Source organism: Nicotiana tabacum, chromosome 7 (assembly GCF_000715075.1).
Source record: "Nicotiana tabacum cultivar K326 chromosome 7, ASM71507v2, whole genome shotgun sequence".
NCBI lineage: Eukaryota > Viridiplantae > Streptophyta > Magnoliopsida > Solanales > Solanaceae > Nicotiana > Nicotiana tabacum.
This window is the reverse complement of record NC_134086.1, coordinates 173,366,983-173,439,071: the sequence shown is the minus strand read 5'-3', so window position 1 is coordinate 173,439,071 and position 72,089 is coordinate 173,366,983. Positions and strand designations below refer to the sequence as shown.

The 72,089-nt window shown below is 35.8% G+C and overlaps 3 protein-coding genes and 1 pseudogene across 3 annotated transcripts; 2 read left to right on the top strand and 2 right to left on the bottom strand.

Moving 5' to 3' along the window:
• Positions 1–15,158: 15,158 nt before the first annotated feature.
• On the bottom strand, positions 15,159–22,499 carry LOC107793438 (proline-rich receptor-like protein kinase PERK4). Its single transcript, XM_016615790.2, has 9 exons — positions 22,400–22,499; positions 21,199–22,090; positions 19,589–20,146; positions 18,745–18,831; positions 18,584–18,654; positions 18,417–18,493; positions 18,056–18,197; positions 17,751–17,912; positions 15,159–17,056 (listed from the first exon to the last, which is right to left on the bottom strand). The coding sequence occupies exons 2-9, from the start codon at positions 22,013–22,015 to the stop codon at positions 16,844–16,846; spliced, it is 2,127 nt and encodes a 708-aa protein (XP_016471276.2). The 5' UTR covers positions 22,016–22,090; positions 22,400–22,499; the 3' UTR covers positions 15,159–16,843.
• An 11,361-nt stretch (positions 22,500–33,860) lies between these two features.
• Positions 33,861–39,379, top strand: LOC107793441 (ras-related protein RABG3f). Its single transcript, XM_016615792.2, has 7 exons — positions 33,861–34,038; positions 34,403–34,429; positions 34,587–34,686; positions 37,678–37,824; positions 38,254–38,334; positions 38,508–38,653; positions 39,010–39,379. Exons 1-7 carry the CDS (start codon positions 33,986–33,988, stop codon positions 39,074–39,076), a joined length of 621 nt encoding a protein of 206 aa, XP_016471278.1. The 5' UTR covers positions 33,861–33,985; the 3' UTR covers positions 39,077–39,379.
• A 2,122-nt stretch (positions 39,380–41,501) lies between these two features.
• Positions 41,502–48,667, bottom strand: LOC107793442 (SWI/SNF complex subunit SWI3D-like). The gene is made up of 7 exons (XM_016615793.2): positions 48,072–48,667; positions 47,031–47,557; positions 46,224–46,796; positions 45,526–45,689; positions 44,880–45,448; positions 42,857–43,047; positions 41,502–42,208 (listed from the first exon to the last, which is right to left on the bottom strand). Exons 1-7 carry the CDS (start codon positions 48,568–48,570, stop codon positions 41,888–41,890), a joined length of 2,844 nt encoding a protein of 947 aa, XP_016471279.2. The 5' UTR covers positions 48,571–48,667; the 3' UTR covers positions 41,502–41,887.
• Positions 48,668–63,483: 14,816 nt separating this feature from the next.
• Positions 63,484–65,564, top strand: LOC107766743 (cysteine--tRNA ligase CPS1, chloroplastic/mitochondrial-like; annotated as a pseudogene).
• Positions 65,565–72,089: the final 6,525 nt, after the last annotated feature.

Genomic DNA, 72,089 nt, shown 5'->3' with positions numbered 1-72,089 from the left:
CTTCTAAGATGTGTCAATATCGAGGAGGCAAGAAAGATCATGCACGAAGTACACGCAGGTGTGTGCGGACCTCACATGAACGGTTATGTCTTAGCAAAGAAAATCCTTCGAGCAGGTTATTACTGGATGACCATGAAAAAGGATTGTTTTAGCTTCGTTCGGAAGTGTCATCAGTGTCAGGTGCACGGTGATTTGATTCATGCACCTCCCACGGAGCTGCATCCTATGTCTGCACCCTGGCCATTTGTTGCCTGGGGCATGGACGTCATTGGACCAATCGAACCAAAGGCTTCGAATGGACACAGGTTTATACTGGTTGCCATAGACTACTTCACAAAATGGGTAGAAGTTGTCACTCTCAAGTTGGTCACTAAAAAAGTTGTAGTTGATTTTGTACACTCAAATCTTATCTGTCGTTTCGGTAATCCTGCGACTATCATTACAGATAACGCAGCAAACTTGAACAGTCACTTGATGGGAGATGTATGCGAGCAATTCAAGATAACGCATAGGAATTCTACTCCTTATCGGCCGAAAGCCAATGGTGCTGTGGAAGCGGCGAACAAAAACATCAAGAAGATTTTGAGGAAAACGATCCAAAGTTCCCGACAGTGGCATGAGCAGTTACCATTTGCATTGTTGGGGTATCGCATTACGGTACGCACATCAGTAGGAGCGACTCCTTATCTTTTGGTTTATGGGACCGAGGCTGTAATACCGGCAGAGGTAGAAATTCCTTCGCTTCGAACCATTGTCGAAGCGGAAATCGAAGATAGCGAGTGGGTCAAGACTCGGCTAGAGCAATTGACTTTGATTGATGAAAAGCGAATGGCCGCGGTTTGTCACGAACAGTTGTACCAACGAAGAATGGCCCGTGCTTACAACAAGAAAGTCCGGCCCAGGAATTTCGAAGTAGGTCAGCTGGTACTGAGGCGTATTCTGCCGCATCATGAGGAAGCAAAAGGGAAGTTTGCTCCAAATTGGAAAGGCCCATACATCATAAGGAAGATATTGCCGAGAGGAGCATTGTATTTAGGTGATATCGAAGGAAATGACCCCGACACAGCAGTAAATGCGGATGCAGTCAAGAGATACTACGTCTGAATTATGCTCCAGTAGTCTTGACACATTTGAAATGATGAAGGTTTTATTCCCCACTACTCCCCAAACACTGTCCAATTCTCTCTACAAACCTTTGAACCATTAAAAAAACGAAACAAAACAAACACTGATTGAGGCCTGAACTACGTTTGACTTGATTCCGAAAGGATACGTAGGCAGCCTTTCCCTGAGGTTCAGTCACACCAACAATAAAATCCCATTCACCCTGAAATTGAAACCGGGGCACGTCGAGCAGTTTAGAAGTTAGTATCATCTACCTCTCTTTACCAAGCACAAGCCTTCAAATCAATTACCAAAGATATTGGGAAACCAATAAGCGTCACAAATGGAGACCGGCGCACTCTGAATTGAGAGAGATAAAATGTGAGAGTCTCGTCGGTGAAAACCTTCGGGCACCACGAGGCGACGGGAGTAGAGAAACCAAAATGAGAGAGTTTGTTTAGTAAAAACTCACAAAGAGTGCTATCAAGCGATTACAGGAAGAGAAATGAGAGAGGTCAGCCGGCGAAAACCCGCAAAGGGCGTTGTTGGTCGAAAAGAATGACTCCACCCCAAGGAGGTCTCGGAAAAGTTCCACCGGTTTGGAATCACAGATCCGTTCTGGTTCGGAGAAACGCAAGTTCATGGAAGGTCAGTCGTCCAGTCCAAAGAGCATGTCATGTCATTTAAAGCCAGCGTTATCTTCCTCAGATAAGTCTTTCTCGTCCCAAAAGGGACACTCCCTTCCTGAAATTTGTTTTCTCCTTTCTTTGTTCCTCTTCGAATCCCTTTTATGTTTTAACCCCAAGTTCAGGATACACCGGAAAGGGCAGGTGGCAGGTTTGGTTGCACGGAATTCCATTTTATGAAGGAAAACGCCTCATTTCGTTGGTACGATTGCCCAAGCCTGATGAATCATGATGTTTGATGGTGTTTAAAGTAAAGAGAAAAGAGAGAAATCTCCCCCAGCAAGTCCGCCTTCGGACGAATCCCCACAGAGTCTCCCTCTGTACAAATCCCTAAAGAGTCTCTCCTTGTACAATCTCCCACAGAGTCTCCCCAATAATAAAAAAAAATGGAATCTCCCCAGCACATCCCCAGCGAGTCCCTTTGTAAAAATTCCCCAAAAATCTTACCCCAACAAATCCTAGAAAAACCGCTTTGAAATAAATATCCAGCATGCCCCATTGTACAAAAATCCACACAAAGAATCCACTTTGTAAATATTCCCCCACAGAGCTTCCTTTTGTACAAATCCCCACAGAATACCTCCAATAAAATCCCCGTTGAGAACCTCCAAGCAAAACGGGACACAAAAAAAGAGAGAAAAGAAAAGAGCCTTACGAGGCAAATCATCACAGAATCTGGAAATACAAAGCCTGAGAAGTCAAAAGAGTTTCGCCATTTGAATCAAATCAATGGCAGGATTTCGCAACAGGAATGAGGACGCAACAAAGCAACTGGGAACGACCAAGGTCACCGAACCGACCGTCATTTCCAAACTAACAATTGTTCTTTGTCTGAAAAGTTGAAACAGGTATAATCCAAGACAACCGTGCAAGAAGCAGGTGTCGCCCGAAGAAGGAGGTACATGGGTACAAGAAATATCTTGGCAATAAGGAACTCACTCGAAAGGTAAGTTTCCACGAAACTCTCTTTTGTTTTTTACTAAAATAAGAAAATTCAAAAAAAGAGGTCAGTTGTTGTTCTCGAATTTTGCCCCCAGCTAGTCAGCATTAGGGTTTTAAACCCTAAACTGAACTTTTTTCCATTCAGCCAGCATTAGGGTTTTAAACCCTAAACTAAGCTTTTCCATGCAATCAGCATTAGGGTTTTAAACCCTAAACTGAATTTTTTTTCCTTTCAGCCAGCATTAGGGTTTGAAACCCTAAACTGAGCTTTTCCATGCAATCAGCGTTAGGGTTTTAAACCCTAAACTGAATTTTTCCTTTAGTCAGCATTAGGGTTTTAAACCCTAAACTGAACTTTTTTCCCATTCAGCCAGCATTAGGGTTTTAAACCCTAAACTGAGCTTTTCCATGCAATCAGCATTAGGGTTTTAAACCCTAAACTGAATTTTTCCTTTAGTCAGCATTAGGGTTTTAAACCCTAAACTGAACTTTTTCCTTTAATCAGCATTAGGGTTTTAAACCCTAAACTGAACTCTTTTCCTGTCAGCCAGCATTTAGGGTTTTAAACCCTAAACTGAGCTTTTCCATGCAGTCAGCATTAGGGTTTTAAACCCTAAACTGAACTTTTTCCTTTCAGCCAGCATTAGGGTTTTAAACCCTAAACTGAGCTTTTCCATGCAATCAGCGTTAGGGTTTTAAACCCTAAACTGAATTTTTCCTTTAGTCAGCATTAGGGTTTTAAACCCTAAACTGAACTTTTTCCCATTCAGCCAGCATTAGGGTTTTAAACCCTAAACTGAGCTTTTCCATGCAATCAGCGTTAGGGTTTTAAACCCTAAACTGAACCTTTTTCCTTTCAGCCAGCATTAGGGTTTTAAACCCTGAACTGAGCTTTTCCATTTAATCAGCATTAGGGTTTTAAACCTTAAACTGATTTTTTTCCATTCAGCCAGCATTAGGGTTTTAAACCCTAAACTGAGCTTCTCCTTTCAGCCAGCATTAGGGTTTTAAACCCTAAACTGAGCTTTTTCCTTTCAGCCAGCATTAGGGTTTTAAACCCTAAACTGAGCTTTTCCTTTCAGCCAGCATTAGGGTTTTAAACCCTAAACTGAACTCTTTTCCATTCAGCCAGCATTAGGGTTTTAAACCCTAAACTGAGCTTTTCCATGCAATCAGCATTAGGGTTTTAAACCCTAAACTGAATTTTTCCTTTAGTCAGCATTAGGGTTTTAAACCCTAAACTGAACTTTTTCCCATTCAGCCAGCATTAGGGTTTTAAACCCTAAACTGAGCTTTTCCATGCAATCAGCATTAGGGTTTTAAACCCTAAACTGAATTTTTCCTTTAGTCAGCATTAGGGTTTTAAACCCTAAACTGAACTTTTTCCCATTCAGCCAGCATTAGGGTTTTAAACCCTAAACTGAGCTTTTCCATGCAATCAGCATTAGGGTTTTAAACCCTAAACTGAATTTTTCCTTTAGTCAGCATTAGGGTTTTAAACCCTAAACTGAACTTTTTCCCATTCAGCCAGCATTAGGGTTTTAAACCCTAAACTGAGCTTTTCCATGCAATCAGCATTAGGGTTTTAAACCCCAAATTGAATTTTTCCTTTAGTCAGCATTAGGGTTTTAAACCCTAAACTGAACTTCTCCCCAGCTAGTCGGTATTAGGGCTCCTGCCCTGAACTGAGCATTTTTATCTTCCTTCATCAATTTTATGAACTTCCTGGCGAATAATTCACGAAATTTTCATAGTGAAACTGGGGCAGAAATTTCGTTCGTTTGTTTGTTTTCTCCCGCAGGTCTAACCTCGAGCCACCCGATTCGAAATGACCCACGAGATGAGTCTCAACTCAGAATCAAAGAAGAAAAAAAAAAAAGATGTCCCGAGAATATCAAAGTAAATGGAAGGCGGATCGACTCCAACATTTGACTAAGGTCCTGAACTCTGCCAGTCGCATTTCACTCAGTATCCCAAAGATTGAACAAGTCGCCGCAACTCGCCAGCATCAAGATTCGGATCAAAGTCTCTAAGCATAATCAGCTAAGACCCAAGATCAAGTCGCAAAAGAATCATAGATAGGAATCTTGTAACTCGCAGTTGACATGCATATAAGTAGTTAGTTAAGTTCCAGTTTTCCTTTGATTGTAATAAGGCGGTCAGTGACGCAGCAGTGACAACAGCAACAGCAGTAACAGCAAGCATTGCAATCCCATGGTAGTCCCAGCTACCAAAATTTTCCCGAACTACATTGACCTGATTCCTGTTTAGCCCAGGATATGTAGGAAATCTTTGAAGCAAGATTCGGTCAGATCTTTCAAAAACATGCTTCACACGGAGTAGTCCATAGGCAAAAATCGCTCATACACGCTCACTTTATCTTTGCACGAAAACTCTTCGTGTTTCCGAACAAAGAGGGGCAGCTGTGAGCACGTGATTTTTGTTTCGCGCGACAATCGCTCCAAAAGAAATAAAAAATAATAACAATTGGTCCTGCTGTACAATTTTTGGATTTTTACATGGCACTTTGTTAATTATTTATGATTTTTGCCCATTTTATTTTATTAAAACAAAATACAAAAAATATATGTGTCATGCATAATTTGAACCGTAATCCGGTTGTTAAATAGAAAATCATAAATAGACATCTTTGTCCGTGATTTTGTTTTTGTTTGATTTTACCTGTCTTAAAATATTTTAATGTGTGTGCAAATAATTGTATTAAGTGTTTATTTAATTTTAATTTGATTTACTTAGGTTTTGTTTTTAAAATAAAGAAGAAAATAAAATAATAATAATAATAATAAAAAATCTTTTTCGAAATTGGCCCAAACAAACTCAGCCCAAAACCCAGGCTTGCCCGGTCCGTGACCAGCCTACTTCGAGAACATACAAACACGCCGTTTTAATTCAGGCTGATCTGAGCCGTTGATCTCTGAAAGATCAACGGCCAAGATCTCTCACCCCGAACCCACTAACAGACCCGACCCGTCTCACCCGGACCGACCTCAACCCTTTACCCTTGAAACGACGTCGTTCCCTGTTAGTCGAAGGATCCTGGCCCTTCATCATGTTTCATCCAACGGCCAGGATTCACCTATCCACTAACTATATAAACTTGCAACCATACCCTGCCCCCCTATCCAATACCCCGGCCTTCGTCTTCACAGACCCTTCCCCTTCAAACCCTAGCCGCCCCCATCTCCCTTCACCAGAAACCCGGCGGCATGAACGCCGGTGACCTTCACCTTAACACCCTAGAATCCCCTTGCCATCCTGAACATGGATCTGTTAACTACTTAACTCGAATCCCTTCCCACCTTCTCGAATCTTCGTTTGAAGATTTGAGTCGGAACTTGACTTACACCGTTTAACCCCAGTTTCACACCAGACACTCCCCAGACCCCCCTCGTGACCAAACCATGCTTGGTTTGGTCCGAATCTGACCAGGGAAGCATGAATCCCAGATCTGATTTTTGGAACCTTAGGGTTCCTCGTCAATGGTCCGTGTCTTGTTCAAGCCGAAGATTAAGGTCTAATGGACCTTAATCGAAGCGTTTCTCATCTGAGAAACACTTCGATTAAAGTCCGTTCAGCCTTAAGAAAGGTCTGTTCGAGTCCAAGCTAGGGTCTTTTGATTTTTCGGGTTTTAAGGTGAGTTTTGCTTTCTTTTCTTTATTTGTTTTAGTCCATGAGATTGTTCTAAAGGTTGTTCATGTTTCGTGAAATCTGTGTTTTGAGTTTTATCAACTGTGTCCTGTCCACCTTGCCTGAACCTTTGTTGTTTGATTGAGTTTCTTCTTCTACTTGTTCTGATAATGTGTATGTATGTATTTGTTGTGCAATTGGTTGAATTTCAAATTTGAACTAATTAACTGATTCCTCGGGTACAATTCTGCTTAGTCAATACAATTCGAATCATGTGTCCTATACTGTTAAATGTCTGATTTTGGTTTCGATTGTATGTGTTATAACTAATATAGTCGAGTCGACAAATGTCGTCAATTAATTTCAGTAGTTCAAATGTTAACAATTGAACCTGTTGCCTGCTGCAACTTTGGTTTGAATCAAAGTAAGAATCAAGTATGGTCACTTATAGTTGCTGTATTTGAATCTGAAAATAAAAGGGTAGATTGTTAGCTGCAATATGAATTGGAGGGCATGTGCATTTGTGCACAACATGTGCATAAAGGCCCTTTTGGATTAAAATAGTTTGACAGCATATGTTGTCAGATTATATTCCTGCTGCCCATGTCTGCTTTTAGTTAATAAAATGGGAAAGTTAAGCCTGCCAAGGGAATGTCATGGGGTTAATACTTAAATAGCTAAGTGGAACTGAAAAGAAGATAGCACATGGGAGGGGTATCTGATTAGTCTATCAGGCTGTAAAAAGGGTGATGTTAAGGCTTATAAAAGGGAGGCACATTGAGAGATAAGAGGGAGAAGAGAACAGGGAGATAGAGAGAGAGAGACTGAATCATTGAGGGCTTGAAGTTCAAAAAAGAAAGAAAAACTGAGAGGAGTTCTTTTGATAACTCAAATAGATTCCAAAATTGAAAATTGACACTCTTTTGTTTAAGAAAAAAAGAGATAGTGAGAGGGATATCATAAAAAGGCACATACAGACACATTGAGAGAAGCTATATACACAGATAGAGAGTGAACAAGAAACAGGGAATATACAGAAATTTCAGGAAAACTGTTTTCTGTTTGGGCTTCATTTGCTGTCAACCTGTTGGGCTGTACTGATTCTTCCAAGTCTCAATTGAGATTTCTGGTGGTATTTTCGTGCTTCGTTTCTTTTGAGTTGGTCTGCCTGGAGTTTTGTTTATGCTTTACTGCCTACTGCTGTCATTTTCCACTTTTTCCTCGTCTATAATTGTATCTTGCACCGGAACTTGTCCTGCTGTTGTTATCTGTTACTGCTGTTGTTTCGCTTGCACTGTTTGCTCAACTGACTCTCTTGCTTTCTTCATTGTAAGCATCTTCTCAGGAACACACTTCGAATCTGTCTGATGTAACTGATGTCGAAATGAAAATTGAAATGAAAGATCTGAAGAATCTTTAATCATCTGTGGCTTTACTTACAGCTTTGCGAATATTGTTAAAGTTGTATAAATCCTTTAATTTGTAGCCTAATAGAGAATACATTCGTAAGTTTGTACTTAATTAATGTTTATGTTGATCTGAAACCGTGGTATTTGATTCATTTAGAAGCATACAGGATGTAAACACAGTTCATGGAATGTGAAACTATTCAATATGATTGTTAGAATTGAACTCACTCTTTCAGCATGCTTTGAATAAGTAGGGGCCAATGGCTGTTAAATCTAGCCAAATACAATACAGTTTTAAATCACCCAGTTTCGACTTCTTTAGGCGATTTATAGGACTAGCTTTGAATATCATCGGTAACATTCTTTAATAAGGAATTCTACTAACCCTGTTTAAGCAAGTTAATCTAAATTCGACTTAAAGATGTTTGTTCGGATTAAGTGTTGTATTTCGTTAACTCGTATGTGATTTCCTTGTCAAATTAAAAGCGTTTTTCCATTAAAATATAATGTTTTCTTAACTTTGTAAATAATTAATCATAAAAACCCGGATTAGGTCAAAGCAGCATGTACCATTTTTCTTCTAGTTTTAGAGACAAATGCATTAGAAATGTAGCCACTTTAGGATATCCTTTCTAAATAGAGACGAGCCTCACCAAATAAAATGCAAATTGCGGGGCCCTCAATAAATAATCATAATAAATATTTAGAATTCAGGATAGGCTGTTTAGTGAATTTCATGACTTCCTACAAAATAATAATACGCTAGACTCTTTAGGCGCGACTTAATTAAATTACATTCTTAAACCCGGGTGCACATTGATGTGACCCGAATCCAAATCTCAACGGAGTCAAAATGGTCAACAACTACGGGTGCATTGATTGCAGCGTGGTTCGAGATGCATTGTCACGACGTTGCAATTCTATAAAAATGATAATAAAAGCGGTTTAAACTTAATGAAAGCACATAAGTCACAACATGTATTTAAATCAGATATTTAGCCATTATAACAATTTAAGCGACCGTGCTAGAACCACGGGATTCGAGGGTGCCTAACACCTTCCCTCGGGTCAACAGAATTCCTTACTTAGAATTTCTGGTTCGCAGACTTCATTTGGAAAAGTCGAATATTTTCCTCGATTTGGGATTCAAGATAAACCGATGACTTGGGACACCAAAAGCCAAACCTTTCCCAAGTGGCGACTCTGAATTAAATAAATAATCTCATTTCGAATATTGTCACTTAAATTGGAAAAACTCCCCTCGCGCATTTAACCCTTCGGGGCGGACGCGCAAAAAGGAGGTGTGACAAACAACCCCTCGGGCAAAAACATGTACCGTAAACCGCCCCTCGGGCAAAATATCAACAGAACCAGCCCCTCGAGTTACCTCACAATCACTCATAATCAGCCCATTGGGCATAACATGAATCTAGAACCGCCCCTCGGGCAAAAACATGGATCAAGAACCGCCTCTCGGGCAAAACATGGATCAAGAATAACCCCTCGGGCAACAATATGAATCAACAACAGCCCCTCGGGCAACAATATGAATCAACAACAGACCCCCGAGCTAATTCACATCACTCACACTGGTACCCGCGCTCACTGGGGGAGTACAGACTCCGGAGGGGATCCTACAGCCCAAGCGCTACAATATGCACGGGCAACTCACGTGCTATCACATACCTACGTTCAGTGGGAGTGTGCAGACTCCTGGAGGGGCTTCTACAACCCAAGCGCTATAACAAGCCATCTCGTGGCATAATCAATCAGGCCATTGGCCTCATATAACAACAAGCCGCCTCGTGGCATAAATCAATCAGGCCCTCGGCCTCATAATATCATGAATCAGTAACAACCTACTGCGGCGTGCAACCCGATCCCATAATATCCTCACAACACAGGTCATCGACCTCACTCAGTCAGAAAACCTCTCAAGACACTCGGGATAATAGTAAAAACATGGTGCTTAGCCCAATCTATCATTTAAAGTATCAAAATGGAGTAAATACAGCTGAGTTATGAAATCAGTAAAATACAGTATGACTAAGTACAAATATTAAGTCAGAACAACGAGGAATAATAGTAAAAAGCCCCTAAGGGTCCAAACAGTTGGCATTAGGCCCAAATATGGCATTCCGCCTAAAATATAGTAATATTTCCCAAAACACAATGATATCAAATAGTTTTCAATCAAATACGCGACTTAATAGTCATACGGGACGGACCAAGTCACAATCCCCAATGATGCACGACCCTACGCTCGTCATCTAACGTGTGCGTCACCTCAAAGTAGCATAACGATGTGAAATCTGGGGTTTCATACCCTCAGGACAACATTTACAATCATTACTTACCTCAAACCGGTCCAAACTCTATCCTGCGATGCCTTTGCCTCTCGAATCGGCCCCCAAATGCTCCAAATCCCGATGGTTTTCTTGAAAATCCCTCGAAAAATCGCCAAAGCCCGAGCTCTCTAGGTCAAAAATATGAAATAAAACCCCAAATCTCGTATTTATAGTGCACCTCTCGGATTCTCGTCACCGCTGTCCGCGGTAAAACCACCGCTGACGGCGGTAAAATCACCGTTGTCGCGCTTCTGGTGGCTGCACAGACATGCCTTAGTATTTTGGCCATAACTTTCTCTACAAATGTCTAAATTATGATTTCTTTACCTTTCCGGAAACTAGACACTAAGGGCTACAATTTCGTTTTTGAATCATCTCAAAATTTCTTGTAGATCAAAAGATATAGGCTTTAGAAGTTGGACCAGCGGCCCTGCGGATTCTTCATGACCGTGGTCGCGAACCATTTTCCGCCCCAACGGTAAATTTAAGCACCAGAACCAATGCCTGAGTTCCGGTAATGCCGGACTCGCTCAAAATTCACCCGAAATACACCCGAGGCCCTCGAAATCTCAACCCAAACATACCAACACCTCCCATAACATCATTAAAACTTAGTCGAGTCTTCGAATCACTCAAACAACCCCAAAACCCCAGATCAACTTCGGATTCAATCTTAAGAACTTTCAAATTTCACAAACGATGCCGAAACCTATCAATTTAACTCCGAATGACCTAAAATTTTGCACACACGTCACAAATGACACTACAGACCTATTCCAATTTCTAGAATTCCATTCCGACCCCGATATCAAAATTTTCACTACCAACCAGAAAGGACCAAAATTTCAATTTTGCCAATTCAAGCTTAAATCTAACACGGACCTCCAAATAACGTTCCAAAATTTCAATTTCGCCAATTCAAGCCTAAATCTAACACGGACCTCCAAATTACGTTCCGAACACTCTCCTAAGTCCCAAATCACCCAACGAAGCTAATCCAATCATAAAAATTCAAATATGAGATCGAGTACTAAAAGTCAAAGACTTGGTCAAACCTCTCAAATTTTAAGTCTTAAGTTGAGAACCATTCTTCCATATCTATTCTGTTCCACCTGAAAACCAAAACCGATGATTTACATAAGTCATAATATATCTTACAAGGCTAGTCATGCTCGAGAACTGGCGAACGAAGTGCAAAAGCTCAAAACGACTGGTCGGGTCGTTACATCTTACCGGTTGTATTTAAAGTAATAAAAGTTGTATCCATTCTGTGTAAGATAAAATTATCTTATCTGAATGGCTACTGAATCGTGCAACTACTAATAACTTTTAATTGGTCAAGTTTCCTTATGTATAGTGAAGAAAAAGTTTGCGTACAGCTAGAAAGGAATGAGACTAAAACACAAGATTAGAGAAAGGAATTTTTTAGGATAAAGATAAAAGGAAGAAGACTAGAAAATCTTCGTTTGACGAGAAAGTATTTGTTAGCAGCATAACCCAAAAGAGGTTTCCGAAGTATCAATACCATCAAGGGAAAGAAAAGCATTTGGCAATGTGAACCAAAATTTTGACGGACTCAGGAAATACATTTGATCCATTGCACTCATGTCTAACATATGGATTTAATTCTAAAAATCATACAAACTCTTTAGTTTACATAGAAAATGATAGTGCAATCTATTCTCAAGAACGTCATGTGGATTTTTCCTACTCCGGTCTTGCCGTCATGTATTTTATCGCGATTTTCGCATGTTAGAGGGATTGTCCGGAGAACCAGCTCAGGTATGTTAAGACTATATCTTTCTTCTTTTTGGCATGATCCAAATTATATAGACGAAATGAGTAAACGCACAGTTATCATAAACGACTCTATTCATGGAGATAATAGTCGTCTCTGTATTCTTGATTCTTCATGTGACATATTATTATATCTTCTGTTCATGGGTCTTAGAATAATACGCACTTGATAACGTTTATCCAAAAGGAATATTAAGATTATTAACATATTTTCACGCATTTCATGCATTTATATATGTGCATTTACTCATGACTCAGACGATATTATATACGCGTATATATACATATATATATATATATATGTATGTATATGTGTATATATATGTATGTATGTATGTATATGTATATATATGTATATGGGAAAGGTTATGACGTTATATACGTACCACCACCTGATCAGCTAGTGTACGTTGATGATTTTGCCCACAGTGGCACCAGATGACGTTATATACGCGTATATATGTATATTATGTATGTATATGGGATATGAAAAAAGGTTATGGCGCTGTATACGCATCACCACCTGATCAGCTGGTATATATTGATGATTTGCCCACAGTGGCAAAGATGATATGATGGGATGCCCTTAAAGGCGCTTATTCCTACTCATCCTTCTTAATCCTCTAATAACCATTTTTGGATTATTGACTCACGTGCTTCCATGCACATGACTTTTGATTTCACCATTATGTCCAATGTCATTACGGTGTCTAGACCTATCAATGTTACTCTACCTAATTCTCAGAGAGTTCGAGTCACTCATGCATGACAAGTGACAATTCACCCTTTATTAACTCTGCAAACAATACTCTATGTCCCAGCTTTCAAATTTAACTTGGTTTTTGTTCATAAATTATGTGAGCAATTTCATTCTATTCATATCTTCAGTGATTTTGCATGTTTCTTACAGGGCCTTTCCTTGAGGAAGCCTCTGGTTCTAGCTGAAATCAAGGCTGGGCTTTACCTTTTGCATTTTGTCCATCTTCCTGCAGATCCATGGACTATTTATCATAGAAGAATCTTTCTTACATCGATTACTGACTATAAGGATAAGGCAAGTCAAAGCAAAGCCAATGCACGTTATACGACTAAAAAAGAGAGCAATGGTCAGAAACCCCAAGTAATTGACCAGTAGAGAATCATCGAGAATGGCCTAAGAGCCTACCAACCCTTTCTTAATCTAAGGCATCTACCCCTGGAAGAAAAAAAGATGGAAAGAAAGCTGATTGATACCTTATCTTTGAACCACCCTGCATATAGACAATAAAACTTCAGCTATTAAGCATAGTTCTAAAACCCTGTCGAATGCTTTCAATGTTTTATATTCTTCTACGTCTAGCTAGTTCTACTGTTTCATGTGATAATCTTTGGCATGTAAGGTTAGGTCATTTACCTATATCTACCATGAGATATATTCCCATCTGTAAACAACATTGTTCTAGTGATAATGTTTTCTCTTGTTCTATTTGCCCTATGGCCAGGCAACACAAGTTACCTTTTCCCACTAGCACCAGTTGCACCTTTCATGTGTTTGAGCTAATTCACATAAATAGTTGGGGACCATATAAAGTTCCCACTCATGATGGTTTTAGATTTTTTCTCACTATAGTGGATGATTATAGTAGGGGCATATGGACTTTTCTCCTAGGCACTAAAAGCAATGCCTTTACTGTGTTACAATCCTTTATTTCTATGGTAGAGAGATAATTTGACACCAAAGTCTAAAAATCAGATCTGATAATGCCCTTGAACTAGGAAGCAGCACTACTACCACAACTTACTTGCTTTCTAAAGGAATTATACACCAAACCTCTTGTGTAGGAACCCCTCAAATGGTATTGTTGACAGAAAACACAAATATTTGCTAGAAACATATCGAGCTCTCTTGTTTCATTCTAAAGTGCCTATTTATTACTGAGGAGAATATCTACTTACTGCTACTTTTCTCATCAACAGATTTCCTACCAAGCTTCTTCACTATAAGACCCCCTATGAGATTTTGTTTCACAAGCCTCCTGATTACACTTTCCTAAAATGTTTTGGTTGCCTATGCTTTGCTTCTACTTTGTCTCAACATAGAGGGAAACTTGATCCTAGAGCTGATGCTTGTATCTTTCTTGGCTATCCTTTTGGTAAAAAGGGCTACAAACTCTTAAACATACTAACTAAATACAACGTTGTCTCCAGAAATGTTGTTTTTCATGAGACAATCTTTCCATTCTCCATCTTAAACACTAAGTCTTCTCCTTTGTTTCCTAGTACCACACCTCAGATCGCAGTCTCCTCTCCTAGCTATCATTCTTCCCCTATGTCTGTTCCCTCTAATTTTGTTCATTCTACTCCTCAGTCTCCTACCACTACTCCTAGTTCTCCTCCCCAGTCCTCTTCCATTTCTTTTCCTTCTACTTCACCTCATTCCACTCCTCTCTTTTCTTCCTCTAGTTCATCTTCCTCTAATGTACCTAGTCCCTCTCTTTTCTTTGATGCTTCTTCCTCTTCTCCTAACCCTCTACACATTGATTTGCGGAGATCTTTCACGGATCGCAAAACTCCCTCCTATTTAGCTGATTATGTGTGTAATGTTGTGCATTTAACTGATGTTTCTACCTTTTGTTTTCTTTCCCCTGTTTTCCCTTTGCAACCTTCTTCCAATGCTTTATCTTCCTCTAATAAGAAGTTACTTAATTCTCTACCACATATTCAAGAACCTTCTAGTTATTCCCAGGCAGCTATGCACCCTGGTTGGCAAGAAGCTATGACCAAAGAACTTGATGCTTTGTTGCTCAATGAGACTTGGGAGGTGGTCCCTTTGCCGCTGGAAGAAAGAGTTTACCATCTAAGTAGGCCTATAAGGTTAAATTGAACTCTGATGGGAATGTGGAGAGATTGAAGGCTCGTTTAGTGATTCGTGGTGATATACAAAGGGAAGGGGTTGATTTTACAGAAACCTTCTCTCCGGTCGTCAAAATGACCACCATATGTTGCATCCTAGCTTTGGCAGTCAAAAAGAATTGGAAATCCTTTCAGTTAGATGTCAACAACACGTTTCTTCATGGTGACCTCCATGAGGAGGTCTATATGAAATTTCCAGGCGGCCTTACACCTGCTACTCCTAACCTTGTTTACCGACTTAAGAAGTCTCTATATGACCTACGTCACGCTTCTCGCCAGTGGTATGCTCGTTTAACTGCAGCTCTGAACTTTAAAGGGTTTACTCATTCTATGAACAACTACTATCTATTCTACAAAAAATCTGGTACCTTTGTTTCTTTGGTGGCTGTTTACATAGATGACATCCTACTTACGGGGAATAATGTTGAAGAATTACATAATTTAAAAGCCTTTTTGCACAGTGAGTTCAAGATTAAGGACTTAAGGAACTTAGCTTATTTTTTGGACATGGGAGTTCTTCGTAAGGTTCTGGCATCATTCTCAGTTAACAGAAATTTATTCTTGAACTTTTAGAGGAGTTTGGCTATCTTGGTTTGTCTCCGGCCAGTTGCCTATTGGATCCTTCTATCAAATTGCATGCTTACCATGGGGTTCCACTCTCTGATCCTACTTTATATCGTCGTCTTCTAGGCAAACTCAATTTTTTTTACGCATATGCATCGTGATCTTTTCTTTGCCGTTCAACACTTAAAGCCAATTTATGTAGGCTCCTCATGATTTTCATCAGCAGGCTGCTCATCACTGTTTACGATATTTGCTTTTGGACCTTGGTCTTGGGTTGTACATGACTGCTTCTCCTTCTTTGGATCTCTATCTTGCTATCTTCCGTTGAAGCTGAGTACAGCTCTATGCGTCGTGTCATGGCTGAGCTCACCTGGTTGGTTCGTCTTCTCGATGACTTTTCGATTCTGCTAATTTTGCCAATTCTTCTTCGTTCTGATAGCCAGGCGGCGATCCATATTGCCAAAAACCCGGTTTTTCATGAGCGTATTAAGCACGTTGAACTCGACTGCTATTTTGTCTGCCAACAGTACCAAGCTAGTATGATTTCTTTGTCTTTCGTCCCTTCGTCTTTGCAGCTCACCGATATTTTTACTAAACCCCTCTCTGGGCCATCTTGTCGGGACTGTTTAAGCAAGTTGGGGGTTCTTTAGGCACCCTCCAACTGGGTTGGGGGAGGGGGGGAATTTCGCCGAAAAAGCCTCAATGGCCAATGAGGATCATGGATGATGGCTAGGGTTCTCTATTTCTTGAATGTATCGACTGAAATGAGTAAAGAGAAAGGAGATTCGTATACAGGTTAATGTTCCGGGTCGGTTCGCATCCACACTCATTTGGTCTGCCACGTGTCGCTTATCTGATTTTGTCTAGTTAATCTCAGCCATTCATGACAGTTGTAGTCCTCTATTGTTATTAGTTAATTATACAACTGTTCGTTAGGTTAGTCGGTTAGAGAAATAGGGAGTATTTTAGCTGTGTTTATATATTACACATTGTACAATACACAAGGCAGTTGAGAAATTTCAACTAGTTTTATTCTAGAATCTTCAATGAAATTCAACAGAAAATGGTGAAACAAAATTAAGATGCAATAAAATGCCAAATACATATAGCCAAGGGTGCAAATTAAATTGTATCAAAATGTATTGTGCAAACCAATGCACATCAATTGTTTTCACTTTTAACAAAACAAGATGACTAACTCACAAAAAGAAATCCAGACACAAAATTGCAATCGCCTACTTCGTGATAGAAGAACATTATTATTTCACCAAAGAGACCAATCTTAAGTACCTAAAGCATCTTTCTGATCAAGTTCAAATTGGTCAATGATTGTATGTTGTGTCTATAATTTAGTAATTATACATAAACAAATGAAATTTATAATTACATGGAAAGTTGAAGTAACCCCCCATTTTTTCAAGAGCAATATTGATTCTGATTAAGGGCTACATGTTCACTTCTTGCTTTGGCGAAATTCACGAGATTCACCATTTTCACTGCTTGAGTATTCTTGACTTGACATGCTGGATTTTCTGAATTTTCTTATGTCATATGAACCTCCATCATGTTCAGAACTTCCACCAGAACTAAGAGTAGCACTATGGCCAAGTTTTCCTCCCTCATTTAAATCGTCCAAAGTAACATCATCTTCTAAAGCACGCACAATCTGTATATATGTAACGTAATTCATTAATCAATATTTTTCAAAACATATATTATAAGACCACCCCTTTTTAAATTAAAAAAATACTTTTCTAAAACTTTTTGTTTCAAAGGAAATATACTCCTAATTTAATAACTAAGAAAAATTATAACATGCTTTTGAATTATACACCTCAATGTATATAAGAAATCTTGTGTACAACATTGCGTCATTGAAAAGGGCAACCTAATGCACAAAATATCTTACGCTCACGTAGAGTTCAAGGAAGGACCGCACCCAAAAGGAAGGGGCGGATTTATAGGCTAATACATGGGGCACGTGAACCCATGGTCTCTCCATCAAAGTAGGTATTTTATGTACATATTTTCTAGAATTGCTCTAATATTATCCGCTAAGTAACATGCATGCTCTAAAGAGACTAAATGGTGCACTTTGTTGAATGCTGAGTTGTTTAGCTAGAGGAGCAATGACCAATTCCCATTTAATACTTTCTTTTTTCTCCTTTCTTCAGTGGTGCACACATGTTATAAAAATTCTAGATCTACCTCTGTCCAAGGGACCTAATGTAAACAGCCTACTCTTCGACTCGAACTCGTGACCTATAAGTGACATAGAGATAACTTTATCGTGTCTCTAAGGCTCCCCTCACAAAATTGAAACAAAAAAAAAATAGCAAAAAGAGCAAGAGAAAACTAACCTGACTCATTCTCGGACGTCTTTTAGCAGAATGCCTGATTGATGCAGCAGCACATGCCACCATACATAACATCTGTTGTGCATCAAATTTCCCCTCCAAACGTGGATCTATTAGTTCATCATAATCTCCACCCTCTGTTGCACGAATGAGAATAGGCCTTGCCTGTATATACATTATCAAAAAAGAAATGATAATTACTTACTACAAATTAGAATGATGTACTGTTGTCTACTTATATATAGATTATATCATAAATTATGTAGACGAAATAACTTGTAGTTGTATCAAACAATATTGAAAATTACCCATTCAACTAAGGTATCATCGTCACCATCCATATCTATTGGACGACGTCCAGTTATAAGTTCCAAAAGCATAACTCCATATGAATAAACATCAGATTTCTCAGTTAGTTTGCCACTTGAAGCATACTCTGGTGCTAAGTACCTGTTAATTATCCATACAAACAATTTCACGTCATTATTTCATTTTAATTAAACCCACTAAGACATGATGCAAATTAAAGTAACTAATTTCACTTTGTAGGTGAAATAAAACTTTTATGTAATTGAAGAGCAATTACCGGAACAAAAAATGATAGCAAAAAATTAAAAAATTAAAAATTAATAATAGACATCATTTTAATAAATATTTTAGGATACTCACCCAAAAGTTCCCATGATACGGGTGGATACATGAGTATTGGTGTCGGATGAAAGCTTAGCTAACCCAAAATCAGCCACCTAATTAAAAAAAATGTAAGAATTGTGATAATGAAAATATTTTCGTATCTAAGTGAAACAAAATTCCCCATTTGATAGATATTCCAATACCTTGGCTTCAAAATTTTCGTCCAATAGGATATTTGCAGCTTTAATATCTCTATGAATAATTTTAGGGTGGCCTGTACACAAAAGAGTACTTAGATATGAAAATACAAAATAATTCAAATAGTAAAGGTGAAAATTATGAAAAAAAAATTGAAGTTAATTACAATCTTCATGAAGATAAGCAAAGCCTTTCGCAGATCCTAATGCAATTCTGTGCCTTGTATTGAAGTCCATAGGTGGACGACCAGCTCCTAAGAGAATGACATAAAGGAAATATGAGATAAGTTAAAAACAAGAAATAACAATTAGCAAGGTACTGTATTTAAACTTTATGCTCCCGTTTGGCCATAAAATTTGGGATTTTATTTTCAAATATTTGTTTGTCAATAAATTTTAATCGTTTTTTGGTAGATTTGAAAAACAAAATCTTCGAATTCCAAAAACAGCTCTAGAGTAGTTTTTGAATTATTCAAATAAAATGTATTTCCAAACACAATTTCAACTTTCGAAAATCAATTTTCATCTTATCTTCAAAAATTTATTCTTTCGAGTTTCAACTAAATCTATATCAAAAGCTAACTTAATAAGTACTTTGGGGTGAGGAAAGCTATTTTTTCAAATTATATTTTTCAGGAAGTAAATCATTTTTTGATATTTGTGCCAGAAAATAGTTTGTACCCAAAGAGAGAAATTGACTTCCCTCACTTTTTTTGGCAGAAGTCATTTTCTTAGCAATATTATTGCGTTAACTAAAGCTTATAGTACATCCTATAATAATACTCAAAAGTTTTTATCAAACACTATCCGATTTGTTAAATAATTATTATATTTTTTTTATAATTAAAGTTTTTTTTTTTCAAAAAATATCTTTTCAAACTCTAACCAAATATCTAAAAATATTTTCTAAAAAATAATACTATATTTTTTATTTTATAAACTGACTTCCATCATACCAAACGTATCAATAAACTTCTACAATCTAGTGTTTTGCAAAGAAAGTATACATACCATGGAGGTGATATTCAAGAGTATTATTGGCAACAAATTCATAAACAAGCATCCTTTGAGAGCCAGCACTACAATACCCAACCAAAGACACGAGATGACGATGATGTACACGACTTATAATTTCAACCTCAGCTTGAAACTCTCTTTCACCTTGTCCACTATTAGATTTCAAACTTTTAACAGCAATCTCTTTACCATTAGGCAAAACTCCTTTATGTACATAACCAAAACCACCTTGTCCTAAAAGATTAGCCTTAGCAAATCCTCCAGTTGCAGCTGCTAAATCATCATAAGTAAAACTACTTTGGTTAAAACCAAGAGCCATTGCTGGATGTGGAGGTGGTAAAGGAGGTTGATGTGGACCAGAGAAAGCTGCAGAACTCATTTCACTACTACTCATCACTGGTGGCGGCGGCGGCGGCGCGATTGGCCAACTGTGTTCTGAACTTACTTGTGCACTAGGTGGCATTTTGCCAAACTGATCTGTTGATTGGAGTTTGTTATTATTCTGCCAATTGTTCCCATGTTGTCCACTGTTATTGTAGTAGTGACGACTGTCTGTAAAATACATAATTAACGTTAGAAATTGATAAAGAAAGAAATATGAACATAGACGAACAGAAACAAGAAGAAGACTTGAGTCGTGATATCATAATTTTCTATTAAAAAAAATGATTGCCTGAATTTTGGAGGTAGCATTGTGTGGGCAAGCACAATTATCAATTGTATTGAAAGTGTTTAGTTTTAAATGAAACATGTTGACATAAGCTAGTTTCAATTAAAATTGTAATTTTCCATAGTAGGCAGAACCAACATATGTTCCTTTGACCGTTGAAACATATACATAATGCACGAGTACTTTCTAAGAAAAAGTTGGATATGTATATATAAAGTTATATTTTTGAATTATATTTTCAACATGGGACTCTAAAAATGATGTTATTTTAAGTAAGGTAGGTAACAAGAATATCTTTTTTTGTTTTCCATCTGGTGTCCGATATTCACATTGGGGTCCGACTAAATCTGTATTCGCGTCAGGAAGTCTCACATAAGAGGGTAAAGCATTCCCTAACAAAGACGACTTCATACCCAGTGACTCGAACCCGAGACTTCTGGTTAATGATGAAGGAGTATTCTCCACTCCACCGCAATCCTTGTTGTCAAAGTAATAAGAATACCAAAATGATGTACAGTTTATAATTTAGATATGTAAAATTTACACGAAAAGTAAGGCAATATAAAATTTTACATTTTAAAAATGCCACAGATGCACACAAACATTATTGGTCAAGGATAAAAGGGTTGACATTCAAAAATGAACAAGATGTTGAATTTTGGGATGGAAGAATTCATCTAATATGATACAACCAAATAAAAAGTAGGGCAAAGCAGAGAAGGAAAAAAATGAAAGAAAAAGAGCCAATTTTTCATCTTACATGTTGTGCTTATATACTTATAAACCAAATTGGTATTCGGTAATTGCATTTTTAATTGATCTTTTTATCAATGTATGAAGTGTTCTTAATTTTCCTTAATGCAATACAATATCTCGAAATTAAAGCACATAATTAAATTAAGATAACAAAAAAAAGATAAAGTAAGATGTATACTCATGACTCCGTGAGAATTGTCTCTGTAGTAGCCAATTTGAGCATGCTTCCTTTTCTTCTTTCGTTTACAACAAGATACGAGGAAAACTATCATAACAAGAAACAATAGTCCTGCTCCAGCAGCAACTCCAACCCTGAGTGATGTTTTGTTATCTTTAGCATCAGACTTTGCCGAGGGATTCTTTGGAGGGGCAAGAGATCTAGAGTTAGGAGAATTATGTGATGGTGGAGAGGGTGGCGGCGGCGGAGGTGGCGGTGAATGAGCCGATGAACCTCCTTTTGATGAATCCGGTGATTTTGGTGGAGCCGGTGATGACTTGTTATCAGAATTGTTATTATTATTATTATTGTTATTGTTGTTATTACTGTTGTTGTTATCGTTTCCAGACGAGGAGTCATTGTTAGAAGGAGGAGATTGAGAGTTTGAATTATTGTTATTATTAGAAGGAGGAGATTGAGAGTTTGAATTATTATTATTATTATTATTATTATTATTATTATTATTATTATTATTGTTGTTGTTATTGTTGTTACTGTTAGAAGGAGGAGATTGAGAGTTTGAATTATTATTATTGTTATTACTGTTAGAGGGAGGAGATTGAGAGTTTGAGTTATTATTGTTATTGTTATTATTGTTATTATTGTTGTTGTTATCACCGGAAGAAGAGGAGCTATTGTTGTTTCCAGATGATGAATTATTGTCAGAATGAGGAGATTGAGAATTTGAATTATTTGGTGGAGATGATGAGGAAGATGGTGGTGAATTTGAAGATGATGAATCTGACGGTGGAGATTCCTCAGATGATGACGAAGACATTTTAATAAAAGTCTTTGTTACAATTTGCGTTAGAACAAATTACGCAAATTCTGCCGATCTCCCAAGTATTGATCCCTGTTCATTCCAAATAAATTTTTATTTAGTAAACAATTATCAATCATCATTCAAGAAATCATAAGAGTACTTAACCCAAAAAAAAAAATGAAACCAACCATACCGAACGATCCCAATAACAATAAAACATGAAATTAAACTAACAATAGTACTCAATGAGATCCCATTATAGATTTTCACAATACAGAATCGACATTTAATGTCATTGTATCACAAAAATGATATAAAATGATGATTTTGTATTAAAAAAACGAAGATTAAATGTTAAAGAAGAAGAAATAGAGAGGAAATGAAGAGAAAATGTGATACCTTTAGGAGAAGGGCAGTGAGGATTCTCAAAGGAAGAAGAGTAAAAACATGTTGTATGGAGTAATAATTTTTACGGAGAAACTAAGAGCTGCTTTTTCATCCTCATACTCCTCCTAAAATTAGGGAACTAGTCACTACATTTAAAACACACAAAAAAACACTATATATTTCATTAATTATAGGGCTAATCTTTATGAAAAAAAAACTTGAATTACGATTTAAATAACATTGACTAGATATTCTTATTTGTAAAATTAAATGAACAACTATATTTTCACTCATTTAATTATACCGTTTTGTCAATTTGGTTTGATCTAAGTAATCTCACCACACGTGTAACTTTCTTTCCACTTCTTGCGCTCTACTGTTCCAAGCAAATTGTCAACCACATAGTTGAATTAAAATCAGTTTCAAGCCATTTACTAGAGATTACAATTTAAGAGTTCAATTTACTTTTAAAGTTTTACTTCACATGATAATACCGCCTTAGCTTTATAATTAGACCAAAAATATAATTAGGGATTTTTTTCATACCTATACAAAATTAGAAACTTTATTACCAAAAATATCCATGTTTATATAATTACCCGACCTACCCATGTTTAGTCTACAAAATATATACATTCCACCTTAAAAGACTCTCAATCCATTATTAATGCCTTCAATCAAGGATTTAGTTACACCCTTTTCAACTCTCTTTCTTCCTTTTCAAAGCCATTTTCATCCTTTTCTTCCGTGCTTCTGCAAATTTGTTCCACTGAAGGCATAGAAAAATTGTGCTTTTTCTTTCCTTTGTTTCCTTTTAAGCATACAAAGGATTTAGGTGCTTGTGTAGGAGTTAGATTTAAATTAAATTAATACCATTTCAGGAAAATGAAAAAGAAGTTTAACAATCTTATTTTTTGGTTCCAATACGAAGAAAATTATTGCAAACTGATTATGCTAAGATTTTTTTGTATAGTTTCGGAACTGAAGTGCTAAACAAATTAGAACGGGATAAGTATAGTTAAAAAGAAAAGTTAACTTCATATCCAACATGAAGAAAAGTGCAAAAATTACACTATATAGATTAGAGTGTGGTTGGATAAGGTTAAGATCCATTGTGAGTGGAATCGTTGATGGACTTGACAACAACAACAACAATCCAGTGTAATCCCACCAAGTGGGGTCTGGGGAGGGTAATATGTACGCAGACCTTACTTCTACCCTGAGGGGTAGAGAGGCTGTTTCCAGAAGACCCTCGGCTCAAAGAGGCAACAAGAGACACTATATTAGTACTATCAATAGACTCATAATAAAACAACATAAAATACCATAAAATCCATAACATAACATACATACCATAAAAACAAAGTAACAGCAATATACGAGATATAGGAAATACGAGAATATGTAAGGTATTAATACACAGAAGATAAAGCCCATCATCAGTAGTTGATCAATAACATCCTAAGACTAATTCCTAACCGGCTAGTCTCACTCTAGTGCGCTGTAAAAAAGACATCACAATTTCCCCTAACCTACAACCTTAATGCTCGATCTCCACAATTCCATGTTTAGGATCATGTCCTCAGTAACCCTAAGTCGCGCCATATCTTGTCTGATCACCTCTCCCTAATACTTCTTAGGTCTCCCTCTACCTCTCCTCGTACCCACCACCGCCAGTCGTTCACACCTTCTCACCGGTGCATCAGTGCTCCTCCTCTGAATGTGCCCGAACCATCTGAGTCTTGCTTCCCGCATCTTGTCCTCCATAGGGGCCACACCCACCTTCTCTCGAATATCTTCATTTCTAATCTTATCCTTCCTTGTATGCCCACACATCCATCTCAACATCCTCATCTCTGCAACTTTCATCCTCTGGATGTGTGAGGTCTTCACCGGCCAACACTCGGTCCCATACAACATAGCAGGCCTAACCACTGCCCTATAAAATTTACCTTTCAGTAACAGTGACACTTTCTTGTCACACAGGACTCCCGTCGCTAACCTCCATTTCATCCACCCAACCCCTATACGGTGTGTGACATCCTCGTCGATCTCCCCAGACCCCCAGTCCCCACTTAAATTAATTAAAAGTTTGAAATTAAGATTGGGCTACCCAGTTATATACAACTACAGTATCATACCAGTTAAATACAATTTTTATATAAATTTTATATAGTACGTTTTTTATATATTTTTTACCTGATTTATACATAGTAAAAACAAATTTCATACAACTAATCCATATCTATTTATCTATATCTATATTATTATAAAAGCATGAATAAAATATCGGTTTACAAAATTAACCTTATAATATTAAGCATAATAACTCACAATAAAAGGACATAACCGGATTCTAGATATTTGTAATCCTATTAGTTTTAGGACATAATATTACAAGTTAGGAATCATACATGATTAGCTTTAGGAATCTTATTACTACATGCTAGCATGTAAACCTAATATTTTTAGGAACACGCTAGGTTTCCTATTAGTATAATTACTTTCGGATACATATTTTTAGTCATGCAATCCTATTACTTTAGGATATTCTTCTTAAAAAATTCTATTACTACTTTAATTTGAAAACCTATTATAATGTGCTATTACTAATTTAATTTGAGAATGTATTATATTGTCCAAATTTATTTAGAAAAAAGAGAGCTTATTTGTTATAAAAGCATAAATACAATATTGATAGACTAAAATAGTACTAAAATATTAAATAAAAGAACTCATAGGAAAGAACATAACTAAAATAACCCGTTTTTTTACTACAAGACCTTCTATGTTAATTTTTTAATATTTAATTTTTTAAAATTAATAAATTATGTCTATTAAATTCTTATTAAAAATATGTAGGAAGGTTTAATAAAATCAATTTCATAAAAATCCTCCATTTTTGCAGTACATTACTACTCAATAATATCAAATACGAAAAAAAAATAATATTAAATGGACTGCATAAAGCATTAAAACTGGAAAAAAAATATCCCTATAATATATTTTTATATTATGTTTGAATTATTTTCCTAATAAAATAATATTTTTTAATTAATTTTTCGTGTAATATTGAAAATATACCCAATTATTAAACAATAACTAAAAATATAAATGTATGAGAAAGAGAAAGAAAAATAGTTGGTAAGAGTCAAATACTACTAATGATTCTTTAAACATAAAGATATAAAAGTGGAATGTCAGATCGATCTTTTTACTCTTTGAAAAGAAAATTTATGGTGGATAAAATTATAATTAAGATTAAATCTTCAAAACAAGATATGGACTACTATTATTAAGGATTTGAATCAACATAAAATAAATTATTTTTTGTGTTAAGACCAAATAATTAAATTTTTCAATTAATTATTTGGCAAGAGAACTCAATTCAATTATTTTTTTAAATTCACCATATGAGTAAAATTATTTTTCAAGTTAAGAAAAATCTTAGGTTACATAAATTTATTGCATAAAAAGAACGTTAGATATTACAAAAATAGAACACAAAGTAAAAATGTTATTATAATATTAAGAATCAAACGGACATACAAGTGTTTGTTGAAGCACAATCAAAACTAAATCTTGAATAATAACAAGCTTTCAACATTATATTATAAAGAGTTGACTCTTATAGCGGGATTATCCTTTGTAGACGCCTCCGGCTAAATCGAAATAATGTTTCTATGTCATGCATTATTTGCAAATGTCAAATCAAGATGTATGATACTGTTTGCAATAATAACAAATGGCGTACCAACAATGATATTATTATTAGGCCACTTAGATTTGATATACATCTTCAAACAACCGAAATAATCATCACAAATATATCAAAGTAGAGCACTGGTGCTAATTTTATAAGAAAAATTGATAATATAGGATAAAGTGCTTACGGCTAAATGTCAAATGATCGACACAATTGCCCGAAGTTCTGGAGATATGTTTAATATAAACGAACCGTTTGGTGAAAAATTAATGGTTTAGAAGGTGATTTCTGTCAAGTACTATCAATAGTTACAAAATCAATGAAAGCAGAGACCGTAAAACTAGCTTGCCAAAATTATACTTATGATCCCAAATGAAAAAGATTCAACTAATAAAAAATATAAAGTAATAACATATCCATTATTCAGTAACTTTTTGCTTCGTGTCAGAAATGAAGAAGAGCGTCTAATAAAAGAGATTTGGTTCTTCCAGAATATTTGGTTATCAATCCCAATTGTAATACTAGTGTATTTAATAAGGAAAATATTTCTACCAATAGATTAAAACGCAATTTGTGCAAATTGCATGATAGAAATTTAAAATCCATCTTAGCCAGCAGAAATGAATATGTTGATCAACTAAATAAAAGGTTAATTGCGAAATTTTATGATAAAAATAAGATATTTTTTTGGTTTTTGATTCAGCAGAATATGACACCAACAATTACTATCGAAAAGAATATTTAAATACTCTACTACCAAATGGCCTTATACCACACAGGTTTGTTGTCAAATTTATTTTGTCTTATCTATGTTAGTATCACCATATAAGTAATAGACTGAGTTAAATTGATCTTCCACTGCATATAGATTGATTTTGAAAAAAACTATGCCTGTCATGCTACTGAAAAACTTAGATCCGCTGAATAGCTTATGTAATAGCACATAAATGGTATATAGAATTTTTGACAATAAACGTCATACATGCAAAAATTATGACACTGGTCAATGTGCTTCTAAGTATATTTTTATCCCCAAATTCAACTTTCATCTTCCGAAACTAAAGAATATTCTTTTCAATTTGTGTGAAAATAATTTTCGGTATGTTTATGTTTTGCAATTATAATAATTAAAGAACAAAGACAAACATCCTAAATATTTAACTATATTTATCGCAATATGTTTTCTGGCACGAACAACTATATATTGCACATTCAAGAGGAATATCAATTCGACAACAAGAGTTTTGGTTATGGTAGAGCAACCAAAGCATTAGAAGGAAATATACACGAAAAATATCATCTATAAAGAAGTGTTTGGTAAGATATCATCAAAGTAAATATTTTTAAACTATAATATGTAATTATCTAACTAACATGACTAAATTGATCATTTGTGTAAGTTCTGATGATGTCCTTTTATTTTGAATTCACGTATTATACTAATGTAATAATATTTTTCGGCTTTCAAATGATTTAAATGGTTAAACCATCATGTGTCATTATTAACGTGCATCGAACGTTCATAGATACTAGTTATTATAAAAACACGAATAATTTATGTTAAATGCTGAATGACTAAAATATCCTCGAAACTTTGATAGACTTTTATGCCCTTAAAATTTTGAGTTAAAGATAGATGTAATTGTAATATTCCAAATATTACCTCAAGAATATAATTCTTTCTGGATTAAAACTGATCCACATATGCCGACAGCAAATCCTACTCTACTAATATCTAGGACTTCTAATAAAACTACAAAATTGGTAACGTTGGAAACTTTATGAATTTGGATAAACTCCTAATATATTTATATTATACTTGTCACTTGATAAACAACTTACATAAAAAATTGTGGCATTCTTTAACCAATGTATAAATTTATTCGTATCATTGTGTAATTTTAAAATATTTTGTTCCATTTTGTGATGATTATCACAACGTTATTATGATTTGATTTGCATTAAAAATATATAACTTTTATTTTAAGCAACTCATCATCTAACTCTAACATTTATTTATGGTACGAGTTTGTAATGTTCGGCATAAAATATTTGTGTAATGCACGAGCATAGAGATTATTATTATAAAAGAACGAATATTCTACGCTAAATGTTGTACGATAAAAATATCCTCATTTATGTCCTTTGTAATATAATTATATATTGGATAAAAGTGTAACTTAAAACCTGGACTAATATTAATTCAGACCGAATTATAATCACAAACAAATTTAGTCGGACCTAAAAGTAAAAATTTTAAACGATCATATGATTTGGAGTTGGATAAAGATTAAGAATCATAGAAGAAGACCAATTCTATTAAAATTAATTATGTAATATTTATAAGCCAATTGTAGGTCTTGTTATTATAAAAGCACGAATAATTTGTGCTAAATGTTGCACGATAAAATAGCCCCCAAGATATTGATGAACTTTTATAATCTTAAATATTTATATAATTTAAAAATATAATTATAAATCACCTAAGGCTAAAATTCTTTTTCGATTTAAACTACACATAAGCCAAACTTACTAAATTAAATTTGGGTCAAATTCTTTTGGGTTTTTATCGTTTTGCGTCTTTGTGGTAGTAGCTTACTTCTTCGTGGACAACATAAAATTCCAATGTCGGCATACCAATCCTACTTGGACTATAACCGGACAAACAAGGTTAGATTCAAATATTTATCTCGGCCGCAAACATAAAAAGCAAATGAATTAAAACTCGAGTGATTAGAAAAAAAAATATTATGAAAGAACTGCGAAGAAACTAACATAAATTCATTTCCTTCTTAATCTCTTATTTGGCATGTGTAACAAAACTTACTCTTTAGCAACAAAAAATAAAATAAAATTACGAGCAATATGACTCACTAACATGACTGAAGGAGTATCCTCTTCAAATGGCTTAATTATTTAATGTAGGAAAATTATAATAAAATTCAGGAATAATTTTAGAAAGGCTTTACAGAAAAGACAAACATTGATAATATGATTTGTTTTTTTAAAGTATGCTTTTAATACGATGTTCATTCCTTTTGAATTCAACTATTATGTTGATAATATGATTGATTTTCAGTTTAAAAGATTGTTGTAGTTTTACTGAGACAATTGCTTTTTAATGATTTTTCCTTCTTGTATGTAACTTTTAATAAATCTAATTCCTTGTTTTTTCATATATTTATGATAAATTTAATTTTTGCTCCTTTACGTATAAATAACCGACTAAATGTTTACGTGCAACGCACGTACATAGAAACTAGTACTATATTAAAAGCACGAAGGCCCTTAGCAAAATGTCGTTCACCTTTTTTTTACCCTTTTTAGAATAGAGTTCACATTGGACAAAATAGTCATTTAATTATTCTCCTAGCTAATATTTAGGAGTTTGAAATTAAATCAATTTTTACTTATTTAAGCTTTCCTTATTTGAATTATATAATAAGTCTTAATTTTAGGACTTTAAAATCATTATGATTCTCCTTATTTATTATCGTCCATATTATTAGAATTTAATTCTAAATCTTAATTTCGTTTATTATATTATTATTATCCTTCTGCTTCTTCTATTTGTTTTATAAAGAACCATGCATGACCTTGCATAATTTTATGTCAATCATTTGTCTTTGTTTGATGTTTTGCTTAGCTTCAACGCTGGATTTTCAAAATTTTGTTATAAAAGGGTATAAAAATCTACCAAGTTTACATGATTATATTGTATATCAATATTTAAGGTTCATGTAAAAATTGGTGGGTTTTTATACCTTTTAGAACAAAATTCGCATTTAACATGAATGTACCAAAATATAATTTTGGATTTTTCTTGAGATTTTAGTGTTTGCTTTGAACCTTTTCTTTGCTTAAATATTGTGATTCAAAATAATCATGTAAAATTGGTAGATCTTTATATGCTTTATAACAAATTACTCCTTCAATATGAATGTACAAAAATATAATTCATGAAATTTTTCTTTAGACCTAAATGTTTGCTTAGAAAATTTTCTTTCTTCAGCATTCAGTCTAACAATTTCCAGCTCCCTATATTTTTAAAAAACAATATTAAGCTATGGGTACACGCGCAAAATGTGCACCTTATTAATCCTTAGCAAAATATCGTTTGTCTTTTTTACTCTTTTAAACAGAGTTTACATTGGATAAATTAGTCATTTAATTATTTTTCTAATTTGGGAATAATTATTTAGTTATTTTTTATATTTAGGAATATTTATTTAATTATTTTTTAATATTTAAAATTTTGAAATCAGTCTAAATTTTTATTATTAAAACTTTCCTTATGGTGATACTTTTTACTATCAATATTCATTTCAAACCTACGTATGATTCTACATTGTGAAGAAAAAACGTATCACGAATGTAAGTCATTAAGCCCTAATATTTTTTTTTGTCTTTTGAATTTGATAGGAAGTTCTAAATTCAAAGTCAACCCCAGTATTTAAAACTATACATTATATGTAGGATTTCAAAGTTGCTTCCAATATTTATTAAACCCCAATACTAAATACATAATGTTTGGATCCAATATGTAGAACTTATTTGAACTATGCATTATACCATAATTATAATAAGAAATATAATAGTAACATATAAAATAGGAAAATCGCGTTAGACAACTTTAGGTGCTTTTAGCCCCTTTTAGGTTTAGGAGTCTTTTGTTTGTTAGTATTACATTAGCTTATATTAGTTGTACTAATGTTTTGATTTTAGCTTATTGAATGTGATTTCTTCATTTATTGAGCTAGCTAAATTTCATCATTTGAGGAATTTTTCTTTAATTTTATAATTATGTATAACTCGCACATATTATCTAATAATATTCACTTGAATTTTTTAAAAATTATATATTCATTGGCATGGTTACACGCGAAAAGCGCGTACCCTAAGACTAGTTATATATAATACAACTTATCTACAATTTATCTACAACTTTCATACATTATTTCTATCCAGTTATATACAACTACAATATCATACAACTTAAATACAATTTTTATACAATATTGTTCAACTTTCATACAATATTTAAATAAAATATATATATATAAACAACAGAATACAATTTTACTACAACTTTACTATAATATTTGTAATATAATGTATGTCATGTCTTTTTCTTCGAGTTTCAATATGAAATTCAACCAAAATCAAGTCTAATCTTTACCAAAATACTCTCAAAATTGAGATATAAACTTCAAACCATATTCTCAATTGTTTGCAACAACACCCAGTCCAAACAAATAATAGTTTTTTAAAAACCCTAATTCGAATTCAAAGCTTCAAAGCTTTTTAATGGTGTCAATGGTGGAATTGCTGTTCTCTTTTCCTTTCGTTTACATTACTGAAATTAGAAATTGAAAGATAGAGAGAGACTTAGAGAGAATCCCAATTCTTTGCAACAACACTCAATTCAAACAAATAATATTTTTTGAAAATCCAAATTCGAATTCAAAGCTTCAAAACTTTTTAATGGTTATCAATGGTAGAATTGTTGCTCTCTTGTGCAAGATACGTGGGAGGGGGGGGTATGGAGAGAGAAATGTGGGGGGAGTGGGGTACGGAGAAAGAAAAGTGGGGGGAGTAGGATTTGTACGTTATAGTGATTGTAGGAATTGATTAATTATCCATAAATCCTAAAAATGTACATAATTGGTAATTTTGTATATATGAGGTAATTAAAGTGAAACTTGAGTAGGGAGAATAATAAAGTTTCCAATAGTGTATGGGTATATAAAAATCCCAAAATATTATTGAGAATTTTTAAATCATGTGTGTTTAACTATTTTTAATCTTAAAATTAATACGTAGACTAGGTACTACGTTAGTATATTTGTATGAATTCTAATTTTCTAAAGAAATATTAGCGTGTGGCTCCAAAAGTAATGGGTGCTTAAGCACCCAAAACTCAATACACAGATCCGCCACTTCTCGGATGGCTTATCATCCCGTATTAGAGTAGAACTTGTCCTTACAAAAATCAACTGTAATAATTTCTTAATTTTTATTTTATATTTTTCGAAACGAATATTAAATTAAATCTTTTGAAACATAAGTTAAGAATTATAATGATTTCAAGAGATTCGTAAGTATTACCTTTATCCAAAATAAATTGGCATCCTATAACAACACATAACAGAATTTGGCATTTTTTTAGCCTTATATTAGGTTTGGCAAAGATAGCCCCAAACAATTGGCATTATATAGCCAAATCTTAAACTCTCTTTTATATTCTCTCTCAAAAAAAAAACTACAGGCTTATTTTGGCTCCCCCCCCCTTCTCTCCTTGTATTTCTTCTTCTATCTCTTCTCTTTTGCTCTCATAGTTTAGTAAAAATTCTTGCAAATTATGCAACAAAAATCAGTAGGATGAAAAAGTAAGGTTGATCTCACATCAGAGAAAATCAGAAGCAAAAACTAAGAGAGAGAAAATATATTTTAACTTTATTTTTCTTCTCTTTTTTTTTTGAATGAGTGAGTGTGATTTAAATTGGTTGAAAATACATAAACGAGGCTATATACAAAATTTGAGCAAGATTAGTAAAAACTAAGAGAGCAAAAGTATATTTCAACTTTATTTTTCTTCTCTCTTCCTTTTTTGGTTGGATTGAATGAGTGTGTGTAATTGAAATTGGTTGAAAATACATAAACGAGGCTATATAAAATTTGAGCAAGATTAGAAGTGATTTAGACTGGTTTCAGGTAAAAAATTAGACCTAAAAATCCAACTATGATATGTGTATATCACGTTATATATTGTATATATCACACACAAGTTTTTTAGGACATCTGTGTATATCACTTTATATATCGCATATACAACACAATTGTTTTATGCACGCCCGTGTATATCAGATTGTATATCGTATATATAACACATATTTTTATGGATATACACAAATACACATAATATATATGAGATATCACTGATATATATAGAGAGATACACGGGTTACAATAGGGGATACACATATGGAGTCTTCTTGAACTTGAGTTCGGTCAAATCTGAAATGTGTTATACAAAGAAAGAAAATAAAATATTAATAATATATTTTGATATACACATTATTATTATGTTATACACTATGATATACAAATAATATAATTATTAATTATTGATCAAAAAAAGAAAATAAATTTTTGATATAGCATGTTTAAGCAAGTTCTAAAATATAAAAATAATAAATATAATTATGGGAGTAAATAATATTTTGGTATACAAAGAAAATTAATTTTTGATATACACAAAGAAGAAAAATAAACTTATGATATCTATTTCGGTATACACATGTCCGATGTGCTATATGCTGTGATATACAAATAATACAATATTTTTATTGTGATATACATTGATATAAAGGCAGTAATAATTGATAAAAAGGCAGCAATAACTATATATATAATTTTATATTATTGATATACAAAAAATAATATTATTTATATACAAAGAATGAAAATAAAATTTTAATATACATGTTGATATAGACAAAGAAGAAGAAAAAAAGTTGTGATATGCATATTATTATTGTGATATACATTTATTGGCTATTTGATGTCAATATCTATAACTAGGGCTATTTTTATTGGTATTTTGTTATACCATGCCGAAAGCATTAAAATCGTTCTTCAAAGAATAGTGTGCCCAAATTCAGCCCGGCCCGGCCCAATCGAAGCCCAAAAAAGCAGGCGTAGGAAAGGTCGGTTGACTGTCGAGTCCAGCTAAGTTCGTACTACTTATTATGCTCAATAACAACTACTGGGCATCAATCATCAATTCTACTAGACTAGAAACGTCTGAAATTGCCAACTGTCTGTGTTCCTCACGCCACACACACAGGCGCGGAGTTTTCTGAATTTAGTCAGATCGAAGTCCGCCGAAGATGCCTTCACGCCGGCGAACGCTTTTGAAAGTCATCATCCTCGGTGATAGCGGGTAAGTTCTCTCCTACGTCACACGGTTTTTTTTCTGTAAATTCAGATTCTTAATATTTCAACTTTCTCCTTTTCATTGTATTCTAGGGTTCAGTATCGCATGAGTCATTGCTCTTCATGTTTATTTTGCTAATTATTAAGTTTTCCTTGTTCTGCTAATAGATTGATTTTTCATTATCGTGATCTAAGTTTGGGATAGAGCGGAATAGTAACGTCGGATTCATAAATTCATTCATGCATTAGTGTCTAACTAGTTGACAATTGAGGCTGTGTTGATTTATTATTTGATTTATCGTGATCTAAGTTCCGCAAGTTGCTGAATTTTCATTATATGTCCATGAACCACTTCTCTTTGTGTTTTGCAGGGTTGGGAAGACCTCGTTGATGAATCAGTATCCTCGAAAGCTCTGTTACCTAATTTTTTTCTTAGTGTTTGTTCAATTAGTAACAAGTTCAAGATTATTAAGAAACAGTTCGATTCACTTTTCAGATGTGATTGTACCGTATAATTGAATTGCTGAATTGTCTGCCTTAACTGATTCTTTATAGATATGTAAATAAGAAGTTCAGCAATCAGTACAAAGCAACTATTGGAGCTGATTTCTTGACAAAGGAAGTGCAGTTTGAAGATCGGCTCTTTACATTACAGGTTTGTCATATGGTGTCTGATTGCTGTCTATTGACATATAAATCCACCAAGTCATGATTTTCCATATCAAATTTTCAATGCCTAGGTCTTCTATATTCCTTTACTCATCAGTGATTCCTTCTAACAACTCCAGAAGGAGGGAGGAATAGAGACAGTAAATATCAAAAAGGTCATGATCAATAATGCTAATCTTGTGACATTCCAGACCCATAAAAAAAATCTTGTGATGTTCCAGTCTAGGAATAATGAAATTTTGAAATAAAGTAAATATCATGCTGTTGAAGTTATTAGTTGTTAGTAAAGATGTAGGCTTGGTATTGCTTGATTACCAGCAGTTTCTTGAGATGTGGCATCTTCAATGAGTTGAAGATGTGGCATTGAAGATGTGGCGACCAAATTCGTTAATGGTGCATTCTTTTTGCTACTGTATGCCTCTCCCTATACTTCCTATATGGATACTGTAGATTCTCCTGCCACAGAACTAGAGATTGAGAAGATAGTCTTTGGCCTCCTGGGATGGCTTGTTTGCTGCTACTATTAATAGAGGATGGTGATGATTTCTGCTGTTAGCTATGTAGGAATATAGAACACAGGAAATGGAATGGAATTGCTTTCCGAGTTGATCAATAGGATTTATCCTTTTTAAATATCTTGAAATAAGGATACAAGTATATGCATCCACATTTTCAGCATTATCTTTGGATTCCTCTGCTTGAGCTGTTTTCACTTTTATTATTTATTTGATGGGTTGCAACATTGTGTTTTCTGAATTGTTACATGTCTCTTTGATTTCAAGAAAACAGAAGTCATGTTTTAACATCTTCACTAGAAAAATAAAAAGGGGTGTGTGTGTGTGGGGGGGGGGGGATAGAGAAAGGGAGGTTAATAGGTGACTTGAAAAATGGCATGCTAGGGTGATTGTATAAATTCTCTCAGCCAATCACTGGAAAAGAAAATTTGTGAGTCAAATTTTGGTTTCTTAAATAGAGAAGGGTAAAGGGGTGGCCTCATTACTCATCGAATTCGAATGATGCGCCACTGCATCTCGGGGATTTCTCAGTTATTAAAAAATTGCTGGTCTCTTAAGTATGATCTGGGACCCATTTATCTCTATTAATATATGTCTAGGTATAGCAATGACTCCATTCCTGTGGCAAAAAGTTCCCATATAGGACTTTATCTTACTCTGGATGAGTGACTGAGTTATAACGCAATGCAGTAGAGGTTAGTTAAGTGGATGGTTTACATCATGTACTAAGCTTTTTCCTCAGTTAGGGCATTTCTTTTGGATATAAGAAGATAGTATTTGTATGCACTGATCTTCTCAGATGATACTGTGTCAGTGACAGACTTTTTTGGTTATTAAGCATGTATCGTTGATGGATTTCGGTTTAAGTGTTTCACAAGAGCATGGTTTCTTACTCTGTCCCAATTTATGTGGCACTTTTTCCTTTGTAATCTGTCCAAAAATAATGTCACCTTTCTAGGCTTCTTTTCTAAGCTTGTTTTAGACCACAAGTTTCGGAAGTCTTCCTTTCTTTTTAAACTCCGTGCCTAGTCAAATGATGCCACATAAATTAGGACAGAGGGAGTAGTATGCTTTTATCAGTATTTCTTTGTTGTACTTGTGAGAAAAAGAAGAAATAAACAATTCTTTTTTGTTCCTTTCATATAGAAAATATTCTATGTAGGGTGAGAAATAGGTTTCGTTGGTTTACAGACATTTGTTTCTTGCTCATTATCACTAGTAGTTTTCCTCAGTTTGGACTGTTTTTTAAGAGTGTATAGGAAGTCACCTAACCTAATAGTGAGCTCTTTTTGGGGATTGTGGAACGGGAACCTACTGGCATAGGTGGTTAATGGTCTCGGTGTTGCTCTGGCTTCCTTGCGATGGAGACTGGAGTATTACTTTCTTCACCTCATTTAACTAGAATTATACACTTGCAATGCTGCTTAAACTGGGGATGGGTGTTTTAAATCAAATGGATTTTGGTACACATGCTTGTGCTCCTGTCAAAAAGAAGTAAGTGGGTATTAAAGCCAGTTTTGCGGATTTTGAATGCAAGTACCTGAGTGAGCACTGACTGGCATTTTCACGGAAAATTTGTTTTAGGACTCCGTTTAAAAGTTCTCCAAAAAGATACTGCAACTAATGCAAGTCCATAACTAAGCATTTTTCTGAGATGGCAGTCCTTAACTAAGCATTGACTGGCATTCTCATGGCAATTTTAGTGCCCATTTGCAAGTTAAGTTAAGCTGCCCTTCCCAAATGATACCATATAACACTGGACAAGGTAATAGTCTGTGAGATGGCAATGGAAAGAACTGGTTTCAAGGGGAAAAAAGAAAAATATCGGAGACCATTAGTTTGACCAAAAAAGTTAGATCTCAATCTTTGATGTATAAACAGGAAAAATGGAGGACTTAACAGTAACAGAGGTCATACTATGTCTTCACTCCCAGTATGTTTTCCTCATTCAACCCTGCATCAAATATCACAATAGCTTACCTGAACACCCCCTCCCCCCCCCAATTCATTTTAAAAAAAGGACCTAAATTTGATATATGGTGTTTCTGTCATTTATCCAAGTAGTTCCTGTCATTGTACTTAAGTTTGGTTCAATTCTGTCTGAGGATCCACTGCAGTGAAAAGGATGGTGTATGCCTTGCAGGTTTCTTTTTAAATATCCAACCTGAATATTCTGTGTATCTAATCCAGTTCTTGCTTTGTCAACAGTTCATCTCTCTCTCTCTCCTCCTCGTTTTCCTCCTTAGATCTACTCTTTGATTGATATAAATTTTGATGTCTGGAAAAATTGCTCAATGAGCTTTTACCTAGAAAATGATGCCTTAATTTCAAACATCAGCAAGTATTAGGTTCGGTACTGGGGAGAGGCAATGGGTGCATGTATTACCAATTTTATATTTTACTTACGGACAGGTCAACCTGGTCTGCTTCCTGCTCTAACTTCGATTTTCTGCTGGGTCCAGATTTGGGACACAGCTGGCCAAGAGAGATTTCAAAGTCTTGGTGTTGCATTCTACCGCGGTGCTGATTGCTGCGTCCTTGTGTATGATGTAAATTCAATGAAGTCATTTGAAAACTTAAACAATTGGAGAGAAGAGTTTCTAATTCAGGTATTACTTCTTTGTTTGCTTCTGCCGATTGTTCACCAGGTTTTTTCTCTATTTGATTCTATTTTTACCTCCTTACGTTTAACTGTTTTTAGCCCTATTTGCCTCTGGCTGAGATGACGAAATTATGAGTTTTTCCCTCAATCCTCATGGATCTTGTTATGCTTCATCTTTCATGAGTTGCTGATTTAGTGCTTCTCCCTTCTTTTGTTATCTTGCTGATTCTTATGAATCAGCCGCTTGTATTTGTTATAGCCCATCAGTTTCCTGTTTTTTTAATCTTTTCGCCTAGAAATTACGGGAAGATTGATGTTAAAAATGATGATATTAGCTGTTTGGTATCTTAACCATTTATGAGCTACTTTTTCCTCTTTAGACAACTACTCAAAAAATATGGGATGAATATTCTGATGGGTAGGAATTTTGCTGCAGGCAAGCCCGTCGGATCCAGAAAATTTTCCATTTGTTGTGCTGGGGAACAAAGTTGATATTGATGGTGGAAACAGTAGAGTGGTAAGTTCCTGATCCAACTAATTGTATATTGTGCCAAACCCCCTCTTTTTAGTTCCTTGTCTGTTGCTCTCACCCACTTTTTCGTGGCTACTATAGTTCCATAGGGAGGACTAGTTGCATGGAGGTGTTATATTCTTCTCTTTCATGAAAGATGCTCATCTGCTCTGTTTTAGGTGTCGGAGAAAAAAGCTCGAGCCTGGTGCGCTTCAAAGGGTAACATTCCCTACTTTGAGACTTCAGCCAAGGAAGGCACAAATGTAGAAGAGGCTTTCCAATGCATTGCTAAAAATGCCCTGAAGAGTGGGGAGGAAGAAGAAATGTAAGTTGGAACATTATCTATACTGATTTTCTTTTTCACCGGTATCTATAGTAATTGACCATAAGATTCTAATAGTAGTACATTATACGCTCAAGATAAAGGAAAAAGTTTCTATCTTCCCAATAAAGGGTCAAATCAGTTTGAGACAACCTGAAAAGAATGCGGCACATTACTTTGGAAACTAGGGAGGTAAATGCGGGGCATGTGATTTGTAGGACCGAGCACAACTCTTCTAGGCTAGATTTATACTAGATGAAAATTAGTTTCAGTAATAAGATATTTATTACCTTCACTGTAATCGTGATACTAATTTGCTTTTTACTTTTTTTTTCTGCCACAACTTTTGTACGGTAAAGATACTTGCCCGACACCCTTGATGTTGGCACTAGCAGTCAGCCAAGGACAGGTGGATGCGAGTGTTAAACCAGTTCATCATTTTTGAGCTGATTATAGATCTTGCACCTGCGAAAATATGGATTCCTTTAGCCCTCGGTTTATTGTTTGCATCTCTTGTGGTGTGTTTTTCCGGTAGATTATCAAGTTGTACCTGTATATTAGCTTTTGCAAGGGGAGCTGGTTGGTTCCTTGGTGCTCGAACTCTGTTGGTGCTATTTATGTTATTACTTTGGTGAACCTTCAAGATTTGATGGATGGATGTACGCATCTCTGATGAAAACTTTTGCTTGCTAATAATTGTAGAAGCCATATTCAGTTCTTTTTGCTTTACCTTGCATTTGTATAGTTTACTAAGCATGTGCTTCACATATATGATGTCTTACAAATGATGAAATAATTGGCAGTCGCACAGTATTAGGGACTTGAGATTACTGTGCGACCACGCCAAACATTGTGCACATTAACTAAATCAAGGCCCATCGCCGCGTGGTAACTCAGTACTACTAATAAGAGCATAGGTGAGAAGTCCCAAGAAGTTATCGCATTTTGAATAAAAATTCTCAATACCACTCGCCTAGAAGAAAAATCAAAATTGCATTTCATTATGATCTTGCGCATCAGTCGAAAGCCCAAGATAACATAGATATAAAACTAGTCTGCAAAAGCAAAAAAAGAAACCTGCAGGCTGCAAAGGACAGCGGTCTAAAGAGAACCCAACAGTGTTGGATGACGGGGCACAAACGCTAACCATACGATTAGTACACTGGTTTTGTGTAAAACAATAGACACCAAAGAGACATTACATGCAGCCACTAAGACTCCAAGTTACATTTAGAAGCAGTTTTAATAAGCAAGAAAATCATGCACTAGAATAGGAGAAAGGAAAGGATGCACAGCAACCACATTCGTCTTTAAAATAGAACACCTGATTAATTGAAGCAACATCATATTGTCTGTTAGAAGCCAAATCAGGAAGTTGTCGGGAGGTGCACAAAGAACGCCGCAGGTGAAAGATAAAACCAAAACGAGCACTTTACTATCATACATAGAAGCATAAAAGATCTCACATTTACAATACATTAACAGAATATAATGTACTAGAAACCACTTATATTTCACGGTCCAGTCTAGTCTATCAACTTTGCTTTCCAGCAATGAAACAACTAGCAGACATCAATCCCAAATTTCAGTCACCGGAATGTGATTAACACATGACAACAAGTGCTAAAATTTATGGAGCAACTACCTCTTCCAAATAAAACTTGGCAAATGCTCGGTTATAAAATAGAGAACCAGAGCGTTTTTCACAACCAAATGAAGTAAATAAATAGAGAATCAGCGCTTGGCAGCTGCAGTAGCAAGTTTGAATGCGAATAGGAGGAAAAGGAGCCAATTATCTCTAAAAATTTCACTATAATAATAACTTGAGAATTCTGAAATGTAATTATGGCCAGAAAACTACTCTAACCGCTGTCTGGATGGATCACAATTTACAATTATACTGGGTGCATTCACAGTCCGAAAAGTTAGCAGTACTTGCAAAACAAATCTGTGAACAGAAAAATCCTTTTAATAACATAAAAAGTGAAGTGAGTATTAAGCATTTATAACAAGGCCGACAAATTACTTACCCTACTTTTAGATCCACCAAATCCCCCCATCCTTTATATTCAATCAAGCTAAATATTGAATAAATATGCCCCCACTGAAAGGTTGGAAATGAATTTAACAAAATAATTAATTGTGGAAAATTTGAGGAAACTTGTCCACTATCAGTTGACAAATTGACAAAAAAGGAGACAGATTGCCCAGAAATGTCTGTAGCTTTGGTGAATTTAAACCTGGAATCCAGCAAGATCTGAACAAAATGTTGACATGATGGTCTATTTTCGTGGAAGATAGTTGTTTATCAATAAGAAGGAAATAAAGCACACTCCATGGGGTAGCCTGACGGGTGAAAAGCTGGACTGCCAGTGACTCTATATGAATTATTCTTATATGTCTAAGTCTTGGCAAGCAAAGTTGTCAGGTATCTATGCTGGTGGGAGGTGACCAGTACCCAGTAAATTACTCGAGGTGCCCAAGTTGCCCCGGAGCACCGCCATAAAAAGGAAGAAAAAGTATGATGTTTCGTGGTCACAATTTGTGTCTGCTGCAGCAAACACAGGCCAGTTTACATTGTTAGAAGACAGAGATAAAAATGAGTCCATAGACAGATAGCCAATCAAACTTAATAGAGACCACATAAAGAAAAACTAGAACACATAACAGAAAGAACAATAGCTTATCAAAATTTTAGTTACTGCAAGAAGTCTGAATAATCAGTCTTCTTAACCAGCCATGGAAAAAAATTAAAGGAAAACTGTAAGTAAAATAATGTGAAGGAATTAGACAAGGCAAATGGAAGAGGGGGAGTAGGGAGGTGGGGGAGAAACAAAGAAGAACTTTAAGCTTTAGAGGATGCAAAAACAAGTTTTTCTTTCATAACTGAGAACCATTACCAACCTATTGCCCCACTCTTTCCAAGGTCCCACATCTTGAATATTTAACTTACATGTTCTCAGAATTCTATCAGTCCTCAGATTCCTTCTCATATAGAAAAATATCTATTATCTAAACCAATCCTTTCAGCTGGAATTTGGATACACAAAGAGAGCTTTTAACTTCTGCAGATTAGCAAGTTTAAGTTAATGAGGACAACAATGATGAAAGGGTAGACACATACTCATCATGACGAAAGGTACTCGAAGACCGATTCTTTGCTCTTTTGTTTTCTAGATGAGTTCATCCACATGCACTTGAGAAAATATTACTTGGTTCTAACTGAATAAGCTTAACCTACTTTGAGGGCTGCATTGAATTTCCTGAAACTGTTGTAGGCATAAAAGAGCTTGGTGTAGGAATTCCTGCCATTATGGGTCTTGAATTCGGTAGCCTTTGGGAGCTCATTGCATTTAGAGGCCTAGGTGCAGTCATTCCAGGCCTGTTAGCAAGTAGTGATTGTGGCACAGGACGAGATGAAGAAGCATATCTTGATTGAATTATTTGATTACGCTCATGGATAAGCCTCTGTTTTGACCTCTCCAGCAGTTCTCTGACCCTCATAACCACATTATCCATGTCACTAAAGAAGGTTAACTTGCTCTCCAGCTTGTGTAACTGCAAAGAAGCAACTTGAAGGGTTGAGTGCTCTTTGAGAAAAGCAAAGCTAAGAGAGTCAAACTTAAATCAGCTCAAAATCAAGTCGGCAGAACCTGCGAGAATATGATCAAAACTTGACCAGACAAGTCCTAACTCAATGATCAAACTCGGTTAGGATTCCTCCAATGTAAAGCAACATAAACATTCAACCAAAGAAGGGAGAATAGAGGATGTATTTCCCAAGAGATAGAGACAGTCTACCATTCATCTATACAACACTGTAATTTTTTCTCTTCTTAAAGGAAGACAAATACATTTTATACTCCAAGTGGAAAACAGCTTATTATCCATTCCTTAATTACGAACAAATCATCCAGAGCTGCTTTGAATGCTCAAGATCTATTTCAGCCTACATCTTGCATTAAACCACATTAGCCGATCAGTCTCAAGTTTGACTGGAAGCCTAACCTAGCAGAAATGGGTGAAGAGCTTGCAGCTGTTGGATGATTCCCATAGAACGTTAGGAGCCCAATAGATACAGGTACCTATTGCAGGGTGGGAGGTGACAGGTATCTCATGGAATTAGTCGAGGTGCACGCAAGCTAGCCCGGACACCACAGTTATTAGAAAGATACAATTGTCAAAGAGCTGGCTGGCCAAAATTACCTGCTTCTCTATTAATGACGTAGTAAGCTGCCGAATTTGGTCCTCTTCTTGATCTGCAAGACATTTTGCCTTGACTGCTGCAGCCGACAGAGCAGTGACTGCTGCACGATTGATCTTATCGATATCCAGATCATTTTTGGTCTTCAAAGGATCTTTTCTCCCATCTACAGAGTCTTTCGCTTCTCCAGCCCCTGAGCAACAGAGCACCAAGGGAAAAATTCAGAATAATAGGAGTTACAAATTCTTAAAAGCCTTGCTATAGTGCAGAGAGAAGGATATGAATGAGTTTTCCACTCTTGGAAGCAACAAAAAAGAGAAAAACACAGCATAAGCCCCGAGGCTATGGCAATCGCACTTTCCTACTCCAACTTTAGATTTTATTGTAGTAATTCCTAATTATCTAAACGACTATTTAAAATAATTGGTCCTTGTAACATTTAACCCTTAAGGGTAAAACTGTTTTTCTAGATGGTTTGAAACCCCGAGGAAGATCACTCTTGATGAAGAGGAGATCAATACTGTAATTATCATGTTCCGAACAGCACAAGCATTTGCTTGCTATTCTTTTACCTTTCATCTAAATTTGTTACCTTAATTGATTCTGAAATTCCCGCATACAAAGTCATATAAGAGCTTCCACACAAAAATCCTAAACTGGCCACCTTACTTGTCCCACTTTGCCCATCATTTGGGTTCCCCAGCTCCAACAATCCATCAACTCACTGCAGCCCCCCTAGCCCCTCCTCCCCCTCCCAGCATTGCATCTCCTTTCTAAAAACTCCTGAAATTCCTGTCCCAATTCCACACAGGACCGGCTCGTCCTCCCAATTCCACACCTCTCCCGTGTTAGTTCAAGCTGTTTTCATTTCAAGGTCAACTCATCTCTTTTCTCTCTATCTACCTTTACCTGTGGATTCTCATCAATGATTCCCACCTTACAAGAGGGGACTATGCATGTGTAAACTCTCCATTTCATATTATATGATGGTAGCCCAAGAAATGTATCATTGTATATGTCACTTTTTGCTTGAGTAAGAAGCTGAAGATGATAATTAAAATCGAGTATTATAGCAATTGTAATGGTAGTAAATATTAAAGGTAAAGCTAGTTGGATTAAAAAACGCACTATATCAAAGTAAATGACTACGAATTCTTAAAGTTATTATTAAACCATGATATCAATGGCATGGTGTCGAACACTTTTTAACAACCCTAAATGAAAGAGTATAAATAAATCGAGAGAGAGAGTGTGTGTGTGTGTGCATGACACTTAACATGAGACTAAGACAGTATCAGAGGGATTCAATTTAAAGCACCCAAAATAAGGCAGCAATCATCCTTACAACTTTCTGCGGGTTATTTGTTGGGAGAGGGAGTTGCAGGGCGCAATAAATGACACAGGGGAATATGAGAGTTCGGAGAGGTGGGAGATAAGAGGAATTTAGAGGGAGACTAATACATTGTGTAGCGAAATAGGAAAGATAAAGGGTGCTGGAATAAACTTCAGTGTCATTTTAATTTGAAGATCTGGGTTTGGTGATGAGAACTAAAGCACTGTCATGTTACCAATTGCAAACACGAGTAATGGCCGAAGACTCAAAAAGATCCTCTCCTATTCTCTTAGTTGAAAGATTATTTTATAAAATCAATAGCTTGCTGATTTTCTTGTAAATGCACATCATGTATTTTTATTTTATTTTTTATAATTAAAGGATGCCATATAGCTTTATGTTGACGAATCGTATCCACTTGTGCTTGCACTCCATGATTAGAATATTTTCCACTTCATTTTTAATTAACTGTCTGTTTCCAGCTTTGAAGCTCGGTGGATGATAGGCCCGCCTCTCTATCCTTCTCCACTTAAGTACCTAACTTGGTTCACCAGCTAGGATTTGAACTTGTTACATGCACCAATAACACATCCCATTGTACTACCTTTGGCATTGAACCAAAGCCCTAGCGCAACATAATTAGCAGAACTTAAACTATGCATAAAACATAACACCAAATTGAGAACTTGGACCTGTATTTTCATCATTTTCAGCTACAGTGTTCGATTTCGCAGATTGCTCAGGCTCCTTTGATTGCACAGCAGGCATCATATCCTCGTCTTTAGGAGTATCTGGAGAGTCAGAAGGCATGGCTGTTAAAGCTCTATCAACTGACTCCTTTTCAAAGCCGGGTGGAAGCTCTAATTTAGACGTTAGATCATCTGATTCTGCTGTGGTACTTGGTGCCTTTCCCACTGCCAACCCTGCATCATCTGGTCCTTTAGGTGATGCAGGTTCCCCATCTTTGTCAGTAGGAATTTGACTGGATTGCTTTGAAGTATCAGATTTCTCTGGATTTTCGTCATGCGCAGAGACCAAATGCGTCGCTTCTCCAAGTTCCTTTTCATTTTTCTCTTCATGGTTTTCACCATCCTGCTCTACACGCTTTTTCTCAATGTTCACTTCAACTTTGTTCTCTTTGTTTGGTGCAATTGACAAACCATTCTCATCGATAACTGATGTCAATTTTTCTTCTTTCTGCATTTCAACATTCTCATCCTCATCTTTCTTATCTTCTGGATCAACTGATCCATTAGCAGGTCTGCATAACTAAATTAGCAATTAGACTACAACTCAATTCAATACCTGTTAACTAAAGCTAAAGGGAGGAACACAAACCTATCTGAATCAGGTGATGTCTTCCCCTCTGGTGGATCTTCCAAAACAAAACAGTGCCTTAAGGCTAGCTGCTCACCAGATGGATTGCCAGAAATGGATTTCAAAGAGCTGCGTACTGAGGCAGTAACCCTGTTAGCTTCTACCAGTTTCACCAGGAACGCTGCCTAGAGAAGGAAAGCATCATAATGAAAGCAACCAAAACATTTTTTTTCAGAATTATACAGAAAACATTTATTCCAGTAATCACTTTGGTTTTCCTGGTTTCAACTCCTCCTCTCCCCTCTACTTTTCAAGGGCAAACAGCAATATCACAAAGAAAAGATGGATTGATCAGTAAGTTCATTGTGTTCATCCATATTTTGATAATAATCAGAGGTTTAACAGCAGAACAGAAAACCAACTGGATTATACTTTTAACGACTGCCTCCTTTGAACGGAATTAAAATATCTCATTGACACGCAGTGCTAAAATCAAACCCTATCCTTCTCAAAACAAGGTCTCAGACTGTAAAAATGGTGAGGAAAGACTTCCACCGCGGGAAAGATTTGACCTTGATCAAGTAAATAACACAAACAATTTGATTTCATTATTCTGGGAAAGACATGTAAAGATTTCTAGCTTTCAATGGAGTGCCTTGAGCGCTCAGTTGCATCACAATTGTGGTTGAGCCTATCAAAAGGAAAAGAAACCAACATACCAGTGCCATTACAGGATTTCCAGCTTCCGCAAATGAAACACGTTCTCCAAGTGGAGGATAAGAACCAACAGCTGTAAATGCATCCCTCAGCGCGTTGAGTGCACAGTTCTCACCAACTTCCTCCCGAGGAATTAGCTCATTCACATTCTCTGGCTTTGAAGTTTCCACTGTGGATGAAAGCTGATTGTCATTTCCATCATCCTTTCTCTCTTTTGTTTCTGGGGCATCAATACTGGCTGATGTATCATCTTTAGACAAAACTGTGTCTTCTTTTTCTTTAACACTCTTGTTACTTTCAACATCAGTATCCAGGAATATATCCTCTATTGGCATTTCAATAAAGTGCAGAATACACTGAGCTTTGGTCTTCGTAGCCACATGCTCAGCAATTTCATTCCAGTTTTCCTTATAAAGCTCTAGCGCCTCAAGGAGAAGAAGAGTCTCCTGATCTGTCCACTTCCCACCACTTGCACCGCCAGCCTCAGCAGGCTCCATAAGAATGAAATCTGAAGGGGACATCCCAGATCCAAACTTCCCGTTGCTGAAGCATTCGCTACACAAGTCAAAATCTGCCTATGTAGTAAAAACAACAAACACAAGAAGACAGTCAGGCATTTAAGTAAGTACTCAAGTTTTGACAAATATACTTCAGAAGCGACGATGGCGTTTTAATATCTAATTGAACAAGAAATTATGAACCATACAACCTAAGGATATTAGAACATGGACAAGCTGCATCATTTCTCATATCAGTGTCTTATCTCATTAGCCCTAAAAGGAAAAAGGACATTAGCATTGAGCAAATACCTGCTTTTGACAATGATACCGCTTTCTTGAGCAGTCCGCTGAACAAGAGTTACAATGGTACTCAACAGCTGGCCCTTCAGACTTCATCAGTTCTTCAGCAATAGCTGACTCTGGAAAGAACCCAGAAGACAGAGGAGTAGCTACACTAGACCTCGGAAGAACTGGGGTCCATGTTTCATCTGATTCAAATCGAAACAACTTATCAACCAAAGAATCTGTCTTTGCTGACTCGTCTGCATCAATATCAACTCTCATATCTGAATTAGTTTGTGGGAACGGGTGGTAATTAATTAAACCACAGTAATCTAAAAACTCCATCACTTCCTGCTTTGCATCCAAATCTCCTGATGAGAGCTCAGACAAATCATTCAACTCAATTTGAATGTTGGGGTCAGCGTGATACTTTTTCATGATCCAATTCCGTATCTCCGTGTATATTTCTGAATTCCTACTTTCTGACTTCCCACTGAAGAATGACGGCATTGTTCGTTTCTCCAAAGGATGAACCTTTGTCCAAGAAAACCAACCTAAGAACTTTGAAAATGTCATAAAATATCCGGAAGATCCCTAATGCTTTTAAAATTTAGTAACAGACTATAGATTAGAAAGATGAGAGAGCAATTTCCAGTTTAAACTTTTGAAAAACTCTTTCCTTTTTGGAATGCCTAAATTGTTGACACCATTCCATTTCTATACAACTCCGGCAATTGTCAAGAAATAAAATTCATTGTTGTTCAAATTCTAAACTATGATATGATATTTTCAATGCCAAACTAACTTTCAACCATTACTTTAATAGTTTCTTCTACTATTACTAATAAAGTGTACAAGTCAAAAATAAGATGGAAGAGTATTTACTATGAAATTGTAAATGTAAAAACTTCTCTTTATTTGTAAAGTAACACTAAATCTATCTCAAAGATATAAACTTTAACCTCATAAATTCAATTTCTAGTTTCAACCAGATCTTCAGCTTACTCTATCAACAAACATATGCAATTCCTCAACTTCCAAATTTATAAAAGGCTACTTATAACTCACCGGCATGAGTCGGAACAACGTGAGCATTAGGATCTCGGGATCTAATTGCCTCAATTTCAGCTTCAATTTCAGCCTCTAATGCCTCCAAATCCTCCTTAGCTTCATTTAACTCTCGCTCAACCTTCAACGCCTCTTCTCCGCCGGCCACAGCCGTTGGCAGCACCTCCGATTCACTCTTGACACCAGAACCAGACGGAGAAGCAGCTGCGGCGGGGGCGGGGGCGATGTTTGGCTGCTGGCGTGCAGCTCTCGTGAGGGGACCGTTGTGGATCGGTGGAAAAGGTACTGATGACTGCTTCTCACGCGCCTGACGCTTCGACGAAGTTGACGGAGGAGTCGAACCGGCGCCTCCGCTTCCAATGGCGCTTGCTTTTCGTTTCTGACCGCCGCCTCTCCGACGAGACGTAGGTGCCTCGGCAGACGGGACATCAGCCGCTTTCGTCGGCGTGTCGGTAGTCGCCGGTGGTGGAGTTCCGGCGTCCTTCCGTTTCTCCTCCATTATTTGAGAGCTGAACTACTTGCAACTACACTCAGATCGTCGTCTTCGAAAAGGAGGATATGTATTTTTTGAGTCTCAGGGTTGATTCGTTGCACCGTCGGTACATGCTAGTTTACGTGGACTCTCTAATAAAAAACGAAAATATTCATCAACTAGACCAGAACCGTTGATGACATTACCAAGTCTTTGCTTCAGTGCGTATATAGAACGGCTATGGAAAAAATATTATATAAATATTATATTTGATTTATAAAATAAAAGTATATGTTCTTAAAAATAATAAATGTTGGTCGTGTGTGCCTAATTCATTAAAAGAAAGAGTACTGCATAAAATTTTTCAATCATCTGTTAATATATTCAATTATAAACTTATTTTAGTTTTATAATGTCATCACTCCAAATTTAAAAATTATCATTCTTCCTTCCCAGTTTCAATATTCACACATAAACCTTAAAAGATTTATAATTTAATTTTAAAATTTTAATTTAAGAACTTCACCAAAAAATGAATTAGGTTGATGAAATATTGATAGTCTCCTGCTTATTTTATCTTCTTCTTTTTTCTCTTTGAACCTACAATAATTTTGACTTATTTTCGATTCTTTTTCCTTATTAAACCAACGACAATCATATTTGTTAGGGATATATCAATTGAAAAAAGAGTTTCCCACTTATTCTCTTCTTTTTTTTCTTTTTTCTTTTTTTCTTTTTTTTTGTCTCAATTTTGAATTTGGTAAAATCAAATTTTATTTGTATTTAAATTTTATAAAGGCAAATAACATTTTGCTAAGGAGTTTCGTGCTTTTAATATAGTATATAAATATATAAAATATAAATATAAATATAGATATAGATATAGATATAGATAGATATATAAATATATAAATAAGAAAATAAATTAAATTTTATTATACATGCTTTCCAACTGTGATTATATCTTGATTTAACTTTGTATAGCTATTAAGAAATTGGGAATAACATATCTTCCATTTGGTAAATTGGTATAAAGATATGATGTTACTTAATTTAATCAAAATCTAAGAGAGAAAATATTATATAAAGAAAAATAAATATGAATCTTCATGCGATTTTGGACAAAAAAGTCATCAAATAAACTCTTTAAATGAAATTTATTTTAAATTTGTTGTAGTTTTTAAGTTTCACATTGACACAGCACTTAAGAAGAAGAGTGAAAAGTTCTACTATTTGGTAAGAGAACATTTAAGTCAAAAGCGTGTTTTAGTATTTAAATTACAATTATTGGTTAAATATTTGGTTTTGAAGTAATAAATTCTAAAAGAAAAGAAATTATAAACTAAAATCTTACTCGATTTCAAGTTCTTAATTATATAAGTTTGTACATAGTTCGAATATGGAAATTTAGCCAGTAAATTTTAATTGATTTTGTAATCCTAAATATTAGGAAAATAATTATGACTATTCCTAAATATTAGAGAAATAATTTAATTAATATTCCTAAATATTAGCTTATACATTAAAAAGTAAAAGACTATTTTGTCTAGTGTGAACCCTATTTTTAAGGGTAAAAAGACAAACGATATTTTACTAAAAGCTTTCGTGCTTTTAACATAATATAGATAGATATAGATTAGTAATTTATAGAAATTGGTTAATTAATGGTGTTATTTTAAGTGCTGATACCTTTTGTCATTTAAATTGAATATATATTGAAACTAATAAACAAGATTTCAACATTTAAATTGAAATTTTCACTTCCTACTTTACCACATTGAGAGTGGTTCAGATAAGGGAACTCACCGCAGTCGTAGCGAAAGCGAGTCTTCATAGGATAATTGCCACTGCTTATGAATCCGAACTTGGGTGATCTAACCATGACCAGGATAAAACTTGGGTGAAACTAAGTGGAGGTCTGAACCGATTGATGTTGAAGAATCAGCGGATAGAGCTTTACTTAGTTCAACATGTGCTTTGGCCCTCTATTTTTAGATGTACTATTTTTGTAGGTGTTTTGAGACATTGAATAGGTGCATGTAGTATTTATGGACTTGTTGGAATATTTGGATGGGATCCGAGGGAGCTTGGGTGAGTTTCGGACCACCCGCAACATATTTGGAGGCTGTTGATTAATGGTGCACGTTTCACTTTCACCTTTAATTTATTTGGTATGACGACATGAGTTAAACTTAAATGAAAAAATATGATCCTTATAAATTTGTATAGTCAATCCCAATTTATTTGAGATTGTTGGTTGTTAATGTTATTTTTTTAGGTAAGAGCTTCTTTATTTTTGTTGAAAATATTAACTTAGCCAAATAAATTGGTAGCGAACTTTTGCTTTTCTGCGTATCTGTTAGCAATATATAAATTGACTATATACGCACTATCCACTAAATATGGTGAAGGGGGCTGAATTTTTAATGCAATTACTAAATCGTGGTTATTATTATTTTTGGTAATATAATAATAACTAGTACTAACTAGAATGACAAATGCAACATATGGATTTTGAAGGCTTAGTAATTGGGTACACTGTAGTTTTATACAATTGGATAGTAATTATAAGTATTTCCGCAAAGATGCTTAGATAGACATTAGGTGCAAATGTTGTTTAGAAAAGTTATTTTGGTGAAACAAGATTGTATTTGGATTATGTCGTTTTTAATAGACCTAAAAAATGAAATCATCAACTTGAAATTTGTGAAATAGACACGTATTTGCAAATTCTTCATTGTTTGCAAAAATTTCTTTTATACCCAAATGAAAATAGATGAGTATTTATTAATTTTGTATGACTCGTCTCTTCTTGTTGAAAATTAAACCAAGATTAATTAGTATTCCTAAGTTGTCTAGGATTTAGTATTTACTAGTTTATTTAATTCATGTCTAATTAGAATTTGTTTACCAAGTTCATATTGGAATAGGTTTTGTTAGTCTAGTCAAATTTAGTTTTGTAGTATTATAAATAGGAGTGCTACTACATATTTTCTATTGTGGAGAAGTAGCTACGCTGTAGAGAGATTCAAGAGTTTATGAGTTGTGAAAAAAGTCTCCTACCAAGTTCTCTCCCTAATTTAATAAATTTCTTGCTTGTGCCTAAATTGTTCTTCGGGGTCTTTCAATCCTTCAAATTGGTATCAGAGCCTGTGTGAGATTATGCCAGAGCCGATAGGAGATCCAACAAAAATATGGATACTCTATTACCTAATTGTCCCGTTTTTGTGTTTGATGGCAAAAATAATTTTAAAATTTAGTATCAAGAGATGAAGAATTTTTTTAAGGCTATTGAATTATGGTCCACCATTGATGAAGGGTTTGAGGAACCCCTAGAAGGTACAACGTTGACGGGTGATGCAGCTACGCAATTGGAGAAGAAAATACATTTAGATTATAAGGCACGCTACTATCTCGCCATTAGAGTCGACTTGTATATATCTAAAAAAATATTTGCATGCAAAGTCATCAAAGGAGGCTTGGACAATCTTGGTGAAGTCATATCGAAAAGTTGTTGACATAAAGAAGGAGAAACTGCAAGAGTTTAGGAGTCAATTTGAGTTGGCTCGTATGAGCTCAACAGAGTCTGTCAAAGAATTTTTTTACGAGAATTGAAGAAATTGTCAATGGTCTAAGGATCAATGGAGAAGTATTAGAAGAAGTTAAAATAGTTGTAAAAGTATCGCAATCTCTAAATTTAAAGTTTAGCAACAAGAAAGTTATTATTGAGGCTACCAAAGATCTTAGCACTCTCGGACTTGATGATTTAGAAGGTGAATTGGTGATATATGAGAGATCACTGAATCAACAAAAGGATGAGACATTGGAGGAGGCGTCACAAGAAAAAGATTATCAACCAAACGAAAAAGAAGACACATCAAAGATGACGAAAATAAATCAAGAAGGCCAAAATTCTGAAACAGAGGAGAAAAGAAGAGAAGGTGCATGTAATTTTTGTTGTGATAGAGATTCCATTGAAAGCGAAGAGAAGTCAAATGATGTTCCAATTGATCTGCCAAAAATTTTCCCGGTTGTTAAAAAGGAAAATTTGGTTGCTAGGGACATTCGTCCAAAAGAGGTTGGTGTTTCACCTGAAAAGTTATTTGATAGTATTGAAGATGAACCTGTTGACGAAAAAAGTAAGATGGTTCATAAAGAGAAAGTCTCTTATGATCTGCACAAGATTAAGGCAAAAATAGCTTGGGATCCAGAACTACAACACATGACTATAGATATTGAAGATGAAATAAATTTTGTGCCATTATTCGAGATTGCATGTTTCAAGGAGCATGACGAAATATTTATTGGTGGCATTACTCTACAACCTATAGAATGTTCAGTTGGAGTTGAACGAGTGTACAAGTGTAACTACAAGGCAACTGGAGAAGTAGATGGTTTCAAAGTAAATGAAAATTATATTGATAATATTTTGAAGGGACTTACCATAAGTAAAGACAAATCATATATGAGCAATATTCAAGATAAATTGAAGTTGACTAAAGATGACACTCGTAATTTTATTGATGCTACATATTTTAGGAAATTGATGAAGAGACTAAGGTACTTGACTTCTATAAGGCTTGATGTTACTCATGGCATGCTCAAGTTTGAAGATCTTGGTTTAAGGGAGGCTGTTGGAAATTAAACCAAGATTAATTAGTATTCCTAAGTTGTCTAGGATTTGGTATTTACTAGTTATTTAATTCATGTCTAGTTAGAATTTGTTTACCAAGTTCATATTGGAATAGGTTTTGTTAGTCTAGTCAAATTCGGTTTTGTAGTATTATAAATAGGGGTGCTACTACATATTTTCTATCGTGGAGAGGTAGCTACGCTGTAGAGAGATTCAAGAGTTTATGAGTTGTGAAAAAAACCTCCTACCAAGTTCTCTCCCTAGTTTAATAAATTTCTTACTTGTGCCTAAATTGTTCTTCGGGGTATTTCAATCCTTCACTTCTTATAACATTGAGCATTTATATGATATTTTATTTATATAAACAAATAATGTAAAGAAAATTAAGTAAATTACATTAGTAATGTTGGTTATGAATTGTAGAGATTACTTGTTTTTCTTCAAGTAGTAACTTTATTTACTTTAGAAAGTTATTTGCAATTAATTTTTCGATAACATGAGATGGTTTAGTTTTTTGTAACTTGTCATGTAAATAATTTTTGCATTATTAGATCTAAACCATAAATGTATAACTTAAATCCTCTTAAATAACTCATTGAAGCGACAAGTTAATGTTGCAAGACTAAGTGAGGTAAATCCATATGTCGAAAAGGATTTCACAACATTTATATATGTGCTTAAGAGTTAATTAATGTATTAACCAATGAATAGTGCATTTAGGGTAGCACAATGATTTATTATCTCTTCAAACGTTTTATATCAACTGAAAACGTAGTGGAATTGATAGTGTACTATCGTCTCTAATAGCTCCCAGGTTGTGGACAATGTAAGCACCTAATTTTTTTTCAAACTTCTCAGTTCTAAGCAATTTTTTAACTTGACTATAGTCAAACTCTCACTTTTCATTTTGGTAAATACAATTTGTTAATTTTGAGTATTTTTGGTTAGGTGATTTTATTTGTAACAACTTTTTAAGACAAAAAAGGAAAGAGAAAAAGGAAAAAGGAGAATAATAAAAGCCCAATCCAAATTCCGCTAAGCCCATTTCCTCCTAATGTAGGGAGAAATTCAAAAATAGTCAGATTTACAAATGGTCATTCAAAAATAGTCACAGTTTCAAAAGTAATCGAAATTCAGCCACTGTTCATGTAAAGATAAATCTGAACGAAAACACTGTTCAAAATCCGAAAAATATTCCAGCATAATTCCAGTATATTATACTGGAATATACTGAATTTCCAGCATAATATACCGGTCCAGCATAATATACTGGAAGTTCATGCATAGGTGCTCCAATCTCTAGTATATTATGTTGGAACTTTTCGCGTGTTGGAGTTACAACATAATATGCTGGAAGTTTGTACACAGGTGCATCGATCTTCAGTATATTATGCTAGAACTTTCCGTGTTATAGCAAAATAGTGGCTATTTTTCAATAATTTTGCAAACACTGACTATTTTTGAATAACCAATGCGAAAATTAGCTAGCCGTGCTATTTTTACCCTAATGTTGTACTTTCATAGCCCATGTTGAATGCAACCAAGCCCAAGTCCATCAACCCAGGTTTTTGACTAAGGAAGCCCTGAAATCTGCAAACTTCTCTGATCTTCCGAAATCGTCGCGAGCGAAAAAGATACACAATCCTTTGTTTTCTTCTTCACCATTTCTGAATTATGTGTCGCATGTCGCCTAACGCCACGCCAAAGCCCGTTTTCCCGACACACACCAAACGTCATTTCATCCATGGACATTCACCATAATAATGGAGGGAGTGGTTGCTTTAATCACCGAATAGCTCAAGATTTTATTCGACTTAAGTCCCTCTTCAATCATACCGCCCATTTTTACTACTTCGTTGAAAGATTTGCCAACTGACGTCACCAAGTGACCAAAGTAAGTTGGCTCTAGAGTTTGTAGAAAGTAGTCCACCATTTCCCCCTCTCTCATCAAAGGATCAACTCTTGCTGCCTGTTCTCTCCACCGGAACCCAAATTCTCTAAAGCTCTCTCCTGGCTTCTTCTCAAATTTCAGCAATGTGAGACGATCAGGGACGATCTCAAGGTTATACTGGAAGTGACCTGCGAATGCTTGTGCTAGATCATCCCAGGTGTACCACCTGCTCAGATCTTGTCTTGTGTACCACTCCAGTGCAGACCCACTTAGACTTTGACCAAAGTAAGCTATTAGCATCTCATCTTTACCACCTTCTCCTCTCATCTTGCTGAAAAACCATGCAGATGTGCCATTGGATCACCGTGCCCCTCGTATAGATCAAACTTTGGCATCTTGAACCCTGCCGGCAATTGAATGTCGGGGAATGGGCACAGATCTTTGTAGGCCACACTGACTTGGTTGCCTAACCCATGGATATTCCTGAAGGACTTCTCCAGACTTTTAAACTTTCGAAGCACTTCGTCTTGCTCCGGGCTTTTAGCCGGCTTTTCAGTCTCTACCGGTATCTCGAAGTGAGTATTATAAGTATGAGGCTCGAGTGCTTTGAAGGTTGGTTCAGGGGGGTAATATTGGTTATCATGAGCCTGAAACAATGGCTCACTGGATGATCTTTGCAGCATGGCTGGTGGGGGTTCCACGAAAACAAGAACATTTGGTGGAGGAGGGTTCTGATTAGGTTGTGAAGCTTGGGGATCATAGGCATTTCTTCCCTGATAGTATTGGTGACTGGGGAAGCTTGTCGAAAGGATGGAGGGAGGGTATTTCGGCGTGTATCCTGGTGGGAGAGTGGGAATAACGGGAGGGTTAGGCACTTTTTGTACCCTAGCTAAGGCCAGCTGCATTTCTTTCATCTCCTGTCTCATCTTATCCATTTCCTTCTTCAGCATTTGATTCTCCGTCCTTTCATCCTCGACACTTTGGTCTGAACTAGTCATACTTTTTAGTACGGGCCCTTTGGATCTTGTTTGGTAATGGTAATCTTCCAGAACGTTCTAACAAACTAACTGGTTCGAAATCTTTGGATAAACAACAAACTTGTTAGCGTTAGAGTTTAACACATATTGTAATTTCACGTTGGGGGATGCAATGTTCTTAGGCAGTTTAACCATTTCTAACATGTCTTTGCTTCGACCGCATGCGTCATTCCGGCTTACTTTGTTTGTGCCTTGTTTAAGTGTTTCTGAAACTTTCTTTATCTCTCTTGTTATTTCTTTCTTTTCCTTTCTTTTATTCACTTTGCCTTTCTCTTTTTCTTTTTAGTGGTGGTCGAATCTTATGTGGATTGCCTACGTATCATGTCCTCGCATGAATCAGACCGTGCATAGTTCTACCACGAGTGCGGAACATGAAGACACCATTTTTGGATTTTTCAATCTTCGCTAGCAAAATGTTTTATCACAAGGCAAAACATTTTTGAAAGGAAACTGACAGGCTTGATACAGACTACAGACTCTATGCAAAAGGGAAATACAAACTCCAACGGACAACAGACTCTAAAGACAAGGAAAATACATACTCAAACTATGAATGTTTCAAAGTTTTGAATTTTGGCGCCCGCGAGGCGTCGTTCGGCCTCGCCGCGGGCTTTGGTGAAAGGCCCCTTTGCAGATCTTTCAAATCTTCCATGATCTGGTGTACATAAATTATTATTGAAGCAAAGAAGGTGGTACGAGACATATCCTCACAAGCTAGGCACTTCATGGTGATGTAGTGCCCGATATCGTCGATCCTTCCCTTGATTCTTGTGTAGAACTCTTATATGCAAGTTTTCTTCGAGGAGCCATAACTCAAGAGCTGGGAACAGTGGCAAAGATGCTCAGTCATCCATATTTGTAGCAACAAGTTACACCCCTCGAAAAAGTTTCCTTTGGCTTTGCAGGCTGTGAGAGCTCGGAAGATATCAAATACTATCATAGGCGCAAGAGTGCTTTCATCTTGAATGAGCAAGGTACTGACAATCCCGGCTATTTTCAGATCAATGTTTCCGTCTTTCCTTGGAAATACCAAAAGACCCGAAAAGGTTATCATAAAAGCCACTCATCTATGCTCGTCCCATTTTTTACGGTTACTTTTGCTGCATAACTTGTTACCCGGGTTGTTGAATCCTCCGATATGACCGTATCTGTCGTATATGAAGTGCGGATTACAAAAACCTGCGGCCAAATCTGGGTTATGGACCATCCTGGGTATCTTTAACGAATCTAAAAACCGATGCACAGTGACAGCTATTGGAGCGACCAAGTATTTTTGCCTCAACGGAACTTCAGCATTTCCGATGTACCCGGCTATTTCCTCCAAAGTCGGAGTGAGTTCAAAATCGGAGAAGTGGAAGACATTGTGTGCCGGGTCCCAGCAGGTGACCAAAGCTCTTATGATATTCCTCCGAGGCTGGATTTCCAATAAACCCGTAAGACCTTTCAGATATTTTTTGACCTCATCTTGCCCTTCACCACCTAAATCATCCCACCATAGCCGCAACTTGAAATGAATTTTAGTCATTATTGAAAAAGGTTCATTTTGCATCGTGCTCATCCTGCATATTTATTAAGGTGATTAAGAAATAAAATTTATTTGACTCAACAAATTGACTATTTTTAATTTTTCACAGATTAAAAGGAAGATCTGGCTCCGCTCATGGCTTTTCAGCACTTCGGGAACGAAGATTTTAAAGTTAGGTGAGTCAACCGGTTCAAAAATCCAAAAATGACTAAAAGTGGCCGTTTATGCAAAGTCAGTCTTCCGGCGTCCCTTTCGGGAACATTCGGCTATTCTTTCCAAAAACGACATCACCCGACTTATTTATGTTGACAATTAAAATTTGACATTTTTGGCTATTTTTGTAAAAGTGGAGGTTGGACCCGATGAGGGTTGCCTACGTATCCCACACCCTGTGAGAATTAAACCGGCGTAGTTCGGGTAGATAAAACAAACTTCTTTTGAAAACAAGACTCTTTTCAATGGCAAATAAAACCATTTTTCATAAACAAACGCCCCCCCTTTTTTCCTTTTTCATTTTCTCAACAATTCGACAGAGTTTCGACGCTATTTGGACATCGATTTTTCAAAACAGGTGATTAACTACCTCTATCTCTCTTTCCTCAAAGTATTCAAAAGTCGTTCAACATGCAAGTCCGAAGCAAACAAATGCACAGGTAGCAAATTGGATGCATCAGGATGGTCTTTTGTCATTTTGGTACACCTGTCCTAGACAGACCCAACCCCTGTGTTGAGCCTCCAAAGTAAAATGCACATGATGCAAACAAACGTTCCTACTAGGGATCCGGCATGAAGCTGAGTTATTCTAGGTTCGTAACCTGGGTATTTGTTCTAGACTTTGTACCCGAGCGGACAACTCGAGTCGATGAGGGGGCTACGTACTGGGGACCCGCGAGATCGTCCGGCTTTGTAACTTGTCCGACCTCTTTCTTATTTCAGGGTATGACACTAAAAGAATAGGGAGTCAAAACCATCGAGCACACCCCCGGAGGTAAGAAGAGAAGGGTTTCGGCACAGTTTATATACAGTTCAGATAATATCAAAGCGGTAAAAGCATCACTTAGCACATTAGGCCCATACATGTAACAAAATCAGATAAAGCCAAATATAACAATTTATCTAAGCTTGAATTCTGAACCCTGAACCAGAGATTTTAGGTTCGTATCCCCAGCAGAGTCGCCAGAGCTGTCACACCTCCTTTTTACCTACACCCCGCAAAGAGGCGTAAAAGAGAGTTTTTCCAATTAAAGGACAATCGAAACAGGATTTATTATTTAATTCAGAGTCGCCACTTGGGAGATTTATGGTGTCCCAAGTCACCGGTTGAATCCCGAATCGAGGAAAAGATTGACTCTGTATTACAGTCCGCGAACCAGAAATCCGAGTAAAGAATTCTATTAACCCGGGAGAAGGTGTTAGGCATTCCCGAGTTCCGTGGTTCTAGCACGGTCGCTCAACTGTTATATTTGGCTTAAATATCTGATTTTAATACATGCTGAACCTTTGTGCAAAGTTTACCTCTTTACTGCTTTTATTCATTTTAATTATTATTTTTAAGAGAATTGCAACGTCATTAAAACACATCTTGAACCACGTCACATCAATGCACCCATGATTTTTTGGACACGTTTTAACGTCGCTAAGATATGGATTTGGGTCACATAAATGCGCACCCGAGTTTAGGGAGGTAATGTTATTAAGATACGCGCCTAAAGAGACTTGCACGTTGTTATTTTGGACGAGGCCGTGAAATTTCGCTAAACGACCCGTCCCGGAATCTAAGTATTTTAAAACAAATATTTATTGAGGGCCCCGCAATTTTGTATTTTTTATTCGGCGAGGCTCATCTCATTTTTATTCAAGGATATCCTAAAGCGACTATGATTTTCTATTTATTTGTCTCTAAGAATAAAGAAAAATCCTAATCAATTAGCATTAAAAGTTCAGGCTTCAAGTTCAAGTCCGAGTCCAAACAAAAGGAAACACTTCTAGTTTGAACCCGCTACCTAACTTAAGATCCGCCGCTTGCCGTTGTAAATATTAACAAACCAACTACCATTTCCATCTAGTTCAACTTTAGCTTTATTATATGAATTGGACTATTGGAATTAACTATGTGGATACAAAGCCATTTTTGAGCTCTTTTTACGATTTGTTGAAAAATGCATTAATGCTTAAAACTGATATCAAGCTAACATTAATCACTAACATTTGAGAACTAACATTAGTTACTAACATTATTTACATTGCTATTTAAAATGATGGTATTTATTCAAGTAAACTCGCAATTTCAGGATTAGACCTATTAAACCAACATGCTGATTTCCATAAACTATTTGAACCTGTTTTGTGACATAAACTATTTGAAACTATTTCGCGACCACTGAAAAAAAGAATTAAATATAGTATATTTCATAACTAGTAATCACCAACTAAGATTAAGTACAATTGATATTCCATGTTTGTTAAAATAGATTCAATCAGTCCAGCTTATGCATTCCAAAGTCATTCCAATACATACTATGAAATATCAAGCGAACTACTGCTTATATATCAAATTAAACACAAAGAAACAGGGGAAATTCAGAAATCCATTCCAACAACTCTTTACTTCCTTTCCATTAAATTTGAGAGCTTTAGAACGTGTACCTGGATAATGGAAATACAAGAAGATGAAGGAGCAGTCAGCAACAGTAATAACATAGCAACGCAGTGATAGAACAACCCAGTGACAGATTAAAAAGGAAGGAACCAGCAGAGTTCCAGCAACACCCAATGAAAACAGTAGCCAATAACCAATAGCAAACTCAGGAAGAACCAATTGAAAGCCCAGAAATACCAAACAGCAACACCAATGAAACAGCAACAGTACTAGTTCTGATATTCAGCAGTAAAAGAAAAGACTCACTTTTCAGTTTCTTAGCTCTCCAAACACTGAACCTTTTAGGATTAAAAACCAGCCTGTTTTTTACTCTCAAATTACTGAACATTTAAATGTTAAAAATCCAGCCTAAACTCTCTGGAAAAAAAACTGAAAGAGAACTGATCTTTTTCTCCTAAAAACCAGCCCTTTTCCTATCTTGAAATGACCATATTTATAATCCAAAAACAGGTATGGGCAACATATTTTAATCAATCCTTTTTAAGCTTTTCATACCGTTATGTTTTGTTCCCCACACTTGCATGCCTTGTTCCCCACTAGCAAAGGTCTTGTTCCCCACTAGCAAATGTCTTGTCCCCCACTATGTATTAAACAATGCCTTATTTTAATATTATTAATTCTTAGTGGACAGAGCACTCAAATTAATCATTTTAAAACTTTAAATCCCAAAATACCCCAGAAACTATTGAAATTACCATTCTACCCTATCAGTTATATCCAATCCTCCTAATCAATTAACTAAACTATAGCAGCTATAACCAATCTTAAGTGAGAAATCCTAACAATTGACTAATTAAACACATGAAATATCACAATTTAAGATTCATCAAACTCAAATCACAATATAAGCTTGAAACTCAATTCAGACCAAATATCATCAAAATAAAGATTTAGTGATTAAACTAACACACTTCTAGATTAAACCTAAACAATAAAAAATGAATACTATTAACATACTGAATGAAAACAAACTGACTTCATTTGCAAGAAATGATGAACAACGATAAGAAAAGAAACAACATGACATAACTAAGAAAAAATAGAAATTAGAACGAGGCAAGATAATTAAAACAAGCAAGAAGAACGACAGATTCATGAACTTGTACTGCTGCTCACTACGTTCGATCATGGAAACACGCAGCTCATTGATATTAGTTTAACCAAAAGACAAGATGAAAAGAAAAGGCAAATGAACCTTCATTGTTGCCAAAAAATGGATTTCCCAAGTGATTGAATACAGAAAACTCTTTGAGCAGAGTTGTACGGCAAAGGCAAATAACGAACAAAAGCTTCAAGCTAATGTTCAAAGAAACTCGAGCAAATCTGGAACCAAGACCCCGTCGGAAACTCGAACTCGCGGACTGAAAATGAGTCATTTTTTAATGGAGGGTTTTGAAGGTTTTGAGCCAGAGTTTCATGGCTGCTCGAGCATGATGACAGACGGAGTGTTTGGTCATTTTCTGTGAAGGCTGCTGGTCGACGACTGTGGAGCTGGAGGGGCGGACTGTTGGTGACTGGTTGACGAGTGACGACGTTGGGTCTGTTGGTGGCGTTGGACGTCGATGGAGAAGGCTGGACAGTGGTCAGCAGTGCAGCGACGGGAGCTTGGAGATGGTTGCGGGCGTTGGTAGTAAAGCTGGCGTGAAGAGAGGTGGTCGTTTGGACGAAGCTGGTGTGAAGGGAGGTGGTCGTTTGGACGAAGCTGGTGTGAAGGCTGGAGCTCGCGACTGGCGGACTGGCTGGAGCTCGGAGATGGCAGTGGGGTGGTCGTTAGTTCGAAGAAGAAGGAGGAGGGCAGCCATGGAGGTCGAGGGAGCTTGAGGAGTCGTTTGGAGAAGAAGATGAGAAGAGGGCAGCCATGGGGGTGTTTGGAGCTGGAGGGGTCATTTGGAGAAGAAGATGAGAAGAGGGGGCGGGTAGTTTAGAGTTTTTTGTTAGGGGTTTAGAAATGAAAATGAAAATGGGGAAAAGGGGGGGGGGGTTGGTTGTTTGGTCTATGGGGCAGACCGGGTCGGGGATGGGGTATGGGCTGGGTATCCGGGTTTCAATTTCAAAGGGGAAGAAAAATTATTTGGGATGATGGACTTTAAATTGATTTGACCCAAATATGACTTAAACACTCTTTTACTTTGCCTTTCTTTTCTTAAACTAATAAAACTAAAAATTCCAAAAATCCTAAATTAACTTATAGGACTAGATAAATTTATAAAAGTGCTAACTAACTTTTAATAACAATTAACACACACAATCAAATAAAATCACATAACTTGGACATGAAATGCTAAAAATGCAACAAGAAAAAAGAAACATTATTTTGTGATTTTCTTTCTCTTAAAAACAAAACATGGTTCAATTAATTCCTAAGTGCACAATTAAATCTTAAATGTGCATGCAATATATATTTTTGTGTTTTTCTTAATTAGAGTAGAAATAAACATGCACAGACAAAAATACAAATAAATCACAAACAACACAAAACCATTTTATTTTGAATTTTTTGGAGTAGTTCTCATAGAGCAAAAATCACGTGCTCACAGTAAGTTATTCTCAAAATGGGGAATTCCTTTTTTGGGAGATGCCCTTATGACTTCAAATTTAGATAATGAGTTATCTTTGTTCAACAAGTTAAGAAATTAAATACTCCCATATTATTATAACTTCGTTGATCATGATTTATTTGAAAGATTCATATATCAATATAGTATATTTTGGGAGATCGCGTTTTGATTGCTATTAATAAAATTACCGATATGAGTAAATTATTTATGGTAATTTTTTATTTTTCTCATTTATTTTACTGTTGAATATTATTAACTTACATGCTTGACTACTACTTTTTTTCTTTCTTTTTTTTGGTTTCGATTTTTTTTTTAATTTATCTATAGGTAAGTCGATAACATAAATTAAAATGAAAATATATCATTATATTAAAGAATAAAAGTAAGAGATAAAAATTATAAAGGGTAAAATAAGTATTTTAAGAATTCACCTATGATATGAGGAGTATAATGATAGTTGTTCAAAGTTGGAGGATGAGTTTGATTTTTAAAGTAAATTTGGGGGATGTAAATGATTTTCGCCCATATCAATCTTACAACTTATTTGAATCAGAAGGGATCGATACTGAGAATTTAAATTTAAATATCGATTTAGGTTTTTACAATAATGGAAACTATTTCAAAAATACAATTCTGCTTAGATTTCGAAAAGGAACGGTGGAAACTACAACAAACTTTAGAAGAAATATAGAAAGGAAAGGAGTTTATGCACGTATAAAGATATATTTTTACACTATGAAAAATTGCTTTCCATTTTATTAGGTTGACCAATTAATGTTCGTATTTTGAACCGTGTAACCCAATTATGATTATGGTATGTTTTGATTATAAACCCAAACCCGGTGTAGGATTAGGGTTGTTCTACCGCACCGCCGCGGCGCCGGCCAGATATATATACTCTCAGCCAATTCAATCAACGAACAATTTTACCGTCGATCAGAATGGCGGAGGAGAACGTGGCGGTGCAAATCGAAGCAACCTGGAAAAGTTAGAATGTACGTATGTGGCGTTTCGCCTTACACCTCCAGTCACATCGGCCACGCCCGCGCATATGTAGCCTTCGACGTTCTCTATAGGTATCTAAAATATTTAGGATACGATATCGTGTACGTGCGCAATTTCACTGATATAGATGATAAAATAATAAATGAGGCTAAAAAACTTGGAGAAAATTATGATCCAATTGCTCTGAGTAGTCAATTCAGCCAAGAGTTTCTAAAAGATATGGATGATTTCCAAGTCCTCCCACCGACTCATCAGCCGCGTGTTACTGAGCATATGGAGCAAATTAAGGATATGATTGCTAACATAATTTCTAATGGATATGGATACACAATTGATGGAGATTTTTATTTCTCTGTCGATAGTTTTCCAGAGTATGGTCGATTATTATCTGGTGGAAGAAAATTAGAAGACAATCGTGCTAGAGCACGAAAGGGTGAAGTTGATTTAAGAAAGCGAAATACTGCTGATTTTGCATTGTGGAAAGCTGCAAAGCCTGGTGAACCGCATTGGGATAGCCCCTGGGGTCCAGGTAGACCGGGTTGGCATATAGAGTGCAGCGCAATGAGTGCGCACTATTTAACACATTCGTTTGATATACATGGTGGTGGAATGGACTTGAAATTTCCTCACCATGAAAAGAGATTGCTCAAAGTTGCGCGGCTTGCCCGGAGAGTAATGTTAGTTATTGGATGCATAATGGTTTTGTTAAGGACAGAGATGGTGAGAAGATGTCGAAATCATTAGGGAATTTCTTCACTATACGTGATGTTACTCGATTGTACCATCCTCTTGCATTGAGGTACTTCTTGTTGGGACTCACTACCGGTCTGATGTTAATTACTCAATATCACAGATTGAAATTGCTTCAGATTCTGTATTCTACATTTATCAGACCTTACATGATACTGAAGAGGCCTTATTATCATCAGTTTTCCAACAATTAAGAACTGATGAAACAATTAGGGACGTGGCGCGTGTTAGCCCTGAGGCGGAAAAATTCATCAAGAAGCTGCGTAATGAGTTGGAGACAAAACTTGCGGATGATTTACATACACCTAAAATTCTAAATGCTGCTCTTCAGGAAGCCGTTGGGCTTATGAATAATTATTTGAACATGCTGAAGAAAAGGCAAATGCAACAGCGCCAAGAACAGTTATTTTTGTCCCTAACTGAGCTCGAGAGAGAAGTGAAGGCGGTGTTGGATGTACTTGGATTGCTCGCTGTTCGTTCAACTTATGCTGAGGTTTTGCAACAGATTAAAGAGAGAGCATTGAAAAGAGCAGAGTTGACGGAGGAAGATATCTCGCGTGCAATAGAGGAAAGAGCTCTAGCAAGGAAAAACAAGGAGTTTGCACGAAGCGATCAGATTAGAAGTGATTTGGTGACCAAGGGGATTGCTTTAATGGATATAGGAAGAGAAACAGTTTGGAGGCCATGTGTAAGACCTGGTCCTGGACAATAATATTCCCCTCACTCTGCTAATAATTTTAATTTTATGTTTAGGATTTGTTGCTTCACCATTAGAATCTGCGTCTTAGGACTTCCTTCTGTTTCTGTTGTTCTTGATTTGTCTTTAGGAATTCTGTTAGGATCTCCATTCTATTTTAGGAGTTTATCTTTCTAGATCAACTTGTATGGCTTCTTGATTCATCCCTGAAGTTGAGACTTTTGTTTCAACTTTAAAGCTGTTTTTGAGAAATTGCTACCAATTTCGAGACTGGCAAGCGTGCATTTGGCCCATGCTAATTGAATTTCTGAAGCATGTATTCTTTTCATGATATTGACTATTGAATCTCTCAAAGGACACCAAACTAATATCAAAATCTGTTTGAAACTTGTCTGTCATTATATGCATTGATTTAAGTACCGTCAAACCTCTCTATAACAGCCTCGTTTGTTCTGGATATTTTTGGATGTTATAGCAAATTGTTGTTATAGAAAATGTATGTTATAATAGAACATGAAGTTTGGTTCCGGAAAAACTTGGCTTTTATAGTGAAGTGTTGTTATATAAGGATGCTGTTATAGAGAGGTCTGACTGTATATGAGTTAAAAGGATTTAATAGCACACCTCAGATAAACTTTCCACGTGATTCATAGAGCAAGGTATTTCATTAGTTCAACAGAGGTAAAAAGTTCCCTAAATTTTAGTTGCTGGATGCTTTCAAGTGATACTTATAACTTGACCACCATTAGGATGCATGATCATTTAGTGTCTATGTAACTGTTGGATGGCAATCTAGTTTCATGTAATGCCTGGTGCTCCCTACCTTAAGAAGTACCAGAGCGACCCCATGATTCGCCTCTCAATTCCTTAGGAAACAGCATCGTTAGCTAGAGAAAATGGCTCGTCCAACGGCAGATTGAGGAGAAGGGCTAGTCTCTTTCAGAATTCACTAATGGGATTTATGTCAGCACGCCAGAGATGCCATGAAGGTGAGTACGGCTTTAAATTTTGAAGCATCACTACTTCTTAAGTACATCTCCCAATATTTGGGCAATTTTCTTAATTTATAATAAAAGTATAGGATTCAGCACGGAGCCATCTAAATAACAACTAGGATTACAACTAGCTACTTTCCTCATATCCAATGTCATAAAGATGGTTAACTTTACATCTTTGTTACAGGATAGTCTTTCAGTTATAAACTATGAGGTCTGGTTTGTAGAAGTGTTCTCTAATGGCATCGCTCGCCGTTAAGCAACCAAAATATCAAGTTATCTACATACTTGAGATAGAATGTAACCTTTACTGTTAGTTGGCATCAAATGCCATGGGAAACTACATGTGTTGGATATGTGAAAGCTGTCGAAACCATCAAATCACTTGTGGAACTTTCTAAGTTTATGATCCACATGCCACTGTTTATTTATCAGTTCTTCGAACATTTGGAAATAGATTAGTTAAAGAAAACTTATTACTTGCAGATCTCAATGCCTGTAGCATTCTTCTTTTAAATTTGATCTGTGATTTTTGTATGGCGCGTCGTGCACAACTAGGAGAGAGTGTGATGGTTTGCAAAATGCTTAGCATAGTAGTTTTTGAAGGTCTGCTAACATCGCATAGCTTTTTAGCTAATTGTTGATGATTTACAAGCATCTATAACTGTAATTTCTGAGCCTTATTTTACTTTGACAAGATACATCAGATGTAATTTGTTGATTTGTGTTCTAAAGCTTAATTGTTTCTGGATCTGGATCTGAATATACAAGTAGTATAACCTGGACTTAGACACATAGCAATCCATGATTGTACATATTTTCTTCCACTGACCTACTATATTTGTGTCTGTTCAAAGTTGACCCTATGAAATTGAAAGATCATGTTGTAGCTTTACTAGGAACTCGACTTGAATTCGAACCAGAATACAGAGAAGCCATATTCGTGGTGGTTTTTTAACATCACGAGTCTTCAATTCATCGTTGTTTTCTTTCACTTATTTACAATATTTGTTGCAAGTGCCTTACTTCGGATCCAGATAGATTTTAGCATCTACAATATCTTCCTCTTCCATTTAGTAACTTGATCTTTTATTGTTTCTAATCTGCAATTTTTAGTGGCAAACTTTGCTGCAAAATCTAAAATTTTATGACAACCAATCAAGTCTGAGAATTTCATTTGCTGAAAATCTTATTCTTTTATTAATGTCCCGCTACTGGAAAGAAAGCTAGACAAAAGTTAACGGCAATCAGAGACAAGATACATGCAAATATTAGTGCAAATTCGCGCAGAAGCGTTTATAGGGCCGCAAATGCAAAAATGCCAGGGCAGAAGGTATAAATTGTGTCCTTCGCGATTTTGAGCTATTTTCACCATTTTTAATTCGGCTTGGGAGCTTTTTGGACGATTTTGAAGAGGGATTTTAAGGGAACTTCACTGAGGTAAGGAATTTGGATCTAAAACTCGTTTCTATGCTATTATTTCACAGATTAGAGCTATAATTAATGGAATTTAAGGGCTAAAATTGGGGAAACTAGGGCTTGGAAGCTTAGACTTTTGCTTGAGGATTTGAAGGACCATTTTAGGTCGGATTTCATAACTTTTGATATGTATGAACTCGTGGGGAGATAAAGAATCTATTGATGTAAAAATTATCGAATTCCGAGACGTGGGTCCGGGGGTCGGGTTTTGGTAATTTCGGGATTTGTGTTGTAAATTGATTATTTTCGCTTGGGCTTCGTTCCCTTAGCATGTTTTTACGTCCTCGTTCTGATTTTGGATAGATTTGACGCGAGTGGAGGCCGATTCGAGGGGCAAAGGCGTCGCGAGCTAGAGATTTGACCGTTTCATGGTGAGTAATGATTGTAAATGATGTCCTGAGGGTATGAAACCCCGGATTTGCACATTGTAGTGCTATATTGAAGTGACGCACACGCTTGATGACGAGCGTGGGGTCGTGCACTGTTGGGGATGGTGACTTAGTCCATCCCGAATGACTATTTTACCGCGTGTTTGATTGAAATCTATTTGCTATCATCATGATTTGGGTTGAATGCCATATTTGGGCCTTGTGCCACCTATTTGAACCCTTCGGGGATTTTTACTGGTATTTCCTCACTGTTTTGACTTTATACTTGAACTCAGTCATGTTATATTTCATTGTTTTCATACTCAGCCATGTTTACTCTGTTTTAAACACTTACATGATCTTTTAAATGATATTTTTGGGTTGAGAATCATGTTTTACTATTGCCAGAGTGGCTTGTGAGGATTTTTGACTAAGTAAGGCCGATGGCCTATGTAATGAGGAAATATTTGATACTGATTGTGAGGCCGAAGGCCTGAGATATGTATGCCACGAGGTGGCTTGATTGATATGAGGCCGAGGGCCTAGTGATGATGCCACGAGGTGGCTTGATATTGCGCTTGGGTCATAAGGGGCCCCTCCAGGAGTCTGTGCACCCCCAGTCAGCACGGGTAACTATTGTGATGTGAGATTGAGCCCGAGGGGCTGGTATTGTTCTATGTAATTGCCCGAGGGGCTGGTATTGTTCTGAGATGTTGCCCGAGGGGCAGATTTGTTGATACTGTGCCCGAGGGGCGAACCTTTATGTGTTTATTTTCATAATTTACTGTCAATTACCATGCTTAATTGTTGAAAAAGGTTTTTCATGAAGTAAATTTTGAGTTAAAGGATTTTACCTATCTTTCACTGGTTTACTGTTTTTAATGGTTTTACTGCTTCATTATAGCATGCTTTTGTGCCTTACGTGATTTCCTGCTTTCAGTCTTTATTTATGATTGTCACACCTCTTTCTTTACACAACATTCCGGAGGAGGGCGTAGTGTAAAGGGAGTTTTTCCAATTAAAGGACAATCGAAAAAGGATTCTTTATTAATTTCAGAGTCGCCACCTGGGAATTTTATGGCGTCCCAAGTCACCGGTTTTAATCTCGAATCGAGGAAAATATGATTCTGTTTGTCATTCTGCGAACCAGAAATCCGAGTAAGGAATTTTGTTAATCCGGGAGAAGGTGTTAGGCATTCCCGAATTCTGTGGTTCTAGTACGGTCGCTTAACCATTTTATACTTGGCCTAATTATCTTGATTTACTAAATACATTGTTTCTTGTTGCATGATTTTGTTACCGCTTTTGGTTATATTGTTTATAATTATAGATCTACCTTGAAACGAATCACGCGTACGTATATTCGTATTATTGTTTTTTTTATAAATGTAAAGAATCGTGTCACGCATACGTGTACACAATAAGATTGATAGTATTTTTTTTATATTTTTTATTATAAAAAAATGAATTTATGGCCGAAATTGCGCGTGCTTAAAATAAAATTACGAACATTCGTCACTCTTGTATGATTAAATAGTGAACTGCACATCTTGGGTTATATTAATTTAATAATCTCCGAAAAAACAAAACCCCTTTTATTAAGAAAGTTTGCTCGAAGTTGCGCGAACGCATACTCTGAATTGTTTTTAGAAATGTAATCATGTCACGCGAACGTGTCCCCAATTACACAAAATATTTTTTAATGGCAATATAAATTTTCTACAAATGTTTATTATGTCCATCTATTTTAAATATGAAAGCCATGGGATGAAAGATAAATGAATAACGTGCAGCTAAAATTACCATTTTTTATCGTGAATACGGTATTCGTATTTTGTTTACGTATTTTTAGTACTTGATAATTATATGCACAAGTTATTTATTATTTTCCTAAGCTTAAGGCTAAGTGTATATGTTTGAAAACCTACCAAAAGCGAATTACGTGTAAAACTAGGAAAAATTTAATTGATAAGCGAACTAATAGTTTTCGAGGAATGTCCATTATTCTATTCGGAGCGAACTCTACTGTGTATATCTTTGACTTAAAATGTTGCAATTATTATTTATAAATCCGACCTTCTTCTACACAACTTGTTTTTAGTCCAAAGGTCTAATTATTTGGTTAATTTGCTTACGATGATTGAGTTTGGGATAGATAAAATCAAACCAATTTTTACCTCGGCTTATGCAAGCTATTTGCAAATACTAAATCCGTACTTTGTAAAATTATTGACGTTATTTTTTATAAACTATTTTATAAGGAAATGGGTTAATCGCATTCCTAAAATAAATGGCCATTTGTTATTAAGAAAGAAAACTAATTTACAAATTTGATTAAATGAATTGACATTATATACCGCGAATACACATCTAAACCTTTAGGAATATTCCAATATCTTAAACGTAACGGATTATGTCAATTTTCCTCACTTATGGTTATTCACGTAATCATTAACATGCCATATACAAACAAGAAACCCTTACATCAACTAAATTTAACAAAAATCTGATGCTTGACGAGATAAAATGTGCAGAAATAAAAAAAATAGCTTCTATTTGAAAGAACAAAACAACAATTTCAGCTTGATTTCAAGCTTTGATCTAGATTTACTTCAAGGTTCAAATGTCTTTACGTACCTGGAAATGAAAGTCAAAGGAAGTAAGATCAATAAGCATAACAACAGCTATCACCAACAGCAACAAAATATCCCCGATCAAACAATATCTCGCACAACTTTAACCCAAATTTGAAGACCAATTGTAAAACCTTTCTCCCTCAGGTGAACTGAGATTGTTTCAGAAGCTTTTTTTTTTTAAAAAAAAAACAATTCTCAATCAGTAAAAAAAAACTTCCATGGAACAGCAGAATTGTCTTCCTGTGTGTGTATATCTGTGTATGTCTTAACCCTCAATTTTCTTCTCCGTGTTCTGTATTCTGTCCTCTCTTTTCTCTTTGTGTGTGTGTGTGTGCTCTTTTATTTTCTATTTTTTTTCTCTTTCTGTTTTTTCCCTTCTGTGTCCTCTCTTTCTGTCTATCTTCCTCTTTCTGTCCAGTCCCAACACACCCTTTTATACAACTTGTTTCCCCTCCTTTCCTACTGCCCGGAACCCCTTTTGTTATTCAAAACAGATTTTTTCCACTAAAATCTGCCACTAAAACTGCTTTTCATTTAATCAGCCACTAAGGACATCTTTTCCCTTAATTTCAGCCCCCCCCATCTTCTTTTGTTCCCCAGTATTCTTTAAACAAATACATTATTGAACCCTACCATTAGTTGTCTATTATCTTTACACAAACTCACTTAGGAATGTCTCAAATCAGTCCACTAACAGGTTTAAAATATTCAGCAGCCTTTAAACAAGTATTCTTGTAGTTTATTTTCCCCAAACTAACCTTTAACTAACTCCTGAAAACTCTCAATAATACTGACCCTAATACAAAAATCAGAATCCAACACAAAACAGATTTTACAATCTGTTCAAACTTAATTATCAACACTAGTTTCTGATTGAACAGCTATAACCAAATCCTAAGGTTTTAATGCAGAAAAATATTAGATTTCCAATTCAGAACAATCTTTACAGAATTTTAACTAATCGGGCAATTAACAATCAGAATTAAAACCAAACAGAATGTTGAATGATTCAGTCTATACAAACAGACTAATCAATGAAGCTTAATCAAATGATTGCGTATTATAACTGACATTGATCAGCAAACAATGAAAACAAGCAATTCAAATAATTTCAGGATTATTGCCAGAATCAAGGATTTAATGGAAACTAATTAATCGACACCACTTATTAATCGATTACACATTACAATTGACACTTAAACAAATTAGTAACAAAGCAACTATCAAACAGTGTTATTGACGAATTTATAGACTAACAGGGAATTAAGTAAGCGACGCAATTTAGGACTCGATTTCACAATTTATAACACATA

Bases quoted from the DNA above. Each gene is read 5' to 3' on its own strand.
- LOC107793438 (XM_016615790.2), bottom strand. From the start codon at position 22,015: ATGTCTTCGTCATCATCTGAGGAATCTCCACCGTCAGATTCATCATCT. The intron at 18,832-19,588 runs GTATGTATACTT...TCATTCTCTTAG, and splicing joins TCTTGAATATCACCTCCATG to GAGCTGGTCGTCCACCTATG. The intron at 18,198-18,416 runs GTGAGTATCCTA...GATAATTAACAG, and splicing joins CGTATCATGGGAACTTTTGG to GTACTTAGCACCAGAGTATG.
- LOC107793441 (XM_016615792.2), top strand. From the start codon at position 33,986: ATGCCTTCACGCCGGCGAACGCTTTTGAAAGTCATCATCCTCGGTGAT. The intron at 34,039-34,402 runs GTAAGTTCTCTC...TGTGTTTTGCAG, and splicing joins ATCATCCTCGGTGATAGCGG to GGTTGGGAAGACCTCGTTGA. The intron at 34,687-37,677 runs GTTTGTCATATG...TGCTGGGTCCAG, and splicing joins ATCGGCTCTTTACATTACAG to ATTTGGGACACAGCTGGCCA.
- LOC107793442 (XM_016615793.2), bottom strand. From the start codon at position 48,570: ATGGAGGAGAAACGGAAGGACGCCGGAACTCCACCACCGGCGACTACC. The intron at 45,690-46,223 runs GTATGTTGGTTT...TTCCTTCTCTAG, and splicing joins GAAATCCTGTAATGGCACTG to GCAGCGTTCCTGGTGAAACT. The intron at 42,209-42,856 runs GTAATTTTGGCC...GCTTCTTTGCAG, and splicing joins CGTCATTAATAGAGAAGCAG to TTACACAAGCTGGAGAGCAA.